The 72089-nt window shown below is 37.7% G+C and overlaps 2 protein-coding genes across 5 annotated transcripts in view; one reads left to right on the plus strand and one right to left on the minus strand.

Annotated features, from left to right (window-relative positions):
- LOC114391192 (pentatricopeptide repeat-containing protein At2g29760, chloroplastic) overlaps positions 1-853 on the minus strand; it is a 4474-nt gene extending 3621 nt beyond the window's left edge. The window contains exons 1-2 of one of the 2 annotated variants that reach the window (XM_028352222.1): positions 645-853; positions 67-110 (exon numbers count right to left, since the gene is read on the minus strand). In XM_028352222.1, the coding sequence (XP_028208023.1) occupies positions 67-110; positions 645-798 (198 nt within the window). In that variant the 5' untranslated portion in view covers positions 799-853. The remainder of the gene's footprint in view (positions 1-66; positions 111-644) is intronic. The other variant, XM_028352232.1, reaches the window with a different exon arrangement.
- A 7027-nt stretch (positions 854-7880) lies between these two features.
- On the plus strand, positions 7881-44852 carry LOC114391212. Of its 3 annotated transcripts, none has more exons than XR_003662076.1 (3): positions 7881-8008; positions 8108-8231; positions 13695-13745. XR_003662076.1 is itself a non-coding variant. In XM_028352254.1 (3 exons), the coding sequence occupies exon 3, from the start codon at positions 43557-43559 to the stop codon at positions 44151-44153; it is 597 nt and encodes a 198-aa protein (XP_028208055.1). In that variant the 5' UTR covers positions 7882-8008; positions 8108-8231; positions 43319-43556; the 3' UTR covers positions 44154-44852. The 3 variants fall into 3 exon arrangements, 2 of the variants coding, with proteins under 2 accessions (XP_028208055.1, XP_028208064.1); XM_028352254.1 differs by lacking the exon at positions 13695-13745 and adding an exon at positions 43319-44852 and having other exon boundaries at positions 7882-8008; XM_028352263.1 differs by lacking the exons at positions 7881-8008; positions 13695-13745 and adding exons at positions 18432-18581; positions 43319-44852 and having other exon boundaries at positions 8023-8231.
- Positions 44853-72089: the final 27237 nt, after the last annotated feature.

Genomic DNA, 72089 nt, shown 5'->3' on the forward strand with positions numbered 1-72089 from the left:
ATTGAGTAGAAAAGTAGATAAAAGGAAAAGCTCGTTATAAAAATTATGCTCAGTAAGGGAAATTACCTTCTCACCTTTCACAGCCTCAGTACAATTCATTGCAATTTGGCCTGGATTAATACAAGAGTAACAATCAAAACATGAAAGAAAGAAAAAAACAGAGACTAGGAACAAAATCAATAAGTAAATGACGAAAACCCATTAACTTGATGCATGTTATTTGACATGGTCAAGTAAAAACTAGCAAAAGCAGAGAACTTCAATAACTAGAGATTTAAAAGAGAAAAAAAAATCAAATACATGCCAATATTTGTTAGAAGAATCAAATAAAAAATATATATATTTTTTATGCCACAAAATATCTCGAAATTCAATTTTAATTTCTATGAAAATTTGAAATATAAACTTGTTTTTAGTTCTTCACGAAGGATGAAAACACATCGTTTTTTGTCAATGCAGGAAATAAAGACGCATTAAATTTGCACAGGCAAAAACATATTCTACCCAAAAAAAATAAAAAATAAAAGACACACGAAACTCAGAACCCCATTTAGACGAACATGTGTTTTCCCCGGTAAGAATATTGAAACTTGAGAAAATTCTTATTTGAAGTTTCTGCATATTTATAGCAACAAGAAAGTCACCTAACGATAACGGTGTTGAAAGAGCAGAGCACTTGACAGAAACCCTTAGAAGTGTGGAGTTTGAGGTTGAGGAGCATGAAAACCTTCCACCAAAATCAAGGGAGAACGATAATGATGGCTGCAGTTGAAGCTGAAGAACAGTTACCAGTCCCATGTTAGAATGGTTTCATTGAGAACTGAACCAGAACGTGAAAGTGTGGAAGTGGAACTCAAATTGCTTTTTATCCTTGTATATTATATTATATACTTTTTGTTTTATATAGTTGTTATAAAAATATGTCAATTTTAATATGTTAAAAAATTTATGGTCACACTGACAATGTAAAACAAACTAGATTGCATCCAGGTTTTTACGTAAAAATTATAAAAAAAATAATTATTTATGTAAATAATACAAGTGAAAAATTATTTCCCCACGTGAATAGTATTATTTTTTTTTTTTTGCCTAAAAGGAATCGATTTCTAAACTAAAGTTTTATTTTTTTTTATAGCACACCGATTTCATGACTTGTTTTTTCTTCAAATCAACATTATGAAATTAGTTCCCTCATAACTTGGTTTTTTATTTTTTATCAACAACCTAGATATCACCGATTGAAGCAATGCATATTAAATTGTCAAGATTTCTCCCATAAAATTAACGGTCAAGATCCCACCAAACGAATTGTGTTACTTTAAACTTTTCTATAAATACAATGCATATATTGTCATCATATACACTAACTCACACTCACTTTCTCTCATTCTCATATATTTTTCTTTAACTTTTTCTTGACATTAGTACCAAAGCCTAAATTATGGAATCTACAGCTGCTGTTCTTCTTTGGAAACAACACCTTTATAGATTTGGAGAAGTATATAATATATTATGTTTAATTGAATGTTAATTATGTTATGATTTACAAATAATGATGTTGCTATTATTTTGATTTTTGTAGGTAACAAACGATATAATCCAGTCATATGCTAAAGTTATGCCTTCTCCAGATCCCAAAATGGAATCTTTGTTGGTTGAAGCTAAGTTTTCATATGTTGCAAAGCTCGGACAAGTTAAGATCGACGATACTTTAGTGACTGCTTTGGTTGAAAAGGTGGAGACCTGATCATACACGTTTCATCTTCCAATTGGTGAATGCACAATTACCTTGGAAGATGTTGCTTTTTAACTGGGTTTACGCATTGATGAAATGTGCGTAGAATATATAGGTGTTGTTCCCCTAAAAATGCACTAGTGGGATTAATACTTAAACTAAAATGGTTAAAAGAAAGCATGTTGACTTTCTTAGCAGAACCCACACCACAACAACTAGCAGCCCATTGTAGAGCATACATTCTAGGGCTGATTGGTGGAGTGTTAATGTCAGACAAGTTAGGGAATAAAGTTCATCTGATGTATCTACCTCTATTAATAGATCTTGATCAAGTGGTTCGCCACAGCTGGGGTTCAACATGTTTAACACATTTGTACAAAGAAATGTGTAGAGCAATATCCAAAAAAATGGAAGGATGTACAATGTTGTTGCAGTCATGGTTATCAAACTCGCGTTTTAAATAGTAGAATCGTACGATTTTACAATTCCACTTAGCCTCAACGAGTTAAATCGAAAGAAGAATAAAAAATGGAGTAGACTCATCCGAGTTAGCATAGACTTGGGCGATTTAGGGTAGACTCGTGAGTCTACCACTGAGTCTGCGAGTTTACGAAAAACCCAAAATGACATCATTTTATTTAGTTGGGCTTCATTTGTGCTTTTTGGCTTCTTGTTGCGACTGTGGAGTGCGACGATGAAGGGACGAGTGTGTGACGATGAAGGGAGGTGTTTAATGTCGGAGTGCGAGTGTGCGACATGGTGAAGGGAGGCGTTCAGTGTCAGAGTGCGAGTGTTTTTTAGTTTTTTTCCCCTTTTTTATTAAATTGGGATTTATTTTGGGATGCTTATTGAATTATAATTTTTCCTTTACAATTATAAATACAATACTATTGTGTTTGACAGACTAATTGATGTTCTGATTCAAATTGGTTGATAAACTTGAGTGCTCTTGATGTTTTCGTATTTTTCACCTATGATTTTGATTCATTGATTTTAATATAATTGTGTGAAATTGTTTGAGGGTTTTACTCCCTATGTTGTGAGAAACATTTTGTATAAATTGTTATATTGATATTATGAAATGGTGATTCAAATTGTGAGTAAGTGACAATTTGAACCTGTGATGAATGGTGAGATACATGTGTATTGAGATGTTGTGTGTATTAAGTTGTGAGTTATGAACTGTGTAATCACACAATTGTAAGACCATTTAAGGGTGACGAGTTTTTGCACAACGAGTATCGTGTGGGAACCACTGTGGGGACCCGACAAGTTTAATCACAAGCGCGATGAGATAAAATTATTTTGAGAACAATTGAGGAGTCGTGTGTTTTGTACAATTCATAGATAAAGTTTGTGTGCTAAAATGTTTTCTGGGTTGGACTTGAATTAGGAGGGAGAGGCCGTGACAGACTGTTCGAAGTGTAGGCCTTTGGGGTAAATACACCTGGTTTGAGTGTTCCTTTAAGCTTGTGCTAATCCCACATGGTTGGAGCATTCTCGCAAAATAGCGTGACCCTGATTGGTCTCCTTGTGATTTTACCTAGTGAGAGTGACTTGACTTACTAGTGTGTGGTTTGTCTTGTCATGTATTCCTAGGCGCTTGACGAGGTTTTTCACTGACATGATACCACATTGCATATAAGATTGAGTCTTAGTATATCTGTTGCATAACGCTTGTGTATTGGTCGATATTGATTAATTTAGTGATATTGTATTTTGATCTTTGAGTACGTGAATGATGTGAAAATGAACGAGACGTGTTGTGTTGTGATGTAATGTTACACGACAAAGTGGTGAAATGACGTGAGCTATGTTTAAGTAAGTTGTATTTTATTTATATGATATTTATATCTACATGTTGTCTTATTTCTCTTTATTAGTTAGGAATGTGATAACTCATTCCTCGTGTGTTGTTTGTGTTTGGATCTTGTGATGATCTCAAACTTTGTGTTCATGGGAGTAGATGACTAGGTGAATTACTTTAAGGAACCTTGTGCTGAAGAATATTGGGATACAATGCTCTGATAGGATGTGACATTGGGGTATGAGTTTTGTTTAATTACATGATGTTTTGAGCCAAAAATGTTTCTGACAAGTTTTATTTGGTAATAGTGAAGTGAATATAAGCCTTTTACCCTTTTGAAATGCTTTTATTTAAATGTGTTTTAAAAACTTTTAATTAATTTCGATTTCTTATTTCTTTTATTATTAGTATATATGTGTGTGGGGTAGAGAGTGTCACATTGAACCTACAAAAGCATGACAATGCTTCCATCTACCTCGTATGATTTTCCAATTTCGTCTCCAACCCTTTTTCTCCCACTACAACACCTTTCGTTACAATAACATCCCATAATAAAAATATACTTTAAAACATGCATAAAATAAGAATTTAAAAATTTCAATGATTTGAATTCAAATATTATAAATAAAAGAGTTCTTACATAAATAAACAATTTTATTCTCAAACATGGACATCTACAAAGTTTAACTAATAATAGACTAAGTCTTCAATTCTCCCCCGTCTCAAAAGTTTATTCTTCAAACTCTTAAAACAACATTTTTAACTAGATAATAGTCTTAGTCATAAAACAAGTTCTAAAAGAGTTCACAAATAGTGTTGTTCATAGCCAGGGTGGTAATCGAAAAATCTAACCATGGTATTCGCAAAATTAAATTAAAAATAATATATACATAAATCACAAATTATTCACCAACGAAATAACATTCTAGTAAATAAATATTAACACTTCACTGCATTCAATTCCTAAACAAACAAACAAATACCACAACACAACTCAATGATTCTCAGAATAACTAGACTCAACTCTTTGGTTCTCAGAACCAGTGTGGATCTCAGATTCTTCAAAGGATCTATGAGTTCATATCCATGTAATGAGATCCCATTGCCTTCCCCATCATAGATGCAGGTATCCAGAATCTCTTTTCCAGCCCAGATGGAGGTATCTATAATCCCATCCTCATCTCACATGGAGGTATCTCATATCTCTTATTTATCCAAGATGGAGGTATCTCATGCATATTCAATTCTCAAAATAAAATGTACATTGTCTCCACTTCCCAAAAGAGGATGACCAATTCACCCATAATTGCAAACCATCATTCCATATAACTACCAAATAAATATTTTAATTACATACACAATAATAACTCACAAAGTCATACCCCAAATTATAGCATCATGAGTCGATTAATAATTAACTATGAAATAAAACACACACACATATTGAAATGTATTTTAGTTGATATATATGATAGCTAAACACAAAACTCAAGCAAGTTGATTCATGAATTTCAAATAAATTTCAAGATTTAATATGCAACCAATGAAGACATTACAATACCTCTTTTTGTAAAATTAAATTAAACCCCACGATGGTAAAAACTACATGTTTGTATGATTATATTAGACACTTAATTAAATAATTTCACACAAATATTATAAAACCTAAATTTTATGATCATCACAAGGATTAATTACACAAGGATCAAGTTTCAATTTATTGATTTTTGACGGGTAAACTCAAGAAGACACATTTCAAAAATATATACCATGGAAGTTTAGAAAAAAAATTATTTTACTCACCTCTTGAAGCACATATCAATTCATGTATTCTTTGCTAATTATTCATCTTCTCCATTTAGTGGGTCAACAAGATTCTCTTTGTTTCTTTTTTCTTCTTAATCCTATATGATCTACTAATTTTCTATTTTCTAAGAGAGACCGTCTATAAAATTTTAGGAAAAGAAAATTGTGTATCCTTATATAACACTAGATTATATGATTTAAGATTGGGTCACATGAGATATATTCTCAATAGATTTGACTAATCAAATTTTTCTTTATCTTTTTCTACTCTATTATCTAGATTTATCTAATTATTAACATTATCTAATCTTTTATTTTCTTCCAAGATATATTAAGACAAAACATGATAAGATTTAAATCATTCTCAATGATCACAAATTCAAATATAAAAAATATCTTATCCAATCTAGATACACAATGCTCTATTATTACTATAATAATTATCTTTACAATAATAATAATCTTTTTAATTAGGATATAAAACTGTTACAATCTCTTTTATAATTATAAAATAATTTCAACAATTTTATATCAACACCTAATATTTTTTATTGATAAAATAATTATTTAACTCGATCAATTTTAAATAAAGTAATTAAAAGAAATATTTTTTTATTTAATTATTTCAACCATATTTAATATATCATAATACAAACATTATATATATATATATATATATATATATATATATATATAATCATAACCACATCTCTTTTCGGTACTTTGGGTTGAGTTTGTGATTTTTAATTTAGGAAAAATGAGATTAAGATTTGTGAAAGATGAAATTGGTTTTGAAAATGTGAAATCTGATATCTAGTTTGATTATGAATGTGTTATAAGTCACAACATCAAACAAGGTCTCATTTGAGAAGTTTCGAATTGGAAACCCATGTCATGACATTAGGATTGAAAATTTGGGATTTGAGAAGGAGAGAAACACGATTAAATCTTAAAAATATGCCTGTAGAAATTTTCTAGCTATTTAAAATTGTCAAAATTGATTTTTTTTAAAAGCTAAAGTTTGACAGTTTTAAACCACCAATAATAATTAACTTAAACTTTTTTTTAATGTTGAAACTCAGTCTATAATAGAAAGGAACAAAAAAATAAAATAAATTGCATCATTTTTAAAACATAAATGACTAAAATAAATTTTTTAAAAGAGAAAAGATTAAATTGAACCAAAAAATAAGATGAAGGACAAAAAAATATCATTTAGCCTTCAAAAATAAATAATCGAATTTCTCAAGACTAAAATATGCTTTGGATTCAATTAAAATTAGTCTTTTTTAAAAGTTTGAATTTAATGGTCATGCATAGGATAAAATAATTTTATATTATTATTCAGTTACATATTATTGTTGATATGATTTTTATGATAATTATCATGAAAATCAACAACTTCACCATTTATATATGATAAATTATGATTCGATATTAATATAAAATCATTTTACATTATCAATTTTTTTTGGGCGAAACAAAGATGATATATTAAGATAAATGATATAGAGTTACCCACAAAATACAAAAAGAAATAAAGCAAGCTTTCTCGATTGGCCAAGGTTATAAAGTATTAATTACATACAATAAATAACTTTAAATCGAGGCTAAGGATAAAAGCCACCAACCAAAATGAATAAATATTGAACAGAACACAGAATAAATATTTTCAGTCCATGATATATTTTTTCTCTTCTAAAAGAAACATTTTTTTTAAGTTTTGAGTTATCATGATATTAGTATTAAAACATATTTTAATAGTTATGCATTATAGTTCATAATTAGTCTATGTTGAAACAATTGGTTGACCACCTTTACATATATTTGATAGGAGAGAAGTTTTTTTTTTATATATGTGAAACATAATTATTGAGAAAGTTGATTCCTAATCATTTTGATTTTCAAGAATTTGTAAAATAAATTTGATTAGTCTTTATATATTTCTTGAAAATTAGAGATTCATTTAAAATAAACAACTAAAATTTTTCTTGCACTCAAAAAAGTTGGACTCCTACCTTCTCATGAATTTTTCTTTTGCGAAAAAGTGAGATAAAAGAATCATAATTTCTTGACAATCTTTTTTCATTAATTACATATCAACTATGAAAATAATAATTTTTTACTTTAAGATTCTTGTTAAAAAAATTAAAACTTTCTATCTATCAAACCCTCCATTTATCTAATCATATTTTTTTTTTCTCCTACAAATTTCAAACCAGAGTCCTTGCCTAAAGCATCAGACTATAGTACCGCAAAATTAATGATATCTTGGTCATATACTTTGAAAGTAAAAATCCAAAAACTAAAATCAACCTTATTCAAAATAAAAAAAACTTTAACCAAAAATTAAAAAACCAAAAACACATCTTTCTTCTTGGGGCTACAATCTCAGCATCTCCCAGACCCGTTGATTGCACCTGTACAGTTAATCTAACGGCCTGTGATTCTTTTACTGGTAATTTGTAAAATTCTCGTTTTGTACGGTTGAGATCGTGAACCGATCTTGTAAAATTCTCCTTTGGAGTTTTGAGTCTTACCACACATTTCCACCTTCTACTTTTACTATCCAAACCTAGCAAATAGAATCGTTCCTTCTCAATCCATTGTAGCTTGAGAAGTCAACATTGTCCTTCTAAGTCTGATCAAGTTTGGTTCGAGTAAATCTCCTCTCTAGTATCTTCACCCAATTTTAATTTTAATTTCTTCTTTCACAGATTGTATTCCTTCATTTTTTTTTACCTAATTTCTTTGGTCAGGTTCTTTTGACCTCTTACATCTTTGAGTTCAATTGTCGAAGATCTGATCTTATGGGAACCATTGAAAAGAAGGGGTTGATTTGTCCCCCTGAATCACAACTTTGATTTCCTTGATTAAAAAAAGGTACCTAATGTTATTTTAAGTTTAAATAAACAAAAAATAAGATATGGCATGAATAAGAAAAAAAGTTTAAATGCTTTTTTTAGCAGGTAAAAGAGTTATTTAGTTCAGTTTTAAATTATATTTTCCTTAATATTGAAAAGTTAGGTGATATTTTGGAGTTGATAAACCAAAAGAGCTGTGCCTTTTGAACTGTTATAAATTCCTTTGGCTGGATCTGCTTCCCCCGTGGACTAAATTTTTGGCGTGTATTTTATGTGCTTGTTGGGTGATTATACTGAATAGATCAGTTGAATGTGTGGGAGTGTGTTATTATGCACAACAGAGTTTTTTTTTTGGTTCTGCAGAAAGTACCCATTGTTTTTAGTCTGCAGTGTGACCAAAGCTTATGTTTGAGCTCTAATGTTAGCCAATCTCTTTACTGTAATACGTGATATTAGGATTCGTTGCTATGGTTGAATTTGTTGTTATTGAGATCCTTGGTTACATGTCTCACAGTATCTCTCTGTCTAGCATCACAGCCTCAGGATTTATATTAAGCTAAGTATCTGTTTTGAAATTTATCTAGTATTCCATAAGAATATGAATGGGATATGCTTCCTGTGTGAAGACTGATATTAACCTTTGGTTATTGGTGATTTAAACTATGACATTAACTTGTAATGGTTATTTTGTACTTGTGTGTTGGCTGCCAAGCATTATTTTGTAATGCTTAATGATAGTGCATGTAATATATGAAGTGCTTGGTGTGTTATTGCTCTTTAAGTTGCAGAATGTGGTCCTCAGTTAAGATGCCTTATAGCTGCCAATAGGTATTTATACGCATACTTTTGCCTAAACAACATGCTAAAACCAATTGGGATATGTTGTTGCATAATTATGCAGTAACACAGGTGCGGTGCTGTATAGAGTGGCGAAATTGTGTTTGAGTTCATTGACTGATCACTCTTGTTTAACATCAAACCCCAGACCTTGAGCCACACCAATGATTTGACCAAGGGTTCTGCTACAATAATTCTCTAAACCAGTAGATCGGCTATAGAGAACTCTGTTTCTGCATAACTAGGCAACATCAATTTGTGATGTTGCATAATGAGTGCAAATCGTGACTTTATGTACCAAAGTGCCTCAATTGTGTTTTCTTGCTTATGACTAATTATTAGATTTAAAACAAAGACAAAAAAAGTTCTTACACCCAGTTGTGAGGCCTAACAGTCAACATAGCAAAATACAGAACTAATGTGCATTAGAGATGAAGATCAACCAAGCTTGAACTAAGACTAGTGTAGATACTAATTTACATGACACTCTATCTGCCATATAGTTTGCTAACCTTTATCCAATATGTTATAGGCAGAAAATCACCCAAGAAGGGATTCTCAGTGTAAAAACAAGAATACAATGCCAATTGGGGTAGTATTTGAAGTAGAGACATCATAGGATCCAAACTACGATCAATGGAATTATCCAATGTTGTCTTACCATCCCTTTGTTAGAAACAGCCCCTAGGAGTATCTTGAACTACGTTTCTACGTTAAATAGATTTGAACAAGACTGAATATAGTTTGTTGCATAATTATTAATTATGCAGTAATTTCAATATTTAGTAGTGCATAATTAAGCATTGCAAGAGTCACTCAAACCAAATTTATGAGTGAGATATGCTTTATGCGTGAAGAATGATATCAACCTTTGGTTGGTTTAGGTGACTTTTTTTTAACACAAAAAAGGTCATTTATTGAAAAACCGGAACTTAACAAGGTATGATCAAGTCTGAAAAAAAAAACAAAAACAATACATCCAGATAAGTGCCGCCTTATATCAGGTATACCAGTACCGAATCAATCATTTACCAACCCATCCACCTAAAGCTGTTACAGATTACAAGATGCACACATAAAACAACCAATATCAAGCAGAAACAATTAACCCTTCCCTTAGCACATACAAGAAAAGCATAAAGTCTTCATAAAAATAAGATCTGATATTTGTCCTTTGCACAAATCCGCTGCATTATCATTAAATCCTCCTGCACGTACTAAACCAGATGCTAATCCAAGACATACTGCCAGATTGAAAAGCCATTGTGAAAGAGGATAGATGAATCCCTTCTTTTTAGCTCGCACCACTTCCATGATTTAGTCATAGTGTAACATCCTGAAAATTACAACTCAAGGTATGTGTGTATTTAGTCTTTTTGAAGTATTTGCCTGTGATCGAATTGACCGTGGATTGTGATTTAATTAAAAATCACGATGTTAAGTTATTTCATTATGAGTGTTTTTAAATAATTCGTTTCTTTGTGACTAATTGTCTGTGGGTGTTTGCCCGTAAATTATTTTGCTTGTGATATTTTGTTGTTGATTTAGTTCTTTGTAAGAGAAGAAATATATATTTGATCATTGGAATTTATTTAATTACACAAAAAATATCTCAAGTATTAAGTTTTATAACTTTTTAATTGGTTAGATTTAATTCCTAAAGCTAGAAAATTATTTTTTTTTGTCGCTAGAAAAAAATAATTTCATAGTGCAAGGTTATATTGTGTAAAATAATTACACAGTGTAAACCCCATATGGCTCAAGTGATTATTGAAATTAAGCAAATTATAAAGCATTTGTCTTGTTTAGGAATTCTAGATCCAGACGTCTCCTTGATTGTAGAAACTAATGCCTCACACATAAGGTACAGAGGAATCCTAAAGCAAGTTTCAAAAAATTCTTCTAAAAAACAAATAGATATTATTCGAGCGTTTGACATCCAACTCAACAAAAGTATTTCACGGTTAAAAAGAAATCTTATCCATTGTTTTATGCATTACCAAATTTCAAGATGATCTATTTAGCAAACATTTTCTAGTAAGGACTGATTGTAAAGCAATACCAAGTGTTTTAAAGAATGATGTAAAAAATTTGATTTCTAAACATATTTTTGCTAGATGACAATCTATACTTTCATTTTTTGATTTTGATATTATTAATATCAAAGGGGATAAAAATGTAAATCATGCAGGTTTCGATGATGTCAAAAAGAATTTGTTTGATAAAGGGGGAGAATGTGAATCATGCATATCTTGATGATGTCGAAATGAAATCACTTGATTGTCATCATAAAAAAGGGAGAGAATGTGAATGTATGAATACATGAATTTTGATGATGCCAAAGAAGAATCAAACAAGGCCGCTTCAAAGAATAAACATTTGTTTCAAGATTAATTCAATAATGCTTCAACAAACAAAGCCTTGTTTCAAGATTCACTAAAGATCAACCCTTGCTTCAAAACAAAGGGTTTCAAAGTCATGCAAGGCTCTAGTAATCAATTACCAGGAAGTGTAATCGATTACCAGAAGGGAAGAATGAAAAAGAGCTGTTGAAAATGGTTTTGAATTTGAATTTTGAACATGTAATCGATTACCATATGTTTGTAATCGATTACCAGCAACGGAACTTTGGAAATTCAAATTTAAAAATCATAACCCTTCAAATTATAACTGTGTAATCGATTACACAAACATTGTAATTGATTACCAATGGAGAGTTTTCAGAAAATCGGCCAACAATCACATCTTTTCATTAAATTTGTGAATGACCATCAAAGGCCTATAAATAGGTGACTTGGGCACGAATTTTATCAGAGAATTTTGCTGGTCCAGAATGTCTTATCCTCTCAAAAGAAAATGAGAGAGATTTCAAGAGAACTTCATTTTCAAATATTTTCTCAAGAACTCTTGGGCAAAACACTTGCAAATCCATTAAGAGTTCATCCATGGATCTTCATTGTAATATTCTTCTCTCGAAGAGAGAATTCTTCTTCCATTCTTCTTACTCATTGAAATTGATTAAGGGACGGAAGGTCTCTTGAGTTGTAAGGATTCCTGAACACAAGGGATGGGTTGTCCCTGTGTGGTTCAGAAGTTGTAAAGGATTTTACAAAGATAGTGGAAATCTCAAGTGGGTTGCTTGAGTACTGGACGTAGGTACGGAATTTGCCGAACCAGTATAAAACTGTGTTTGCATTTTCTCTTCGCTTATCTCATTTATGTTATTGCAATCAATTTTTTCTTGCATGTTTAAAGAACATTATTAAATTGATTACTGCTGCTTTTTCTGCATTCTAAATCTATCCCTCTTAAGATTATTGAGGCCACAAGGTATAACAAGTGGTATCAGAGATGGATTCTTGTATAAAGTTTAAAAATTTCAAGAATAGATATGACCTCATCCAACTTTCTATTTCGTGAGGGAAAATCTATCAGTAGGCTCTTATGTTCAATGGTGAGGGTTATCATTATTGGAAAACTCGAATGCAGATCTTTAAAGAAGTCATAGATTTAAAGATATGGGAAACCATTAAATTTGATTCCTTTATTCCTACAATGGTAAAGAGAAATGCAACTACATAAAAAAAAACTATAGAAGAAAGAAGATGATGATGAAAGAAGAAAGAAGAAGATTCCTCCTTAGCCCCAAAATGTTGAATGCGATCAATCTGGGCACATGAGATTCAATTGTCCTGTCTTCAAAAGAAGAATGAAAAATCTGACAAGAGGAATTTCAAAGAGAAGAAAGAAAAAAAAGGATACACCACTTGGGAAGATAATGTCATAAATTCTTCAAGTGATTCAGAGAATAAAATCATAAGTCTGGGTATCTATGATGAAAGACTATGAAAACGGAGAAGAGCAAAGTCGATACATTGATAGCAATTTCTCCAAACACATGGCATGCATCAAAGTTTATTCATATTTCTCCACAATATAAATGGATATGTGATTTATGAAGACAACAAACAAATGTCACATTTCTCCTCAAGAAAAAAGTGAATCCCAAGAAATGTGGAAACGTGATTTATGGAGACAAGAAACAAAGGCCACTTGATCAACAAGCCCAACAAGTAATATCAAATGATACCAACAGGTCACTTGTCTTTGATTGATTATTTTTTATAATTCTTGTTTATGATTGTTAACTTCTGATGCTTGTTTTCTGCTTAAATTTTTTATTGTCATTGATGATTATGATTGATAGTTATGTTGATTGTCCTTGATAATTGTGTTTGATTGTGTTTTGTTGATTTTTTTTTATTGTGTGTTTGATTGATTGTGTTTGATTGTGTTTTTGATTGATGTGTTATTGTACTTGTTTTTGCTTGATCAATATTGAATGATTGGTTTAATGCCTTTTGGTATCACTTGATTCTCATACATTTTCATACATTGCAACAAGTGGTAACATTTTTTCTCCTCTCTATTTATGATTTGTTTTTGATGTTGACAAAGGGGGAGAGAAAGATAAAAGATAAAATAGTAAGGAAAAATTATCTATTCTTTATGAGACAACTTTTTTATATGTGGAAAAAAATATGAAATCTTCAATTGTCTCATATAAGCAATCATTGCAAAATCAAGGGGGAGTAAACTATATGCAAATAAATATTTTTTCTTTGTTGTTGCTCCTAACTTATAGGTGGTTGTCATCATCAAAAAGGGGGAGAAGGTAAATCATGAAGATTTTGATGATGTAAAAAAGATCAAGCCTTGGATAATGGTTGTCATCATCAAAAAGGGAGAGAATATAAATTATGCAGGTTTCGATGATGTCAAAAAGAATTTGCTTGATAAAGGGGGAGAATGTGAATCATGCATATCTTGATGATGTCGAAATAAAATCACTTGATTGTCATCATCAAAAAGGGGGAGAATGTAAATGTATGAATACATGAATTTTGAAGATGTCAAAGAAGATTTAAACAAGGTCGCTTCAAAGGATAAACATTTGCTTCAAGATTAATTCAAGAATGCTTCAATAAACAAAGCCTTGTTTCAAGATTCACTAAAGATCAACCCTTGCCTCAAAACAAAGGGTTTCAAAGTCATGCAAGGCTCTGGTAATCGATTACCAGGAAGTGTAATCGATTACCAGAAGGGAAGAATAAAAAAAGCTGTCGAAAAGGGTTTTGAATTTGAATTTTGAACATGTAATCGATTATCATATGTTTGTAATCGATTACTAGCAACGAAACTTTGAAAATTCAAATTCAAAAATCATAACCCTTTAAATTATAACTGTGTAATTGATTACACAAACATTGTAATCAATTACCAGTGGAGAGTTTTCAGAAAATCTGCCAACAGTCACATCTTTTCATTGGATTTGTGAATGACCATCGAAGGCCTATAAACCGGTGACTTGGGCACGAATTTTATGAGAGAGTTTTGCTGGTCCATAATGTCTTATCCTCTCAAAAGAAAATAAGAGAGATTCCAAGAGAACTTCATTGTCAAATGCTCTCTCAAGAACTCTTGGGTAAACACTTACAAATCCATTAAAAGTTCATCCATGGATCTTCATTGTAATATTCTTCTCTTGAAGAGAGATTTTTTCTTTCATTCTTCTTACTAATTGAAATTGATTAAGGGACCGAGGGTCTCTTGAGTTGTAAGGATTCCTGAACACAAGGGATGAGTTGTCCCTGTGTGGTTCCGAAGTTGTAAAGGATTTTACAAAGATAGTGGAAATCTCAAGTGGGTTGCTTGAGTACTGGACGTAGGCATGAAATTTGTCGAACCAGTATAAAACTATGTTTGCATTCTCTCTTTCCTTATCTCATTTATGTTATTGCAATCAATTTTGCCTTGCATGTTTAAAGAACATTATTAAATTTATTGTTGTTGCTTCTTCTACATTCTAAGCCTATCCCTCTTAAGATTATTGAGGCCACAAGGTCTAACAAAAAATTCTTTGCCAAATTTTCTAACAAGAGAATTTTTGTAGGGATCAAAATGAGTAGTAGTAAAGTAATGTTAAGAGATCAATATGTCCCTTCACTAAGTGGTAACCTCTCAATATCATTACGACCAGTAAAACCTTCAACACTGATTCCTCCTTCAAGCTCAACACTTTCCTGAAAGCCACCTACTATGGCTCAAGTTGTTCAACAAGCTCCTATTAAAATTGACAGAAAATCGACAGCTTCACAAAATCCTCTAATCATGTATTACAACAAATTTATTCCTTTCCAATATCATAACTCTTCAGTTAAGCCTTCTGACCTCACTAGAAGCCAACCCTCTTCATCTTATTCGGAACAAAACTGCCAAGAAAAACTAGAGCTTATGCTGATAATAATAACTGAAAAAGAATGGTCCAGGTTTCACCCTAGAGAAATAGCTCAAAGGGCACTTCCCCCTCAATACCATTACATCCCTCATGAACGAGCAAAAACAATAAAATTTTGATTTTAACCTAATTGATACAGTTTCAATAGAAATACACATCATCATGATGATCCAATGTGTCCGTGTATCGTGTTTTCAAAAGCAAAGCTTCTTAAATACTCTCAATTCAAGATCGGAATCAAGAACTCTATGAATCCAAGACCTTTTCAAGACAATTTTCTCCAAAATCATATAATTATTATGATTATATTGATGTTTGGTACAATACTTTTTACCTTTGGCCTTTTCAACATTCGCGGTTCTTCTAGTTCAAAAAGGGAATGCCCCTAAAGTTTCCAAAAAGGTTCATCAAGTGGTTCAACGATATTGGACCCAGTGTTAATTTATTCTTGCAACAAGTTAAAGACAATTATCAATATTTTAATGAAAAAACCACCTTTGTTCAAGGATATAGGTTTATATCATTTGTAGCCAGCCAATGCATAACTTGGATCATGTCCTACAATTATGATATGATTCAAGACTCAATAAAACTCTTTGGTGAGACAGACACTCAATATCTAGCTAGATCAATACGAGTTAAATGGTGGAACAAATTTGATATCTCGTTGGATAGGAAAGAAAAAATTGATGAATGGGTAAAAATGTCCCAACAAAAGGTCTGAGATAAAAGTTCAAACCAATAAAGAATAATCATTTTTAGCAAGAAAACAAAAGATAATGGCAACCTTGGCCTCCACAACCTTTGAAGAAAAATGGCAAGAAAGATTAAAAGAGGTGAGTTCAACACCATCGATGGACCTTAAGTACGAGGCCTCATCGAGCCCCGAAAATGTTTCGCAAGACAATGAAGATGACTGTTACGGAATGCACACCTAAGCAAAAATTACATGGCACCACAAGACCCAAAATGGTACCACTGAAGGATACACATTTTCAAATTTTAAAATCTGAATACCAAGAGCATTCAGCCTTGCATAAAGCCAAAAACTTCTCTCATGCATAGATTTTGTTGTCAACATACAACCAAGAGTCTCTATTCCTTCATCATTGTCAGACCCTAATTTCGTTCGAGGACGATCACTTGCTAACGTTTTGATTCTTGCTAGCCGAATTGAGCTGTTTGACACCAATTGTCACGTAATCCAAAAGTTTTTTCGATGTTTCAGAAAAGAATAAGGAAAATACCTAAAATGGAGGGGAAAAGGTTATTTGGGAGTTTTTTTTCTGACCCCTGGCTCGTCCAGGCTAGCCTCTGGCTTGCTTGGACCCCCAAAAGACTTAGGGGTGAAGTATTAGCTCGCTTGGGCGAGCAAGGTTACTTCAGGTTGAAGCAATAACTCGCCTAGGCGAGCTGCTGATCAACCAAGTCCCCTCATTTCCTATAAATAAGCGTGAGGGGGCTGAAGGAAGGGGTTCAACCTTCATATATTGAAAGCATTTAGTGAAATTAAGGAGAAGAAGGAGAAAGAAGAAAAACGAGGTCGGGGTGCTTCTGAATCGCAATCGTGACCAATTCCTACATTGTTCTTCGTTTGTTCTATGTTTATCAATCAGTTAGTATTTATTTTAAGGTTTTGAATTCGCTCTATGCACCCTTAGGGGTCCTCTTTGTTGCTTTGCACATCTTCATCTCATTCTTATACCATCAGTGATCTCATTTCTTTATGTAAAGCGAATTTCAACCGATTGTTTGTGTCGTAATCCCATTTTATCATTGTAAAATCAAGTTTCAACCGATCATTTGTGTCATAATCTCATTTTATCATTGTAAAATAAAGTTTCAATCGATCATTTACTTCATAAGTCGTCTTTTAATGAGATTGAAAGTAAATAAGTGAAATCGAAGTTACAATCAACATGTAACCGAGCTTTTATCCACGAAAGTCACTTGAATCCGTTCAAGGTCCAATGCCTTAACGGTCTCTTTTACTTTTATTGGTTAAAATGAACCTTTCAAAAGTTTAAAATCAGCTCTACGGATAACTTTCTTGATTTTAAAGAACTATGTAGGTCTGAGTTTCTCATCGCACTTGAGGATACGTAGGAGCAAGGACAATGCTCTTGTCGACCCCGAAAAGTAAAAAAAACATAAGAAAGGAACAATAAATAAATATTGAAGTCATGATTTTGCACACTTGATTAAAGGCTTCTGTCCCTTGTGATGGACGCATAGGGTGCTAATACTTTCCCCGCACGTAAACAACTCCCGAACCCTTATTCTCAAAATTTGCAGACCCCTTTTTGGTTTTTCTAACGTTTTTCTCGAATAAACGTTGGTGGCAACTCCCACGCGTTTTCCTTTCTTGGAAGACGCATCATTGAGTCTTGTCTCGCCCTCCCGTCGAAGGGTAGGTTGCGACTTGGCGACTCCATTGGGGATTTTTTTAGAGAGTTAAGCCATTTAATCTGTGTGCAATATTTATCATGATTTTCTCTTTGTTTTTTTTTTCCTCTCTTTCTTTCATGTTCTTGTGTTCATATAACTCTTTCGATGCTTTTGTATTTGGTGTGGCTGTTTACTTATTACATGCATGTTTATAAATATTTGTTTATGCACACATGGCATGTACACCTTTGCACACACGGTGAGTTATTAGGGCCTTATACCCGGATCCATGGAAACATAGGAAGTGGAGGTTGATCTGTGGTCATGTTGAGTCTTCGATTGCTTGATGACAGTGAAGCCTTATCTAGAGTTTTTCTCTTTGATGATACGTTGTCGCTAGTAGTCCTTACCATCACAATGTTTGATATCAAAGAGGATGATATCTCTAGAGACCTGTGAAAGATGTGTGCCACCACCTTTCAGAGTTATCACTAAGTAGCGAACCTTTAGTCCCTCCCATTAGGTTCCTAAAATAGGGGCACAGAACAAACACACTATGTTTTGTTTCCTTGATATAGCCATGCATATCTTTATGATGTCATGATTGTGTGCGTCTTTACTATGTTTGCCATGTTGTTATGTCAATTTGGTATTAATTTATTGCATTGTCATGTTTCTATTTGTGCTACCAACCAGGTTCTCTCACGCATGCATACTCGTGCCGTGTCAGCACTCATGCATTACGTTTGTCACGAAGCTAGAAGGTTCGCATCACCTTCTTAATTGTCATGCATTGGGCACGATGGTGATGTTTGCAGACAAATCATGATACTTGATGCATTGCGGGTAAGAAGGGACGCTCTTTCGAATTCTTGTGTCCATAGATAAACCCGTATTGTCATGCATAGCATAAACATTCCCTCATGCATTCATCATATCTCTTTTATGATAGGGTGTTGAAGTATTCATCAATAGAGTTTTCATTTTAGCAAACATGGGGTCGAACTAAGCGCCCTCTTTTAAGAAAAGGTTCTATCTTGTCAAAGCCAAGAGCCTAAAGGTAGCCAGCTTGCGAGAGCTAGGGTAACGGATGGATCAAGTTCGACTCAAGCCTTTCGCAAAACATATGGGAAAATCTGGGATTTGGCTATGATAGAAGTTTCCGTTGAAGCCATTGCCTCCCTCGCTCAGTACTATGACTAGCTGCTAAGGTGCTTCACCTTTGGGGCTTTCAGTTGGTACCAACCATAGAAGAGTTTGAAGGAATCTTGGGATGCTCGTTAGGAGGAAGGAAGTTGTGTCTGTTTTCTAGGTTATACCCCTCCATGGCAAGAGTAGCAAAAGTGGTCAAGATCCTAGCACAAGAGTTAGACCGTGTGAAACAAAATAGAAATGGGGTGGTTGGGATACCAAGGAAGCGCTTGGAAGAGAAAACAAAAGCTTTGGCAGATCAAGGAGAGTGGAGTTCATTCATTGATATTTTAGTATTGTTGGTGTTTGAGATCGTCCTTTTTCCAAATGTGGACAGGCTAGTGGATCTAGCGGCGATCGATGCTTTTCTTGCTTACAACTATAGTAAGGAAAGTCCGGTCGTTTCTGTTTTGGCCGATGCCTATGATACATTCGACCGGAGATGTGAGAAGAGCAACCCGAGAATTGTTTGTTGCACACCCGCTCTTTATGTATGGCTGGTCTCTCACTTTTTTTGTCATGAAAGTAGACCCGTCTGTCCCCTACAAGGTCATCACATGTGTGCCGAGAAAGGGAAAACAAATTGGGAAGAACTCTTGGCAGGTATGGTAGGGGCATCCGTTAATTGGTTCCCCCGATGGAAGGAAGGAAGGGTCGGGGTTTTGTGCTCATGTGAAGGGTTCCCAAATGTCCCCTTGATGGGAACAAGGGGTTGTATTAATTATAATCCCATACTGGCCATAAGACAACTAGGCTACCCTATGAGAGGGGCGCCATCGAAAGAGATTATCACGCCTTTCATCGCACGAGGTTTCAGTGAAGGCGATGCAAAAATGCTTTAGAGAGTTTGAAAATTGTGGAATGTGGTGGAAAGAAAAGATAAGGAGCTTAGAGGAAGCAACAACGGTGTTATCAGCGGCTATCATAAATGGTTGAAGGATCGGACGCAAGGGATAACTTGGCTCCCGAAGCTAAAGATTTCAAGTGGGGAAGAAGCTGAAGTCCTTGAGGAGAGCGAAGAAGTGCAAGCCTTGAAAGCGAAACTTGAAAGGACGCGAGTGGTCAAGGAAAAGTTCAAGATGACGACCATCAGGGTCAGGAAAGAGTGTGACGAGCTGAGGGACGTCAACATGACCATGATCGAAGCATTGGAGCGAGAAATGAAGAGGGTTCGAAAAGAAGAATGGGCCAAAACAAGTTCCGAGGGGCTTTATGGGGCAGCAACAACGAACTCAAGCTTCGAAGGACCGAAAGAGACAAGTCGAGGGTGGAAAGTATGATATTAGAGGACAAGTTGAAGGCTTGTCAAAGGTTGAAGAGGAGCTTGACCAAACAATTGAGTAGGACAGAAGAGAATATGTGGACAATCATTAACCAGTATAAAGAGAAGCTAAACCTAGCTGCTAGCCATGAGCAAAGGCTAGAGGACGAGCATGCAAAAGTATTGGCTCTGCACGTGGAAAGGGAAGCAAGAGAGAGAGTGATAAATTCATTGCACGGGGAAGCTATGAAATGGTGATGCAATCCTACCCCCCAAGGGCATTGGATAGAAGACTCCAAGAAGATTGGGCCAAAGATGCAAGAGAAGGCCCTAGGGTTCTCATGAGCCTTAGGGTAGATTTCGGGCCTATGAACTAAATATGAACCCACTTATCTTTGTACATATTAGACTAGGATGTCATTATATTTGATCCTTGTATTTAGGGCTACATATTGTAGGTAGGGTACCCTAGAAATATAGGATTTTTCAGCCCTTGTATTTTAGGGCACCTAGACTAGTTTTTGTATTAGGGGTTGTTTTGTAATTTCACATGCACTAAGTGAATATTTGATGTGTGTGATTGGAAATAAATTTAATTGAATTGGTAGAAGCTCAATCCAATTAAATTTTAGAGGGGGAGGTGAGCATTTGCTTACTACACCCCATTGCCACATCATATAGTCACACTTTATGCATGTCCTTCATGCTTTACATGTCTCATGACACCTAAGCACACTTAGTGGAGAATCTTGGAATTGATCTTGGATTAGTGGGCTGAACCATAACTAAAATTCACTAATCATAATTAGTGAAATTTTGGCTCCAAAGTTTGGCTCCACAAATTCAATTTCAAATTCAAGTGAAATTTGAATTGAAATTCAAATTTTCCTCCAATTTTGTGTGACACTTAGGCTATAAATAGAGGTCATGTGTGTGCATTTTTTTGAACTTTGATCATTTGAATATTAACTTCAGATTTCAGAGCTCTTTTAGAGCACAAAATTTCGTGCTCTTCTCTCCCTCTCCCTTCATTCATCTCCTTCTTCCTCCAAGCTCTTATCCATGGCCTCATATGATGGTGAGCTTCTTCTAGACTCATCTTCTCCTTGAAGTGGTGTCTACTTTCTCTCTTCCTTCTCCATTCCGCTGTCATTTATCTTCCAAGAAGCAAAGGAATCCATTGATGAAGAAGATCTTAGGCCTACAAGCTCCAATGGAGCTTACATCAAATGGATGGATAGGTTCGCTCTCACTTTGAATGGGAGTCAAGAGCTTCCAAGGATGTTAGCTAGAGCAAAGGCAATGGTGGACGTATACTCAGCTCCCAAGGAAGTTCATGGGCTTTTCGATTATTGTCAGCACATGATTGAGTTGATGTCCCACATAATTAGGAACCGTTGAGGCGTTTGTATTTATGCTTTGACTTTGACAAGATAAACAATAGTCTCTTAATGAAAATGAGATTTGATTCAACCCTATGTCTTTGCTGAAATTTTTGTGTGGGTTCAATACTTCGACAACTTATCATTGTCATGCATTCATGTTTAGTTCATTGTCGCATTATTCATTGCATTTTGTTCTTTTAGCAGTCATAGTCAAAGTAAACACAATAACCAAAAAGAACGAATGCGCTTTATGACATCCCTATCAAACCCGTGCCAAAACTAAAATCATGAGTGAGTAAGAAGAAGTGCAAGAGCAAATGAAGGCCAACATGGAGGCCACGAGGATCAAATGACCTCCATGATGGAGGCCATGTTAAGTATGAGACAGATGATGGAGAGCAATGCGGCCGCAGTTGCCGCCACTAGCGCCGCCGCTGAGGCGGATCTGACTCATCCATCCACCATAAACCAAACAAGCCAACCAGTTCCGGACATGGTAGGTCAGGGAGGAGAGGCGTTAGGCAACACGGGCGGTCCCCATGTGATGCAAAATAGGAATTCTTTCCCACCATACGGCTTACCCCCCCAACTATACACCACCCAATGCAGTGCACATGCCCAATGAGAACGCCAACCACTCTGTTCCCATTCCCCTTGAAGGCCAGCAACCCTAGTTGGGGCATGCACCCTTTGCTCAGTCTGTGTGTAGCCCCGGGATCATGCTCTGGGTGACTTTGAACCATACCCTACATATGCCGCCGAGGGACCAATGTTTAGTGGTATGCCTCAGTCCAATGCCGCGAGAGCTCCTCAACACCGCCCGCTGCAACCTCTGTACTTCTCGGTGGGGAGACTGCCTTCGTCCATGGAGGAAAGAGAGAAGTTGGATCTCATAGAGGAGAGGCTGAGGGTCATCGAAGGGATCGATGATTATTTGTTTGCCGACATGGTGGAGTTGTGCCTAGTGCCTGACGTCGTCATCCCTCCGAAGTTCAAGGTGCCGAATTTCGATAAGTACAAGGGGACTACTTGCCCCATGAACCACTGAAAAATGTATTGTTGAAAGATGGGGCATACTCAAGAGATGAGAAGCTCTTAATGCACTTTTTCCAAGAGAGTTTGGCCGGGACGACAGTCACCTAGTACACTAACTTGGAAGCTTCTCGGATCCGTTCTTGGAAAGACTTGATGGCTGCTTTCATCAGGCAGTATCAATACAACACCGACATGGCTCCTGATAGAACCCAATTGCAAAATATCAGCAAGAAGGAGCATGAGTCTTTTAAAGAGTATTCCTAGCAGTGGAGGGACCTAGCAGCCCAAGTAGCACCCCCCATGATAGAGAGAGAAATGATAACCATGATAGTAGACACACTGCCAGTGTTCTACTATGAAAATATGGTGGGTTATATGCCCTCTAGTTTCGTAGATTTGGTGTTTGCAGGCGAGAGGATTGAGGTAGGCTTGAGAAGGGGAAAGTTCGATTATGTCGCTTCCACAAGCACAAGCAATAGGAGGTTCGGAGCGGGTGGAGCCAAGAAGAAGGAGGGAGACACCCATGCTGTAACTTCAGCTCCCACATGGCCTAAATCCCAACAAACCCCTCACAACCCTACTTACCAATATTCCCCGCACCAACCAAGTTATTTGGCCAACGTCGGAAACCCTCCCAATTCGGCGCCCATCCAACAAAGATTGGCCACTCAACCACAAAGGCCTCCCCCACAAAGCTCATTTCCTGCACAATCTCGTCCCGCCGACAACACCAATCCCATCACAAGTACCAATTCAGGAAGGAGTTTTCCAATAAAGAAGCCTATAGAATTCACTTTGATACCAATGTCATATGCTGACCTGCTACCATCCTTGATCACCAACCAGATGGCTGTAGTGAACCCCAGAAAGATCTACCAGTCTCCCTTCCCTCGATGGTACAACCCCAATGCAACCTGTGCCTATCACGGGGGTGTCTCGAGGCATTCAATAGAGCAATGTGTGGCCTTCAAACACAAGGTACAAAGTTTGATTGATGCGGGGTGGCTGACATTTCAAGAGGACAACCCGAATGTAAGGACTAATCCCCTCGTCAGTCATGGAGGCTTGGCGGTTAATGAGGTGGAAGAGTGTGGACCTCAGGGGCCAAAGCGGATGGAAGACGTGCTAACCTCTAGGAGGTTCATATTGGAAGTGCTGCGCGAAGCGGGTATGATTTGCCTCGATGGGGACAAGGGAGATTCTAGTTTAATATACCCGGGGGCATCACATGACGTGGAGATGTGCCCGATGGTGGAAGAATTGCTACAAGGGATGATGGATAAAGGCCTAACTGAAGTTTGTAGCACAAGAAAAGGGGAAGGGGATGTGTGCATGCAGTCGGTTGATAAAAGCCCGAGCAAACCCAAGCCATTGGTGATCCACTTCACTAGGGACGTTGCCACACAGAAGCCCCAAGGTTTCTAGCCCGTCTCGGTTAAGAAGCCTACGCCTTTCCCTTACAAAAGTGATAAGGCGGTGCCGTGGAAGTACACCGTACAAGGGCTCGACGGAAGGAAGGACGCGTTTGTCGTATGTGTTAAGGATAGTCTATCCTCCGCTAAGGTCACAAACATATCCGGTACGAGTGGCATGACTCGTAGCGGACAGATCTTCACAACACCCGAACTCCCGGTGCGATCCAAAGACCCAAAGGGGAAAGCAAAGGTGGGCATGGAAGAGAGTGATAAGGCGGGCCTGATTCCGAATGACGAGGTCCCGGTTGAAAGGTTTGCCAAGGAAGTGGACGACTTCAGCAAAAAAGGAATATCCACTGAAGAAGCATCCGAGTTCTTGAGAATCATCTAACATAGCGAGTTCAAGGTAATTGAACAACTAAATAAAACCCCAGTTAGGATCTCCCTGTTGGAATTGCTTATGAACTCTAAGCCTCATCGGGCTCTATTGATCAAGATTTTGAACGAAGCCCACGTAGAACAAGACATATTCGTGGAGGGTTTCGGGGGCATAATCAACAACATTACGACCAACAACTACCTCAAATTCGTCGATGAAGGGATACCCATCGAGGGTCGGGGACACAACATAGCCTTGCATGTATTTGTCAAATGTTTGGGCCACATAGTGGCCAAAGTGCTTATTGACAATGGCTCTTCCCTCAATGTCATGCCCAAGGCTACTTTGGACAAGCTGCCTTTTAATGCATCACACCTAAGACCAAGGTCCATGGTAGTGTGGGCTTTGGATGACAGCCGCTGGGACGTAAGGGGGGAGATCGATCTCCCGATTCAAATTGAATCCCACGTGTGCCAAATTACCTTCCAAGTAATGGACATAAATCCTGCCTACAGCTGCTTATTAGGCCACCCTTGGATTCATTCGGTTGGGGTGGTCCCTTCAACACTACACCAGAAGTTGAAATTTGCGGTGGAGGGACAATTGATTATAGTTTCGGGAGAAGACATACTCGTGAGTTGTCCTTCTTCTACGCCTTATGTGGAGGTTGCAGAGGAGTCCTTGGAAACGTCCTTTCAGGCATTGGAAGTTGTGAGCAATGCTTATGTGGAGTCTTTCCCGGTATAGCCACGCTCATCTGGTGCCGCGTTGATGGAAGCTCGGGTGATGTTGGGGCATGGATATGAGCCCGGAATGGGTTTGAGCCAGAATGGGAATGGTGTGGCAAGTCTAGTAGAGTTCGCAGAGAACTGCGGGAGGTTCGGATTGGGATACGAGCCTACGCGTGCCAACATGAGAAGAATTGCCCTAGAGGGGAGGGAGAGAAGCATGGGTCAGCTTCAAGGGCTGCAAGTGAAAGGAGTCCCCTTGTGTCACATCGATGAAAACTTTGTCAGCGCGGGGTGGATGTATGAGGGACGGGTTGCCGTGATACACGAAGAAACCCTTCAAGAGCAACCAAATTGGGTGCGACCGTGTCCTCCAAAGTTTGAATTGGGGAACTGGCAAATCGTCAAACGTGGGATTTCCATGGCAAACTCAATGTAATTCGTTAGTTCTAACCCTATTGTTGGGCCTAGGCATTAGGGTTTGCTCCCTATTTGGGCATGTCTTTTGTTACCATGAAATTATAAATACACAATCCTTCTTCATTTGATCTTTCACTTTCGTCTATTTTCATTCTTCTGCATATTTACTTTTGTTGCAATTGAATGATACAGATCCAACAATGAGTCCTTTGAAAGTAGTGATACCGAGGACCCAGATGTTGATTTTGAGCAATTAATAAATCAAGCTGAGGAAGGGGAAGATGAGGATTGGAGGCTTCCTCCAGAGTTGAGAAGAATGGTCGACCAGGAAGACAAGGAAGTGAAGCCACACTAAGAAGAAACAGAGATTGTAAACTTAGGTGTTGGCAAAGAGAGAAAAGAGGTCAAGGTTGGCACGAGCATGTCCACGAATGTTCGAGATGAATTGGTAGCTCTGCTGCGAGACTACCAAGACATCTTCGCTTGGTCCTAACAAGATATGTCCGGCTTGAGTCTCGACATTGTACAACATAAATTACCTCTAAATCCCGAGTGTTCCACAGTAAAGTAAAAGCTGAGGAGGATGAAGCCCGAGATGTCCCTGAAGATAAAAGAAAAGGTGAAAAAGCAATTTGACGCTGGCTTCTTGGTTGTTGCTTGATACCCAGAATGGGTCGCTAATATCATACCAGTCCCTAAAAAGGCTGGGAAGGTGCGAATGTGCGTGGACTATCAGGATCTAAATCGAGCCAGTCCCAAGGATAACTTTCCTTTGCCGCACATCGATATCCTCGTAGATAACACGACCAATTTTGCCCTGTTTTCCTTCATGGATGGGTTCTTGGGCTATAATCAAATAAAGATGGCACCAGAGGACATGGAGAAGATGACCTTCATCACCCTGTGGGAAACTTTCTGCTACAAAGTGATGTCCTTTAGGCTCAAGAATGCTGGGGCAACTTACCAACGGGCTATGGTAGCGTTATTCCACGGCATGATGCACTAAGAGATTGAGGTCTACGTGGATGACATGATTGCCAAGTCAAAGACCGAGGAGGAATACCTTGTCAACTTACGAAATTTGTTCAAGAGGCTGTGTAAGTATCGATTAAGGTTGAATCCCACAAAGTGCACTTTCAGGGTCAAGTCGGGAAAGTTGCTCGATCTTATCGTGAGCCAAAAAGGGATAGAGGTAGACCCAGACACAGTGAAGGCCATCCTCGAAATGCCCAAGCCACGCATCGAGAAGCAGGTCTGAGGTTTCCTAGGACGATTGAACTACATAGCGAGGTTCATATCACAACTGACCGCCACTTGTGAGCCTCTCTTCAAGCTATTGCATAAGAACCAGTCTGTCCAATGGGACGACTGTGAGATCCTGGAAATTTCTACCCGAAATTTTTGTAAACGGTGCATTTTGAATGGCTATATATATAAGTATTATTCAGTGTACGTATATATGTATATTCCTGGTAGAAGTAGGTATTTTGGGGGGAAAGATACGCGGGTTAGGCTAATTAACGAAGAGAAATCCATAACTGGATGGTTATGGGTTAACTCTCAATTAATTAGTCTAAAAATTATCGTTTTGCGTGCAACTTAAAATTTAACAAAATCAACCTCTGAACCACGCTCGGGGTTTCATTCTGAGCGTTTTGATATATATATTGCCTACTTTCGAAAACTGGCCCCGAAGGACACAGAGGAACGCGAGGAACGGGAACCAAAGAAATGGCACACAAACCGAGGCAGGATTTTGGCATTTCAAAAGGTCAGATTTTTCTCTTCATGTGGCTGAGCATGAGTCACATCAAGAGAAAAGTGGGCCTTTTGCTCCACTCAAATGGAGACATGTGGCATAACTTAAAATAAAATAATAGAAAAGAGAAAAAACCTTTTTAAACCAAAAAGCAACTCTCTCTCTCCTCACTCAGCCCCAACATTTCAGAAGCTCTCTCCCTCTCTCTCACGTAGCTTTCTTCTCCCCTCTCATCCTCCATTGAAGCTCCAACAAAGCTCCAACCTTTGGTGCCCATTTCTGCTCCAAATCGCGAAAGGAAGACATTTTCGGAGTCGTGCAGCGCATCTGTACGTGTGGGACCTCAAAATTTCAGGTTTGGGTAGACTTCTTTCTCACTTGATTTTCGTGGGTATTGGGTTTTGGGAGATATGATGGGTAGTTTTACTAGGTTTCTGCTTCATGATAGTTATTTGTGAAGAAATTTGTTGAAAGCATGTTGAACTTGCCATGTTTGGATGAGTTAAGCTTACCCATTCAGTTTTAGGGTTTTTATGATGATGCTTGTGATGTTTATGTGCTGAAATTGCTTATGGAAAACTGTTAGAGATGAAGGGTAGAGTTAACCTAGGGTTAGAAAGTGAGGATATGGTGTTATGAGTGAAAAAAGAGTGAGTTTTTGAGAGTTGGAAGGCCAAATCTGGATTTAGTGGTATTTGGAGGTTAAAGTGAGTTAATCCTAGCTTGAAATGTCATTTAGGACTTATGAGAAAGTTTGGGCTGTGCTAGAGAGAAAGACAAATGACCAAAGTGAACAAAGAGCCATTTCTAGGGTAAAATTGGGTGTTGAGGAGTCAAATTTTGATTCGGTGGAATTTTAGGTGTAAATCCAATTTGAGCACGTTTAAATTGATGTTATAGACTTGTGTGAGGTGAGAGTTTGCTCCAAATTTACTTCATTCTCAATTTCACTTCTCGAACCTTGAAAATCCATTAAATTGAGGGGTTTTGGATACCTAGATTTTGTGTTGCTTTGGTCTGAAGCTTGTCCTTGTTTTAGACATGATTGGTACATGATTTGGGACTTGTAGGATTCAATTTGGGCAAAATTGGATGAGGGAAAGAGTGGTTTTCGAAATCTGCACTTTATGCAGAATTTTGTTGTTGAAATGTGCAGCAGAATTTTGTATAAGTGCAGAAAAATGCTTGTGTATGGCTGGTTGTGAAAAGGATAGTACATATGGGGTTCTGGACATTTGGTAGCAGATCCCAACGGTCATAATGTAGACTTATGTACTAGAGACTTCCAGTAAAATTTTTGAGTCAATCCAACGGTTAACGAATTGGAACGAAGGAAATGTTACTGGGGTATTTGTATGTGAAAAGCTATGATTTTGAGTTGTGTTTTGGGCAGAGTTTTCTGCCTTTGCCCTATTTTGCTTGGTTTTGTTAGTCCATGATGATTGGATGTGGAATTACCTGGATGTTGTGGAAGCTTGGAAGGATTGATGGGGACTTGGCGTTGAGAGGAACGAGGATAAGGGCTACGTGGGAGTACGTGAGCTCAGTTGGAGGTGGGCAACAAGGGATGGTGGGTTTGTACGTGATTTGTGGATGTGGAGAACTCGTTTTGCACCATCGCCCGACCGCCACCTAGTTCCACATGTGATGGGTACCCCATAATCCTACAAGCTTGAAATGAGGAAGTGTAGAAGGGTGAAACTTCCTGCTTTTATTCGTTGACCACAGAGTGGTACCTAGAGATATGTCGCGGGGGTCAAGAGACCTTGGGGACGTCAGGTGGGGTGCTATTGCCCAAAACCAAGCTTGACCAATCCCGACCCAACCCGGGCATAGTCAGTCAGTGAGAACCTGTGATGTACCTAAGCAGGCGAGCTCCTAGCAGTCAACAGATAAATGGAACTAAGACCACAAAGCAAGGAGGCTTGTGTGGTGGCTGGCCAGCTGTGAACTTTGATTGATATATGGGATATGGCCTCTGGTAATCGATTACCAAGGGTGGGTAATCGATTACAAGGCTTAAAAATGAAGACAGGAGGCTAAGATGGTCTCTGATAATCGATTACCAAAGGAGTGTAATCGATTACCAGGCTTGAAAACGAGGTCAGGAAGCTAGGAGGGCTTCTGGTAATCGATTACCAAGGGGTGTAATCGATTACCAGGCTTAGAAATGAAGGCAGCATGTTGTGGAGGCCTCTGGTAATCGATTACCAGGCTGTGTAATCAATTACACAGAGGAATATGCCATTAGTAATCGATTACCAGTTATGTGTAATCGATTACACAGTGCATTTTTGCAGGTTTCATGTCCTGAAGCTGTGTAATTCGAGTTTGGCCTCTAGTAATCGATTACCAAGGCTGTGTAATCGATTACCAGAGATGAAAAGCCTAGAGATACCCCTTTTACTTGCATGTAGTGTTATGGGACGCATCGTGTTGCTACGTAGTTAGATGTCGCGTGAAAGAGTCTACCCCCTTTCTTTTCTTTCTTGTAGATCTTGATGGCGGCGCAGCTAATCCATGATCGAGTGGAGATGGAGTGCCTAGAGGGAGCTTGGGAGACCCTCGAAGGCAACACGAGGTGCCGATTTCGGGGCACGATTCGATTTACAGCTACTTCATTGGTGCATCCAGATGAACCCGTGCGCACGCTTCAGCGTACTGTGGAGTGGATACTACCCACGCCTACATCATATCGTCTAGTGGAGCCAGTCCAAGTGATTGAGGTAACGTCATCCGAGGAAGACCCTGAGGAGGATCCTGAGGAGCTACCTCCTGAGCCTGCTGTGGATGCTCTTGACTTTCTAGAGGGTGATGAGGACCCATTCCCTGAGGTGGATTCTCCCGAGGATGTCGTGTCGGCATCTGAGGAAGACTCTATGGAGGATAGTGGCCCTGGGGAGATGGCGATCAGTGGAGGCTCTTCATCATAGTAGATAGCTCATTGGATTAGTTTTATATACTTTTGAGGGTGGGTGTATCTAGGACTGACTGTTAGGTTTACTGTTTTGTTTTGTACGGGTAGACCTATTATATAGGAATTTGATGATTGTATACATGTGGCTGAAGCCACTACAGTGGACACCTTTGCTTTGGATGACACTATGTATTTTGCAAAACTCCCATATTTTGGACAGCTTTAAATGATGAATGCACTTATGTTTAATCTTGTTATTTGAAAAGAAAGCATTAGCAAACTTTATTTGCAAAAGAGTTTATCGACCGTATTTTATTTTATTATTTTCACGTGACAACCTAAAGTAATGGCTGGCATACCTTTCCTTTTGAAAAAGCAAAATATTTAGAGGTTATGAGTGATCAGAAAGAAATGACTCCGAATAGAGTTGTGAACTGGCCATTCAGGACTCTATAGTGATGATTTTCCTTTTGGACTTAATTATTGTGAAAAGAGAAAGAAATGAAAAAGAAAAAGAAAAAAAAAATTTACCATGGTTTTTGTTATTTAAATCATTACTATTAAACCAGTCATTATTTTGGGGACGCCACAATTTGTGGTATCAGAGCAAAAGTTGGATTCTAGTGAACCTGTTTATGGTCTTGCTGTGTGAATGTTGTATATCTCTGAAACTTGGGAGTAGGTTTCGGGGAGTGACGTTAAGTCACACATTGTGTATATTTCTACCTTCTTGTCTTAAGCATGAATGTGTGATCGATTCAGTAGAATTGTTGTGTGTATATGTATGTATAGAGAAAAGGATATTGTTGTAACTATCATAGCCTTTGTGGTACACTCTCTCAGTAGGATTTCTTGGATACTAATAGTTTCCCTACAGGATAGGTATGGCAGGACGTGGTGGGGATCAGAACCGTGATGTCCTCGACCGCATCACAGCTGTGCTGGAAACTCTGGTGCAGGAACGTGATGTGGAGCCGGCGGAGTATCGGGGACTCATGGCTTTCCGTAAGAACCACCTGCCAAAGTTCAGTGGGGACTATGATCCGGAAGGTGCTAGGTTGTGGTTGGCTGAGACGGAAAAGATTTTCGAGGCGATGGGTTGCCTCGAGGAGCATAAGGTCCCTTATGCAACATTTATGCTCCAAGGAGAGGCCGAGAATTGGTGGAAGTTCGTGAAGCCTTCATTTGCGGCACCTGGAGGCGTGATTCCTTGGAATGCCTTCAAGGAAAAATTTCTGGAAAATTACTTTCCACGAGATCTCAGGAAGCGGAAGGCGAGGAAATTTCTGGATTTGAAACAGGGAAGCATGTCTGTTGGGGAGTACACGACCAAGTTTAATGAGCTTCTACAGTATTGGCCTCAATACCAAGATGCTCGGAATGAGGAAGATTTATGTGCTCAGTTTGAGAATGGGCTTCGCTTAGAGATCCAACAGGCGGTTAGCTATATGCAGATCACGGATTTTAACCAGCTGGTGACAAAGTGCAGGATTTTTGAGGACAAGATGAAGGAGAGGCAAGCTAGAGGCGTTGGAGGACCGCAGAGAAACCATCCTTTTAGAGGAAACAATAATAAGAGAATGAAGCCGTACGCTAGCAACAAGGGGAAGCAACCCATGGCTGCCTCCAATATGAGCCAGTCAAGGGGGACTAGGGTACACTGTTTTCAGTGTGGGGGACCGCATCTTAAGAGGAATTGCCGACAGCTCCAGCAGACACAAGAGAACCGTTGTTATGTTTGTGGCAAGGCGAGCCATTATGCTCGAGAATGTAGGGTGACCGGGAGACCGACGGTAACCGCCAATTCCAACACCGTCAATCGTGGACCCGCTAATTCCACAAGGAGCGGTAATGTTAGCAACAACAACAACACTAGTGGTGGAAGACCAAAAGTACCCTCCCGGGTATTTGCTATGAGTGGTTCAGAAGCAGCTGCCTCCGACGATTTGATACGGGGTAAGTATTTGATTGCTGATAAACTACTAGATGTACTTTATGATTCGGGTGCCACGCATGCTTTCATATCTCATGCATGTGTGGAGAGGTTAGGGTTATGTGCGACGGAGTTACCATATGATATGGTGGTGTCTACTCCGACTAACGAGCCTATAACCACCTCTCGGGTGTGTTTGAAGTGTTCTATAATTGTTGAGGGTTGACCTTTTACGGCGGATTTGATTTGCCTACCTTTAGCTCATCTAGATGTGATCTTGGGGATGGATTGGTTGTCTGCTAACCATATCTTTCTAGACTGCAAGGAGAAGATGCTAGTATTTGGTGGAGATGTAGTTCCAAATGAACCATTGAAAGGGGATGCCACCAACGATGGAGCGGGGGATGTTCGAACTTACATGGTGTTGTTCTTTATGAATGTGGAAGAGGGCGCTGAAGTTAGTAGTATACCGGTGGTGTCAGAATTTCCAGAAGTTTTTCCTGACGACATTTGTGAATTACCACCTGAGAGAGAAGTGGAATTCATTATTGACTTGGTGCCTGGGGCGAATCCAGTGTCGATTGCACCTTATAGAATGTCTTCGGTAGAACTAGCAGAGGTGAAGACACAAGTGCAGGATCTTTTGAGCAAACAATTTGTTCACCCAAGTGCATCACCGTGGGGAGCGCCGGTCTTATTGGTTAAAAAGAAGGATGGAAGTATGAGAATGTGTGTAGACTACCGGCAGTTAAACAAGATCACTATCAAGAACAAATACCCTCTGCCAAGGATAGATGATTTGATTGACCAATTGAGGGGAGCGACGATATTTTCGAAGATCGATTTGCGATCGGGGTATCATCAAATCCGAGTTAAAAAGGAAGATATCTCAAAGACTGCGTTTTGGACTCGGTATGGGCACTACGAGTATTTAGTCATGCCATTTGGAGTGACTAATGCTCCGGCTATTTTCATGGACTATATGAACCGTATATTCCATTATTACCTAGATCAGTTCGTGGTTGTGTTCATTGATGATATCCTAGTGTATTCAAGGGATAAGGAGGAGCATGAGAAGCACTTGAGGATTGTGTTGCATATCCTGAGAGATAGGAAACTGTTCGCCAAATTGTCGAAATGTGAATTTTGGTTGGAGAAAGTGCAGTTCTTGGGGCACGTGATTTCTAAAGACGGAGTTGCGGTGGATCCGAACAAGGTGGAGTCGGTTATGGAGTGGCAACAACCGACAACTCCAACGGAAGTTCGGAGCTTCTTGGGGTTAGCTGGCTATTATAGAAAATTCATTGAGGGATTTTCTAAATTGGCATTGCCCCTAACTAAGTTGACTCGTAAGAATGAGAAGTTTGTTTGGAATGAGAAGTGTGATCAAAGTTTCCAAGAGTTGAAGAGGCGGTTGACAACAGCTCCAGTGTTAATTTTGCCCGACCCTAAGAGACCATTTGAAGTGTATTGCGATGCGAGCGGGCAAGGTTTGGGGTGTGTGTTGATGCAAGAGGGAAGAGTAGTGGCTTATGCTTCACATCAATTACGTCCTCATGAAGTTAACTATCCGACCCATGACTTGGAACTAGCAGCAGTGGTCTTTGCTTTAAAGATTTGGATGCATTACTTATACGGTACTCGTTTTGAAGTTTTCAGTGATCACAAGAGTCTCAAATACTTGTTCGATCAGAAGGAACTCAATATGAGGCAACGAAGATGGATGGAGTTCCTCAAGGACTATGATTTTGGTCTTTCCTACCATCCAGGAAAGGCTAATGTAGTAGCCGACGCATTAAGCCGGAAGTTCTTACATGTTGCGACTATGATGAGTTTGGAGCAGAGATTAATAGAAGAGTTCCGAGATCTGAATCTAGCAATCGAGATGCGACCTAAGAGCTTATTTGTGGGAGTGTTGCAGATCACCAATGAATTCGTAGATCACATACGCGAGGCTCAAGAGGATGACCCGTTTTTGCAAGGCAAGGTGTTAGATGTAATGGGAGATAAGGATGTGGAGTTTAAGAAGGACACAACCGGGTTAATTAGATTCAAGGGGAGGATATGTGTACCATCTTTAGATGATTTGAAAGTTAAGATCTTGGAAGAAATGCATAAAAGTCGTCTTAGTTTCCATCCAGGAATGACTAAGATGTACCAAGATTTGAAGAGAAGTTTTTGGTGGCATGGCATGAAGAAAGATGTAGCTGAATATGTAGCGAGGTGTTTGACATGTCAAAAGGCTAAGGCTGAGCATCAGCGACCATCAGGAGAATTGAAGCTACTAGAAATTCCGGAATGGAAATGGGAGAGCATATCCATGGATTTTGTATCTAGTTTACCTAAGACTAGTTGGGGACATGATGCTGTATGGGTCATAGTAGATCGACTTACCAAATCTGCTCATTTTATTCCAGTGAATATAAAGTATAGGATGGAGAAGCTAGTGGAGTTGTATATTAAGGAAGTAGTAAAGTTGCATGGAATTCCTTCCAGTATTGTATCCAAAAGGGATCCGAGGTTTACTTTGCGATTTTGGACAAGTCTACATGAAGCATTGGGGACAAAGCTGAAGCTTAGTTCAGCTTATCATCCTCAAACAGATGGTCAGACTGAACGAACCATTCAGACTCTAGAAGATCTACTTCAGGCGTGTATTATAGAGCAACAAGGTAGCTGGATGGATTGTTTGCCATTGATTGAGTTTACTTACAACAATAGCTACCAAGCCAGTATTGGTATGGCTCCTTTTGAAGCTCTATATGGACGAAAGTGCAAAACTCCTATTTGTTGGTATGATGATGGAGAAGCAGTACTTCTTGGACCTGAAATGCTACAACAGATTAACGAACAAGTGAAATTGATTCGAGAGAAGATAAAAGCATCTCAGGATAGGCAGAAGAGCTATTATGATAGAAGGAGGAAGCCACTAGATTTTCAGGAAGGAGAACATGTGTTTTTGAAGGTTTCTCCTGTAACCGGGGTCGGAAGAGCTCTCAAATCTAGGAAGTTGATGCCCAAGTATCTAGGTCCGTATCAGATTTTGAAGAAGGTTGGGCCTGTAGCTTATCATATCGCCTTACCTCCGAGTTTATCGAATTTGCATCCTGTGTTTCATGTTTCTCAACTGAGACGGTACAACCCGGATTCATCACATGTACTTGCAGTGGACGAGGTACAGGTGAAGGATAACCTCACCTATAAAGCACAACCTCAGAAGATCACTGATCGAAGAATGAAGTCACTAAGAGGAAAGGAGATCGCGTTAGTGAAGGTGCAGTGGGGAACCGATGAGGGTGATTCTACATGGGAATTAGAGGATAGGATGAGAGAATTGTACCCAAGTTTGTTCATAGAGTAGTTAATTTCGGGGACGAAATTCCTAAAAGGGTGGGAGTATATATATATATATATATATATATATATAAGTATTATTCAGTGTATGTATATATGTATATTCCTGGTAGAAGTAGGTATTTTGGGGGGAAAGATACGCGGGTTAGGCTAATTAACGAAGAGAAATCCATAACTGGATGGTTATGGGTTAACTCTCAATTAATTAGTCTAAAAATCATTGTTTTACGTGCAACTTAAAATTTAACAAAACCAACCTCTGAACCACGCTCGGGGTTTCATTCTGAGCGTTTTGATATATATATTGCCTACTTTCGAAAATTGGCCCCGACAGACGCAGAGGAACGCGAGGAACGGGAACCAGAGAAATGGCACGCAAACTGAGGCAGGATTTTGGCATTTCAAAAGGTTAGATTTTTCTCTTCATGTGGCTGAGCATGAGTCACATCAAGAGAAAAGTGGGCCTTTTGCTCCACTCAAATGGAGACATGTGGCATAACTTAAAATAAAATAATAGAAAAGAGAAAAAGCCTTTTTAAACCAAAAAGCAACTCTCTCTCTCCTCACTCAGCCCCAACATTTCAGAAGCTCTCTCCTTCTCTCTCACGTAGCTTTCTTCTCCCCTCTCATCCTCCATTGAAGCTCCAACAAAGCTCCAACCTTTGGTGCCCATTTCTGCTCCAAATCGCGAAAGGAAGGCATTTTCGGAGTCGTGCAACGCATCTGTACGTGTGGGACCTCGAAATTTCAGGTTTGGGTAGACTTCTTTCTCACTTGATTTTCGTGGGTATTGGGTTTTGGGAGATATGATGGGTAGTTTTACTAGGTTTCTGCTTCATGATAGTTATTTGTGAAGAAATTTGTTGAAAGCATGTTGAACTTGTCATGTTTGGATGAGTTAAGCTTACCCATTCAGTTTTAGGGTTTTTATGATGATGCTTGTGATGTTTATGTGCTGAAATTGCTGATGGAAAACTGTTAGAGATGAAGGGTAGAGTTAACCTAGGGTTAGAAAGTGAGGATATGGTGTTATGAGTGGAAAAATAGTGAGTTTTTGAGAGTTGGAAGGCCAAATCTGGATTTAGTGGTATTTGGAGGTTAAAGTGAGTTAATCCTAGCTTGAAATGTCATTTAGGACTTATGAGAAAGTTTGGGCTGTGCTAGAGAGAAAGACAAATGACCAAAGTGAACAAAGAGCCATTTCTAGGGTAAAATTGGGTGTTGAGGAGTCAAATTTTGATTCGGTAGAATTTTAGGTGTAAATCCAGTTTGAGCACGTTTAAATTGATGTTATAGACTTGTGTGAGGTGAGAGTTTGCTCCAAATTTACTTCATTCTCAATTTCACTTCTCAAACCTTGAAAATCCATTAAATTGAGGGGTTTTGGATACCTAGATTTTGTGTTGCTTTGGTCTGAAGCTTGTCCTTTGTTTAGACATGATTGGTACATGATTTGGGACTTGTAGGATTCAATTTGGGCAAAATTGGATGAGGGAAATAGTGGTTTTCGAAATCTGCACTTTATGCAGAATTTTGTTGTTGAAATGTGCAGCAGAATTTTGTATAAGTGCAGAAAAATGCTTGTGTATGGCTGGTTGTGAAAAGGATAGTACATATGGGGTTCTGGACATTTGCTAGCAGATCCCAACGGTCATAATGTAGACTTATGTACTAGAGACTTCCAGTAAAATTTTCGAGTCGATCCAATGGTTAACGAATTGGAACGAAGGAAATGTTACTGGGGTATTTGTATGTGAAAAGCTGTGATTGAGTTGTGTTTTGGGCAGAGTTTTCTGCTTTTGCCCTGTTTTGCTTGGTTTTGTTAGTCCATGATGATTGGATGTAGAATTACCTGGATGTTGTGGAAGCTTGGGAGGATTGATGGGGACTCGGCGTTGAGAGGAACGAGGATAAGGGCTACGTGGGAGTACGTGAGCTCAGTTGGAGGTGGGCAACAGGGGATGGTGGGTTTGTACGTGATTTGCGGATGTGGAGAACTCGTTTTGCACCATCGCCCGACCGCCACCTAGTACCACATGTGATGGGTACCCCATAATCCTACAAGCTTGAAATGAGGAAGTGTAGAAGGGTGAAACTTCCTGCTTTTATTCGTTGACCACAGAGTGGTACCTGGAGATATGTCGCGGGGGTCAGGAGACCTTGGGGACGTCAGGTGGGGTGCTATTGTCCAAAACCCAGCTTGACCAATCCCGACCCAACCCGGGCATAGTCAGTCAATGAGAACCTGTGATGTACCTAAGCAGGCAAGCTCCTGGCAGTCAACAGAAAAAAGGAACTAAGACCACAAAGCAAGGAGGCTTGTGTGGTGGCTGGCCAGCTGTGAACTTTGATTGATATATGGGATATGGCCTCTGGTAATCGATTACAAGGCTTAAAAATGAAGACAGGAGGCTAAGATGGTCTCTGGTAATCGATTACCAAAGGAGTGTAATCGATTACCAGGCTTGAAAACGAGGTCAGGAAGCTAGGAGGGCTTCTGGTAATCGATTACCAAGGGGTGTAATCGATTACCAGGCTTAAAAATGAAGGCAGCATGTTGTGGAGGCCTCTGGTAATCGATTACCAGGCTGTGTAATCAATTACACAGAGGAACATGCCACTGGTAATCGATTACCAGTTATGTGTAATCGATTACACAGTGCATTTTTGCAGGTTTCATGTCCTGAAGCTGTGTAATTCGAGTTTGGCCTCTAGTAATCGATTACCAAGGCTGTGTAATCGATTACCAGAGATGAAAAGCCTAGAGATACCCCTTTTACTTGCATGTAGTGTTATGGGACGCATTGTGTTGCTATGTAGTTAGATATCGTGTGAAAGAGTCTACCCCCTTTCTTTTCTTTCTTGTAGATCGTGATGGCGGCGCAGCTAATCCATGATCGAGTGGAGATGGAGTGCCTAGAGGGAGCTTGGGAGACCCTCGAAGGCTACATGAGGTGCCGATTTCGGGGCACGATTCGATTTACAGCTACTTCATTGGTGCATCCAGATGAACCCGCGCGCACGCTTCAACATACTGTGGAGTGGATACTACCCACGCCTACACCATACCGTCTAGTGGAGCCAGTCCAAGTGATTGAGGTAACGTCATCCGAGGAAGACCTTGAGGAGCTACCTCCTGAGCCTGCTGTAGATGCTCTTGACTTTCTAGAGGGTGATGAGGACCCACTCCCTGAGGTGGATTCTCCCGAGGACGTCGTGTCGGCATCTGAGGCACACTCTACGGAGGATAGTGGCCCTGGAGAGATGGCGATCAGTGGAGGCTCTTCATCATAGTAGACAGCTCATTGGATTAGTTTTATATACTTTTGAGGGTGGGTGTATCTAGGACTGACTGTTAGGTTTACTCTTTTGTTTTGTACGGGTAGACCTATTGTATAGGAATTTGATGATTGTATACATGTGGCTGAAGCCACTACAGTGGACACCTTTGCTCTAGATGACACTATGTATTTTGCAAAACTCCCATATTTTGGACAGCTTTAAATGATGAATGCACTTATGTTTAATCTTGTTATTTGAAAAAAAAGCATTAGCAAACTTTATTTGCAAGAGTTTATCGACCGTATTTTATTTTATTATTTTCACGTGACGACCTAAAGTAATGGCTGGCATACCTTTCCTTTTGAAAAAGCAAAATATTTAGAGGTTATGAGTGATCAGAAAGAAATGACTCCGAATAGAGTTGTGAACTGGCCATTCAGGACTCTATAGTGATGATTTTCCTTCTAGACTTAATTATTGTGAAAAGAGAAAGAAATGAAAAAGAAAAAGAAAAAAAAATTTACCATGGTTTTTGTTATTTAAATCATTACTATTAAACCAGTCATTATTTTGGGGACGCCACAACGACGACTGCCAAGTGGTGTTCGAAAGGATTAAGCGGTGCCTCATGAATCCTCTTGTGCTTGTGCCACCGGTGCCCGAAAGACCCTTTATCCTGTATATGACTATGTTGGATGAGTCAATGGGGTGTGTGTTGGGGTAGCATGACGAATCTGGAAAAAGGGAATGGGTCATCTATTACTTAAGCAAGAAGTTCACGACATGTGAAATGAATTACACTTTGCTCGAAAGGACATGTTGTGCCCTGGTGTAGGTGGCTCACCGTCTAAGGCAGTACATGCTGAACTACACCACTTGGTTGGTGTCCAAAATGGACCCAGTCAAGTACATCTTTGAAAAATCCGCTCTCACTGGACGTATCGCTAGGTGGAAGGTTTTACTGTCAAAATTTGACATTGTTTATGTCAATCAAAAGGCGATAAAGTTGAGTGCCTTGGCAGATTACCTGGCTCAACAGCCCATCCACGACTACCAGCCTATGCATCCAGAATTCCCTAATGAGGACATCATGACCTTGTTCGAGGAAGTAGAGGATGAAGATAGGGACAAATGGATTGTGTGGTTTGATGGCACGTCTAACGCACTAAGCCTGGAGTTGGGACGGTTTTGGTTTCCCCCGACGAGCAATATATACCTTTCACAGCTAGGTTGGGTTTTGACTACACAAACAACATAGCTAAGTACGAGGCGTGCGCCCTTGGGATCCAAGCGGCAATTGACTTCAAGGTCAAGTTGCTCAAGGTATATGGCGACTCAACCTTGGTAATTCACTAGTTGAGAGGAGAATAAGAGATCAGGGATCATAAGTTGGTACCTTACTAGGCCTACATCAGGAAATTGATAGAATTCTTCGATGACATATCCTTTCACCACATTCCTAGAGAGGAGAATTAGATGGTCGATGCCCTTGCCACTCTAGTGTCCATGTTCCAACTCATCCCACACGGGGATTTGTCGTACATCGAATTTAGATGTCGTGGCAAACTTGGACATTGTTGCTTGATAGAAGAAGAGTAGGATGGTAAATCTTGGTACTTCGATATCAAACAATACATTGAAGACAAGGAATACCCACAGGAGGCCTCCGACAACGACAAGAGAACATTGCGAAGGTTAACGACTGGCTTCTTCCTGAGCGAAAATATCCTATACAAGAGGAACCATGATATGGTGTTGCTTCAATGTGTGGATGCCAGAGAGGCTGAGCAAATGCTGGTAGACGTGCATGAGGGATCCTTTGGAACACATGCCAACGAACACGCCATGGCCCAGAAGTTTCTGAGAGCAGGGTATTACTGGCTCACTATGGAGAATGATTGTTGCATCCATGTGAGAAAATGCCACAAGTGCCAGGCCTTTGCCGATAATGTCAATGCTCCACCCATACCTTTGAACGTCTTGGCAACACCTTGGTCGTTCTCTATGTGGGGGTATAGACGTGATCGTAGCTATTGAGCCCAAAGCTTCGAATGGACATCGCTTCATCTTAGTTTTCATTGACTACTTCACCAAATGGGTCAAAACAGCTTCGTACGCTAGTGTGACTAAGAGTGTGGTGGTTAGGTTCACCAAAAAGAGATAATTTGCCGATATGGGTTGCCCAGGAAGATTATCACTGATAATGCCACCAATCTGAACAACAAGATGATGAAAGAAATGTGTGAGGATTTCAAGATCCAACACCACAATTCTATACCTTACAAGCCCAAGATGAATGGGGCAGTTGAGGCTGCTGATAAGAATATCAAGAAAATAGTTCAGAAGATGACCATGTCATATAAGGATTGGCACGAGATGCTCCCCTTTGCACTTCATGGTTATTAAACTTGGGTGCGCAAATCGACTGGGGCAACCCGTTTCTCTTTGGTGTACGAGATGAAGGCTATGCTCCTGTTTGAGGTAGAGGTTCCTTCTTTGAGAATTCTACCCGAATCGGGGTTGGAAGAATCGGAATGGGCCCAAACTCGCTTTGATCAGTTGAATCTTATAGAAGGTAAGAGGTTAGCCGCCATGAGTCATGGACGATTGTATCAAAGCCGAGTGAAGAATGCTTTTGACAAGAAGGTGCGCCCTCGCAAGTTCAGCGAGGGAGATCTTGTCTTAAAGAAAGTATCACAAGCTCAAAAGGACCACAAGGGGAAGTGGGCTCCGAATTATGAAGGACCTTTTGTTGTGAAGAAGGCTTTTTCAGGAGGAGCATTGTTGCTTGCAAGCATGGATGATGAAGAATTTCCTTCACCTGTGAACTTCGATATTGTCAAACGATATTATCCACAACGCCTAGGGCAGCTAGAGGGTTCAACACATGATTGTTCCCCATGGACTCATTGGGATCTCCAAGTCTTAAAATCTTTTGTAAACCATGATCGCAACATTAATAAATATGGATTAACGATTTGCATCTTAACCTCCTGTGTTATGTCTTTTACTTCTTAAGAACATACACTCTCGATCTTGCCCACTGAATTCGGAGCCATTTGGCTCGATTAATGGGGTGCCGTAAGCGTTTAAGTAAAATTGAACACGATAACACTTGTTTAATTGTTACCCTTAACGTTCAATCATAAACATGTATGCATTCGCATCATGTCATTTGGGATCCTGCGAATTGGAGGACGAATGAAGAGTCATTTTGAGTGATGGTCAATACCACACCAATTTGAGATAAAGGTGAGTGAAAGGTAATGCAGGCATCTTGTAGTATTGTTTCACATTTTGTGGCATGATACCACTTTTTTTGTCTAAGCTTAGGGGCAAGTATGAACAGGTGCTAGGCCCAGGATCTACTGATCATCATCCTGCGTCTGGCTAAAGACGTTAAAGAAGTGCTCCTAAGGGGTAGCCTAGTATCTCTAATTTTGCTCTTTAAAATTCCTGCTTTTTACTTGTTTGTTTTCTTGAATTATATCTGGAATTCACCTAAGTTTATATGCAACTATAGGATTTTATAAAATATATACATAACAAGGAATAATACAATTTTTGCAAAAAAAAATAAATTAATTAGCTCGCCTGGGTGAGCGTGTCTGATGAGAGTTTTGAAAAGGGAAGGGGGTGAAGCCATTTTCACCCTATTTCTTCCCCAAAACTCAAAAGCCACCAAAAGCTTATGGGAGCCTCATTTCCAGCAGCCCTAAGCAAGCCATTGCACACTTTTGCTTTCGTTTTTTTCATTTTCGTTCATCTCCTACAAGTAAGTACCATCTCCCTTTGAATTTTGGCTTTCCATTATGGTATTTTGATGTTCTAGTTATCATGTTCTTTGTAAATTTCGTGAGACAATTTGTGTGTGAATCCATGCTTTGATTGTTTGATTGGGGGCTACAAGGGATGGCCCTAGGCCTACCTTGGATTCTATTACGAATTGGCATATCATATTATCCCCATTCCTAATTTTTACGTGTTTGAACATGCATCCACCAACCATTCGATGAAATGCCTCAATGACCATTTCATGTGTTATTGTGAAATTTGAATTGTGAAATGAGTTTGTGCATGTACAACCATCATTGGGAAAGTGTGAACAACTTGGGTTGTTAGATTGAAATGCCAAGAGCATGAGTTAGGCATAGAAATCTAAACTTTGTCTTGGATGCAAAATGTATGAATTACATAAATGTGTGAGAATGATTGTTTGGATTTAGACTAATGTTTGAACTTGCTACACTATGATAGGCACCTTGCATCTAGGTAGCTAAAATGCTTTTATATATATATATATATATATATATATATATATATATATATATATATATATATATATATATATCATAAAATAACATATGCACCGATGATGATTGTTTTCTAATTGCACAGTGACACTTGCATTTGGTGAAAAGAAATATGCACCATTCAAATTTGTTTGGCTTTTGTTGTGTTTAAGATGAATGAAATGATGGTTGGCGTTTTATGCAAACTAACTTTATGAACGTGTCCTTGCAGGAAATGGCTTTAAAGAAGCTTCTATCTAAGAGGGCAAGGAAAGATGCTGCTGGAGAAGGATCCAGTGCGACCCCACAAGTAGGTATGGAGTTTGATGGACATCGGTTCCGAAGCGAGGAACACCAATGCCATTTTGAAGTAATCAAGGGTTGGTTTTTCCTCAAGGAGAGACGGGTCCAGTTGAGGGAAGGGGAATATGCTGAATTCCAGGAGGTAGTGGACTCAACTTGCGGGGCCCATGGCTAAATATGATCCAGAAATAGTCATGGAGTTCTATGCCAATGCATGGCTCACAGAGGAAGGTGTCAGGGATAAGCGCTCCTGGGTGCGGGGTCAATGGATCCCCTTTGATGAAGATGCCATCAATAAGTTCTTGGGGCATCCGCTGGTCTTGGAAGAGGGGCAACACTGCGAATTCAGTCAGAGGAGGAGCCAGGCCTTGGGGTTTGATGAGGAGGCGATTAGTTGGCAGTTGTGTGTTCCGGGGCAAGACTTTACCCGAAGCGTGACAGGGAGACGGGTGCAGATCATGCGCACTAGCATGACCACCCTGACACAGATTTTGATGACATTGCTACTCAACAACATCCTCCCCAGCGATCATAATTCCAACTTGCCCCTGCGGATGTGCCAGCTGGTCTATGCCATCTTTACCCAGGTGAATGTTCACGTGGCTCAGTTGATCTTAGATGCCATTTATCAATTTGCAGGGATCACGCCCCAGACACCCAGTGGACCAGGAGAAGTCCAACAGAGCACTGGGGTTTCCAGCCTTGATCACGAACCTCTACCAGTTCCCGATTACTCCCACAAAGCTTATCCAGCCTCCCATTAACAGGGCCTTCATAGAAAAATATTGCATGCCAAGGCAGGCACAATAGTAGCAAGAGGAGGACCAGCAGCAGCCAGCCGTAGATGCACCATCGCTACCTCTACGGCAGCCACCATCTCTAGAGTCCATCTCTGCTCACCTGTGGAGGATGGAGCTCTTGATGCACGCATATATGCAGCATGTGACCGACCAGCAAGCGGTTAATCATAGGGGTCAAGTGCAGCTGAATGAGAGCTTCTACCAATACACCCTGCATCAGCAGAGCCAAGATCCAAGCCCTTTCCCATGGCCTACCCCCGAGCAGTTTGGGGCCACAGTTGCATGGCATGGAGAGAGGCCTAGTTTTCAGGCAGGGGCAGGACCCGCAGGATCCCCGAAGATGAAGATGGAGCTCAAGAAGATGATGACATGGCTGATGTGATGGACTTCTTCCTTTGAGGAGGCAGAGTCGCTTGGCCGGGATTGCCTAGAAACTGTGAACTCGTCTTTATTTTGTTTTTATCGCTTTTGGTATTTGTTTGTTATCTCATTATGATAGAACTGGACTTTAATTTATCACTTTCAGTTTTTGTTTGTTATCTCATTGTGATGAAACTTTATCGCTTCCAACGTGTTGTTGTACTATTGCGTTGTGATGGTTTGTCTGAAGCAAGAAAACTAAGCTAAAAAAATAGGGTCTTGTGTATGGTTTCTTTTCGTTCATACACCCTTTGTTCCTTTGATAAGTATAATCTCAGGTAACAACTTTGCCTAGGTTACAAACTTTTTCCAAAAGAAAAACAAAAAAAACATGTTTTTTGAAAAAAAGAAATGATCGCCAGTTTTCTTTAGAAAATTCACAGGTCAAAACACAAAAGGTTTTTGAAAGAAAAGAAATGTGCACCTAGAGGGTGAACGCAATGAAAGATTTTCCCGAATGCCAAAATAAATTCGAATGTTTGTATGACTTGATAAAAAGAGCAATCGTTGAAACACTGGTTTGATCTGAATGGGGAAACAAATCCTAAGCCTTAGTGTTTGCATTGCCACAAAGCCTTATGTTTGAGTGTCCATATGGATGTGTGCTATGATTAATTTTGCATGAATTTCTTATTATCATAATATGCATTTCATGGAAGTGATTTGGACATTCCCTTATTTTTGAGCCATTTGCTAAACATATATCCTGACATACATCATGTCCCTCCATTTGCAAGCCTTTTGAGCCAAACGCCGACTTTTTGGCCATAACCTTGACCTAGGATGGAAATTTCCAACCTTACCCTAGGAAGAGGGAACAGGAGAATCTTCCAAGTGAAGCTTCTCTTACCTTGGGTTAGAGATGTTCGTCAAAAGAAAAGAAAAAAGACAAAAAGAAGACAGAGAAAGAAAAAACAAATCAATCAATCAAAGATTGAAGAAAGGTAAAGGAAAATAGAAAAGAAAAAAGGAGGGGGGGGGGGGTTCTTTGAACCAGACAATGTCTGAAAAATGTGCATAATTGTTGAAAGAGAAAAATATAGGAGAAGAGCAATAATAACTTGGTTAAAACCTGGGGGGTGTGTAAAGTGATCACCTGCTTTAGTTACAAACCAAATCTTTGTGTCCGCTCTTTTTCCGCGCCGAATCAAAGAGAAAAGGAAACAGGAAGGGGAAAGGCTTGAACAACCAAATCCAAATTTCCTACCTAAATCCAGCCTCGTAAAGTCCTATTGATCCATGATGATTGCACATATTATCTTTGATTTGATAGGAAATGAATTGCAAAGTCAATCTACGACATATCTGTGGTTTGGAATTAAGATGAAACACTTGCCTATGTGAGATGTTATACACCTTGAGCGGTTTTCCTCTATTCGGTTGGACCTAGTGTTTTTCTAATGTTTGTTTAGAAACAAAATGCTAATGTCTTAAAACTCATTTTGGGTTATGAGAAATTCTATTTGTATGCTTTCATTTCCCTTTAGTCACATTGTTTTTCTTCAAAAATATATGTTGTTCTGATCGGTTTGGGGGTTTCTTTCTTTGCTAAGCGTGTTCACGTTTTAGTGAAAGATTTCAAAGACTATCAGAGTCTTTTGTCATGCAGAGACTATCAATGTCATATGCCCTTTACTTTTCAAAGACTATCAGAGTCTTTTGTCTTGCAGAGACTATCAATGTCATCTGCCTTTTACTTTTCAAAGACTACCAGAGTCTTTTGTCTTGCAAAGACTATCAACGTCATCTGCCCTTTACTTTTCAATGACTATCAGAGTCTTTTATCTTGCAGAGACTATCAATGTCATATGCCCTTCACTTTTCAAGACGATCACAACCTTCTTTTTGATTTAAAGACTTCAATGTATTTTGTCAAGACTATCACAGTCTTCTTTACGTTTCAAGGACTTCAATGTCTTTTGTCAAGACTATCACATTCTTCTTTACATTCCAAGAGTCTTTTGTCAAGACTATGATAGTCTTCTTTACTTTTCCAAGACTATCAAAGTCTGTTGTCTTGTAGAGACTATCAATGTCTTCTGCTCTTCACATTTTCAAAGACTACCAGAGTCTTTTGTTTCGAAGACTATCAGAGTCTTTTGTTGAGACTCCAATGTCTCCTTTGCATTTCAAGACTTTAAGGTCTTTTGTTTGATGTACTTGATACCTCTTACATTGTTTCTTTTGACAGGTTTCACTGCTTGGTTTTCTGCTAGTAGACGATCGGATGGCAAGATCGCTAGGATGAAATTAATGTCCTTATATTTACTTACCTTTTCATTTTCAATAAAAAGATAAGTAAAGAAGGGCAATTGTCAGACCTTAATTTCATTCGGGGACGATCACTTACTGATGTTTTGATTCTTGCTAGCTGAATTGAGCTGCTTGACACCAGTTGCCACACAATCCGAAAGGATTTTTGACATTTCAGAAAAGAATACGGAAAATACCTAAAAGGGAGGGGAAAAGGTTCATTTAGGAGTTTTTTTTTACCCCTAGCTCACCCAGACCAGCCTCTAGCTTGCCTGGGGCCCCAAAAGACTTAGGGGTGAAGTAACCAGCTCACCTGGGCGAGCAAGGTTACTTCAGGTTGAAGCAATAGCTCGCCTAGGCGAGCTACTGATCAACCAAGTCCCCTCATTTCCTATAAATAGGCGTGAGGGGGCTGAAGGAAGGGGTTGAACCTTCATATATTGAAAACATTTATTGAAATTAAGGAGAAGAAGGAGAAAGAAGAATAAAAATGAGGCTAAGGCGCTTTCGAATCACAGTCGTGACCGATTCCTACATCGTTCTTCATTCAACAACCGGTCAGTATTTATTTTAAGGTTTTGAATTCACTCTATGCACCCTTAGGGGTCCTCTTTGTTGCTTTGCACATCTTCATCTCATTCTTATACCATTACTGATCTCATTTCTTTATGTAAAGCGAATTTTGACTGATCGTTTGTACCGTAATCCCATTTTATCATTGTAAAATCAAGTTTCAACCGATCATTTGTGTCGTAATATCATTTTATCATTGTAAAATAAAGTTTCAAGCGATCGTTTACTTCATAAGTCGTCTTTTAATGAGATTGAAAGTAAATAAGTGAAATCGAAGTTAAAATCAACATGTAACCGAGCTTTTATCCATGAAAGTCGCTTGAATCCGTTCAAGGTCCAATGCCTTAACGGTCTCTTTTACTTTTATTGGATAAAATGAACCTTTCAAAAGTTTAAAATCACCTCTACGCATAACTTTCTTGAGGATACATAGGAGCAAGGGCAATGCTCTGGTCGACCCCGAAAAGTAAAAAACATAAGAAAGGAAAAATAAATAAATATTGAAGTCATGATTTTGCACACTTGATTAAAGGTTGTCGTCCCTTGTGACGGACGCGTGGGGTGCTAATACCTTCCCCGCACATAAACAACTCTCGAACCCTTATTCTCAAAATTCGCAGACCCCTCTTTGGTTTTTCTAACATTTTTCTTGAATAAATGTTGGTGGCAACTCACACACATTTTCCTTTCTTGGAAGATGCACCCTTGAGTTTCGCCTCGCCCTCCTACCGAAGGGTAGGTTGCGACAATCATGAACATGCAGTCCTAATGATAACATTTCAAGTCCCAAAATCTGCCAAGACTCTTCCTTTCCCAAGAAACCAGTATGGAAGCAACTACTACCTTCAAGTTTCAAGAAACAAAATGTTACTATTCAAAAGAAACATTTCACAATGTTACCATTTAAATAAAATATTAGATGGTGTGCAACACGAGTGTTTATTTTAGTTGTAAAATAGTGCTATAAATATGGGGTCTCATGTAGAGACTAACATGTTAGATTTCAATTTGAGTTATTCTTTTAAAAGTGTGCTTTCTCTAGGAGTGTTCTCTTGTGAGTGTAAATTGAGTTATTTTCTTTCCTCTTGTATAAACCTTGTTGCTACATTAAAATGGTATTCAATTGAAGTTTCAATCAAGTCTTTTGTTGTTCCAGATTTCTTATGCTATCTTCCTTGTAAGTATCCTTCTTGCAATAGTTTATTTCTTGCTTTCATTCATACTTTAGTTTAATTTTTGGCTTAATCTTTATAGTTGAGCTGAGCTTGTTTTATAGACACTTTTTAGTAAACAACTACCAGTTCTATTTCTAGTGTACGATTAGTGGGAGAAATGGATAGATAAAAAACTGCATTTGTAGTCCCTTTTGGATATTATGAATGGAATGTAATGTCCCAAGGCTTAAAGAATGCGTCAATTGAATTTCAAAATATTATGAATGATATTTTCTACCAATATATGGTATTTTTGGTAGAATATTTAGACGATCAATAGGGTGAGCTGAGGCAAAAAAGAGAGATTGGAATTTTTCCTCCATGTCATGTTGATTTGAGATTGAGATTAAAATAGTGTGTTGTGTTTGGAAAATGGTTCCCAACCAATGTAGTTGAGTGTTGGAAATGGAGGTGTTGACCTCTACACTTGTTTGCAAACAAGTAACATGGGGATTATATTTATTTTAATAGTGTTGGATGTTTACTAGGTCGAGAATATATACCAAGCCCATGCGAAAAAATGAACGCGTAAAATATATAAGAAACCAAAGGTTGGACATTGGACATCACTTTACTACTACTCATTTTGATCCTTGCAAAAACTTGTCACTAAATGTAGCAAAATAGGAGTTAATGTTCCTTGTAATGTAATGAACATGCATATCATTGATTTATAATTATAAACTAGTAAATAGCCCGTGCATACATACGAGTCGCGTCAAGATGGAAGATGCATGGGTTGTGTAGGACTAATTGTGAGGCATGTGATTGCATTATTATTTAAATAAGAGAATTTATTTAATCAAATAAATTTTTTGAAATAAAAAATAATATAAAGATAATTGTAGTTACTAATTTAAGCAAATGAAATTGTAAATTTAAGTATTACTAATAAATATATAGTAAATTTTGATATTAGAGTTGAATAGAAAGTACGTATGAAACTTATAAGCATTCTATTATTTGTGGATTTCATGGTCGATTAAAGCATTGGTTATTTTTTAAAAAATGTTTATGAAATTGGTATATATTTTAGTTTATTTTCAGTCTGGAATTATATAGTGAATAGTAAAAAATAATTATTTAATAAATTTGTATAATTTATGAGTGACTATATAATTTACTAATAAGTTCCTATATGGTGGAATGGTAAAACACTATGAAAAAAAGAAGTGTAATATTATAGTAAATAAGAAATATTGAGTTTCCTAGTTTAGTTTTCTTTTATAAAGATGAACAATTAGTAAATATTTGACAGTTATCTTTGTGAAGAGAGCATTGTAACTCGAAAAACCTTTTTTCAAGTGTGTCTCTCTTTGATTAATTTCCCAGGCCTATGATTGTATGTGGCTTTTCCACACCGTGCTTTCTTATCTCACTCCCCCCCAAGCCTATTCCTTTTTCTCACACTGTGCATTTTTATCTCAAGTGTGTCCCAACCCTATATTCTCATCGTCGTTGCAACTATGTCTTTGCCTGTTTCGAGCAACTACGTATCTATGTTGGTGCTTCACTCCAAAAGCTTGGTATGATCTGAATAGCCACAACTACTTATCTATGTCTTGCACTAGCATGTCATATTGCTCCTTATCCCTCATTTATACATGTTTTAACATGCGCACACCAATTGTTTGATGAAATGTCACAATGACTATTCTATGTGATTTTGAAACTTGAGTAGGTAATGATCTTTACACATGTTCATCCATTATTTTAGGTGCATGATCAACTTAGGTTGTTAAAATTAAATGCCAAGGGTGAACTAAGCTTTAATTTTTGGACCTTTAGATGCAATTTCATAAGTCATGTGAATGCTTAAAGTTGTTTGAATTGAATTGGCCTATTTGTTTGGTTAAACTACCAAGGTGGGTGCATTGCGCATGAATTGTTGTAGAATATCTAATTCTTTCTTTCAAAATAATACACATGGAGTGGTGATCTTTATTAGTTGTATGTATGGTAACACCTACAATTAATAAAGACCACACAAAAATTGGTTGACTTCTTGGTTGCTATACTTGGGATAACTAAAATAGTATTGTTATGTATTTCATGCAAAATATTTTTTATGCTAAATTTTAGTTGAATGTGCCTTTGTAGGTATGGCTTCGAAGAAGCTTTCTACTAAAAGGGCCAGGAAGGCTACCGTAGGGGAGAGATCCAATGCGGCCCCGCAAGCGGAGATTGAGTTTGACGGACACCATTTCTGAAGCAAGGAGCATCAGTGCCACTTCGAAGTGATTAAGGATTGGTCTTTCCTTAAAGAAAGACGGGTCCAAATAAGAGAAGGAGAGTACACAAAATTCCAGGCGGAAGTTGCCAGGAGGCAGTGGACCCAGCTGATAGAGCCCATGGCTAAGTATGACCCCGAGATAGTCATGGAGTTCTATGCAAATGCCTGGCCTACTGAAGAAGGAGTCATGGATAAGCACTCCTAGGTGCGGGGCCCAGGATCCCATATGATGAAGATGTTATCAACCAATTCCTGGGGAATCCGTTCGTCGTAGAGGAGGGGCAACATGATGAACACACCGAAAGAAGAAGCCAGGTCTCAGGTTTTGATGAAGAGGCCATAGGCCATCTACTGTGCTCCCCAAGATAGGATTTTGCATGGAGCGTGATAGGGAGGCAGGTGTGGATCATGCGCACTAGCATGACCACTTTGACCTAGATTTGGATGATGCTTCTGCTCAACAACATCCTTCCCAGTGACCATAATTCTGATCTCCTGTTTCCTAAATGCTAGTTGGGCTACCAGCAACATCTTTCCAGCATTGATCACAGGCCTCTACCAGTTCTATAGGGTACCGGTTATGCCCACAAAGCTCATCCAGCCTCCCATTAACAGTCTTTCATTGAGAAGTATTGCATGCCAAGGCAGGCACAACAGTCGGGGTAGGACCAGCAACAGCAGCCGACTGCAGATGCGCCACCACCACCTCCATCTTTTGGTTAGTCATGTTCATCATAAAAACAAAGAAAGAAAAAAATCAATAAAGCAAAAATAGAAAAGAAAAACAAGTTCTTTGGAACAAACAATGTCTGAACCATGTACAGAGTTGTTGTAAAGAGTAAAAAGGAAGGGGAACAATAGTAACTTGGTTAAGACATGAGGGGAGAAGAAATGATCGCCCGTTTAAGTTACTAACCAAATCAAGAATGTAATTGATTACATTGTTCTTGAATGTCTTCCAAAATTGGGAAAGAACATTTTAATCGATTATATTGTCAATTTAATTAACAACAAACACTTATAACTATTTTCTCTATATATACCCACCTTATGTTCTCACTTTCAAATGAACTTTTACAACTCACAAACCCCAGTTTTCATTTCTTATGCAAAGTTTCTCAGAAGGTTGTGTGATTAGAGAGTTGTAAACACATTTGAAATCAAGAGAGGTCTAATCAATCAAGTCTTTTGTTCTTGCATTTGAATGTAAAGGTTATATCTCTACATGCGCAAGAGTTTTACTGTATGCTAGAATATGTGTTTCTAGTTTGAATCTAAGAGTAGGTTTCTTTGAGGCTTAGATTGACTAAGGAAATTTCATTTTCTAGGTAGAATTTGAAATTGGTTGTGATTGCTTGTAAAATTCACATTGCATAGTAAAAATCTAATTCGGGTTGAATTAGATAACTAGATTAACTTTTCCAGAAATAAAGAATGAACTAGTATAAATCTTGTTACATATCTTCTCTTTAACTCTCATCTCTATTTATTGCATTCTTTATCAATAGCTAAGTTTCAAAGATATTTCAAATTGATGCGCTTTATTTAAAGGATACTATGTTTGGGTGATTGATTTAATATTGTTTTAAAAAGAAAGTTGTGATACGATTTTTTGGGCAACAAAAGTTTTAAAACTTTGTTTTTGATGATTTGATTTTACACCAATTCACCTCCCTCTTTGTTTGGTTAGTCCCATTATCTTTTTTCAACTATAAATGGTGTTAAGAATACTGGTAAAATGAAGAGTGGTAGGTTAGAATACTTATTTTATAATCAAGTTTTTGATTAGTGAAACTCTTTTACTAGTGAGTAAAGAACAACTGGATGTAGCTCAGGTTGAGCAAACCAATATAAATCAAGTGTTTATACTTCTCTCCATATAAGTTAATTGTGTATTCTTATTACAATTTCAATCACCATTTTATGCCAAAATTTTATTTGAAAAACTGTTTTAAAAACCTATTATCTATCACTGGACGACCATACTGTTCTTCACTAATATCTATTTTATCCTCAGTGGACGACTAGTGTTTAACACAATATTATCTATATTATACTTTATATCACGAAAGTTTACATCTTTGATATGCACACTACTCAACCCCCCCCCCCCCTCTTAGTACGTTTCTTGCAGTTTCAATAAGAACATCATTGAGATGAAATTTACTTTGTAAATTAAAAGAATATAATGCTAATAACATGATTAAATATTCATAGGATGAGATAACATTTCTTGTACATTAATCTTAATGTACTTAGTGTTGAAACAAGTCTCATGTATATATGTTTAGAAACCAATCAACAAAAGGTAAATGTCTTTGAAACCCATTTCTCAAAACAACTAAGATCCAAATGACTAGGTTCATGAAGTACCTAGCACAATCAGATTAATATGCAAGAGACATTATCTCATCCTCATGCTCAATATTGTCAAAGGGTCCATATGGTTGCTAGATAGGTTTAGGGTCATGCGCATTCTTGCACTTAAGCCACCTTCCTCCTTGACGATATATAAGTCTTCCAAGACTCGATGCAGGAAAATGGTTTTACAAATCGCGAATACCGTAGACCTCAACTTGGTAGGTATCTAGTATTTGATTTATGCATAATGAGACTATGACATATATTCACCGCCTCCAAATGTTCCAAAGCCTTCATGCTCACTAGATGCGCAACACCTTCAAGTACCTAAGGCACCTTTCTCATTGGCAAAGTATAAGCTTTCCCAAACTTGAGGGAGGCAAGTGGTTTCATAAATTGTGAATATGTACACAACTTGGGACCCAAGTCTGATTTATCCATAATGAGATTGTGACGTGTATTCAATGCTTCCAAAGGTTCCAAGATACTAACCATTTTGCTCAAAGTCCTCTTGCTCATTATATGTTTCATACCTTCAAGTTTTGGGATTTGGAATTAACATAATATTCTTCTAATTTGCATGTAAATTTCATTTCAGTGATGTTCTTACAATATTTCACAATTCTAGAAAAATTTTAATCAAGGAGGATCATGTAGGCGATGGTAATGGACTCAGGGCCACACAATGACTTCATAGCCATATTCATTGTAGGTGGTGGCTAAATAATTAACCATTCATTGGTAGAACAAGACCATTGATATGACAAGAGAAAACATACTTTGTAATACCAAAGAACTTATAGTAAACATATATAGACTTGTGAAAGTGGTTGATGTATAATTTTAAAAATTCTTAGAAGTTTAATACCAAGCAGAGTGCCTTTTCACTGTCCACATTTAGAACTTCAAGAACCGAGTCATTTTTGTACTTGAATGGTTGTAATCCCAAGGATAATGTTTATTGGATATGTTGAAACAGTAAGAGCTCAGTCTAGATAGATCAAGCTTATGCCAAAGTGATGGGTCACAACAAGCACAATTTCAAGATTTGCAAACAAGGGAGGCAACAAGGTCCGCAACATTGAGCGACATAAAGATTCTTACTGGAATCTCATTGAACAGAAAATAATTCTAGTCATTTTTTAATGCTAAATTACAATTGTCCATTGCCTAATGCTTCCTACATGATTTATTAAGACAATATATTAAATTTTTCACATGATCATTTGAACTTTCTCATGAAATGGCAAATGGAAATCAAATGTTGAAGAATAACCAACAATCTATAATCAAGATATCATATGCAATATCTCCCTCCTATGAGGTAAATATATAGAAATTCCTTCTAAAAGCTAGAGTTTTAATGATGACAAACTATCAAGAAGAAAATCTCAAGTTATCTGAACTTAGTTGCTAATGGCCGCTTTGAGTGTGTTTAAATAAGATCAAACTAATTTTAGAAGCATAATAGGCCTACAAATGAGGTTTTCCAAACATATCTTTTGCACAATCAGAAGCATAACTTCTAAAAAAAGGATTGTTTAGAAGTTGGAAAGATAATCATGTTTTATGGGTCAAAGTGTAGATATCAAAAGTTGTATATGACTAGAAGTATAATACTGGGGATAGTTTTAGTTAAGGGGTTTTACAAGAAACACATGCATTATTCAAAAGTACACAATAGGTTTTACAAGACTCACATGCATTAGTATTTGGAAGCATTGATTCTGAATTAGGGAGTTCTTCAATATACTTTCATAATTTCTGAATAAGGGAACTCAAAGAAGACTATAAGTCTTAACCAAAGACAATAAACCAGAATATTGAAAAGATTGGAGCATGATGCACTATAGTTATAGAAGCAAAGCTTCCAAGATTATTTTGATGATGCCAAAGATTTTTAAAAGATACATTCAAACAAGACTAAAGAAATCAAGAAGATTCAAGTGAAGATTCAAGAGAAGACTCAAGATATGCAAGAACCTCAAGAAAAGCATCAAGATAAGTATAAAAAGATTTTTCCAAAGAAAAGATTGAATAGCAAAATTTGTCCAAATGAATTTTTCAAAGAAACATCTTTTACCAGAGTTTTTACTCTCTGGTAATTGATTACCGTAAGACAATAATCGATTACCAAAAGCCCAAAACAGTTTTATAACTGTTTTACAAAGTAGTAATCGATTACCATGGGCATGTAATCGATTACCAATGTTTTTGAACGTTGAATTTAAAATCTCAAGAGTCACAACTTGTGACAAAATATTTTCAAAATAGTGTAATCGATTACACAATATTTGTAATTGATTACCAGTGATTCTGAACGTTGGATTTCAAACCTCAACATGAAGAGTCACAACTTTTGATAAAATAAATTGTGTAATCGATTACACCATTATGGTAATCGATTACTAGTGACTGCTTTTGAAAATTTACCAAGAGTCACAACTTTTTAAAGTGACTGGTTTTGAAAAATTACCAAGAGTCACAACTTTAAAAGTGACTGATTTTTGAAGAAATTGCCAAGAGTCACAACTTTTTTAAAGTGACTGGTTTTGAAGAAATTGCCAAAAGTTACAACTTTTGACATGGTTTCTTCAAGAGCCATCAAATGGCTATAAATATGTGATCATGGCATGAATTTCAAACAGATTTCTCAACTTCTTTCTAAGATTTTTTGTTCAACACTTGCTTTGTCAAGAAAAGTTCATTGGGCAAAAACTTGTGCTATTCTATTTTCTTCCTTTCCTCCATTCTTACAAAAAGTTTTTCAAGAGACCTACTCTTGGCGACTGTTTTCAAGAGAAGGTCTTCTTGGTTGACACACTGAACACAAGGGACCAACGTTCCTTGGGTTCATTGCAAGAAGCAGGATTTGCTTCTTGGTTGATCACTGGACACAAAAGACCAACGTCTTTTGGGTTCATTGCAAGAAGTGGGTATAACTTCTTGGTTGTTATCAATGGACACAAGGGACCAACGTTCCTTAGGGTTCATTGCAAGAAGTGGGAATAACTTCCCGGTTATAATCAATGAACACAAAGGAGGGAAGTCCTTTGTGGTTCATTGCTTGTAAAGGATTTTACAAGGATAGTGGAAATTTCAAGCAGGTTGCTTGGGGACTGGATGTAGGCACGGGTTGTGGTCGAACCAGTATGAATCCAGTTTTGCATTCTCTTTTTCCTTAATCTCTTTTACTTTCTGTTGTGTTTATATTTCTTTAAGTTTACTTCTCCTTATTTGTTATTTGAGTAACTTATAATTAAAGAAATAATTGAATCTAAGGAATATCTAAGAAAGGGAAATTTTCAATTAGGAATAGTCAACGAAATCTTAATTCAACCCCCTCTTCTTAAAATTTCTTAGGCCACTTGTCCAACAGTAGTTACCATAACATCTTCTTAAAAAATCATGAGGAACCACTAAGACCATACAACTCAGCACACAGTGGATACATTTCAACATTGAAATGTCCAAGCTATCAAAATGGTTGAGAAAAGCAAAGATGAAGGAAGCACCTCGAGAAAAGTTGTAAAAGACTTGGAAAAGAAGCAAAATGAAAAGAAGGCAGTTGTATGAACATGGAAAACTCTGCAACAACTTGAAGTTTGGAATTCTACCTCCAATAGCCATAAACAACTACTGTTAAAACTTGGCAAGTGTACCAATTCTTATTGTAGGTTTCACATTTATAGAAAAGTTTGTCTCCACAAGGACTTGAGTTACTTAATTCATTCAGATAAATGTTATTAGTTTAATAGTTATGCACAAATTTAATTTATTGTCATTGGTTTTGGTTTAACTAACTAAAGATAACTGAAAGTAAAAGAATAGTGAAAACAACATAAATACAAAAATATGAAAATACGGAAGTAACAGAATTCAGTGTGTAAAAAATACGTAAATTGCACAAACGACTTAAATTATTTCAAGAAAACACAAGATTTGATTTCATCGTTCATACCCTTAGTATCCTAATAAGATTAACATGTATAAATCATTTTCTAACATTACGGATACACACATAGTTATCCCAAGTCAATTCCTCGCACTTGGAACCGAAGAATATTTACTAAATATCGATCCCTCGCATATGCAGTAAATATCCCAACATTACAATTATATTTTCGTGAGTTTTGCAATCAAAATGTTATGCTATATTCCAAGCAGCGTAACGTAAAGAGTAAAATCATTTGGTTCAAATTCTAAGATTACTTTCCAGTCTCACTTAAAATCCAATTTCATAACACTAGTGATCAAATAGAATCAAGCATTACGAGTAGAATGAAATTACCAATAATGAGTAGAAAAGATTAATACATATATAATATCAAAAGGGATACACAAGGGTACAAAGGTTAAACCTAATCCTTAACAAAAACTAACCGATCATTGTGCAGAGCACAAGACTAACAAGAGAAATGATGAAGGAAGTGATCCACAGTCACAACTCTGCAGCGCCTCGGCTCCGATTTTCCTCTTCTTCTTCTTCTTCTACATTTTTCTATCTGGTTTCAGGTTGTTGGATTCTGTTTTCCTCTTCCTCTGCATGGCTATCTATAGAAAAAACCATTTAGTGTAGGGGAAACTCGCCCAAGCGAGCTAGAGCTCGCCCAGGCGAGTTGCTTGCTTAGGGCTGATGGTATCAACTTGCACAAGCGAGTGGCTTGCTTAGGGCTATAGTTTTCTCTTAGCCCAAGCTGCAACATCCCATTTTTTGTAGACTAAACTAAAAAGGATTTTATTTATAAATAAATAGAGTTTTATAAAAATGATGAGGTTTTTATAATTAAATAAATAGGGAAAAATAAATTTATTAATTAAAATAATGGTTTTACAGAAAATAAAGAGGATATTTTATTTATTCATTTGATAGGGAATAAAATATAGTTTATTTTTATAAAATAATAAAAATAAATAAATAGAGTAAATAATAAGTTTTAGATACCCTAGGTATAAGTAGAGACGTGTTAGGTCAGTTTTCACACCGGTGATGCCTTCTCTTCACATTATTTTTGTTTTTCTCTCTTCTCCCAAAACCCTCTTTTTTTCCCAAAGACAACCAAACCTATCTCAGAAAAATGATAATCTCGGACTCATTCACCGTTGGATCGTCGTGAAAATTGAGCATAAGGTTTGCAAGGAAATTTCCAGAATTCTCACCGTTGGGAATTATGAAATCATGTCGGAGCTGAGAGAAAACACCTTCGCATTATAACTTTTCCATTCCCGTAGAAACCGAGAGCTGTCTCGATAAAACTATGACCCCAGATTTGTTAACCGTTGGATTGTCTTGAAAATCTAATATGTTGTTTGTGATTCAATTTGGCACACCTTCACCGTTGGGATATGCGAAATAATACCCCCGGAGAGAGAAAACTGAATCGCACGAAGACAGTATAAAAGGGAGGTTCCAATCCCTTCTTCTCTCTAACTTTTGGAAACCCTATCAGAGCAATTAGAGGAAAAAATTGAGGAATCTCAGGAACTTGCTAGAGATGCCGTTATCACTGTCAGAAGACACATGAGCCCGCTTAGAGGTAAGAGATGAGTTATTCATAATTGGGGATTAGTGAGAACATGTGTAGGGATCCTTAGAGTATCAATTGGAATGAGTTTTGGGGTGTTTCTGTAATTTTTTATTTTATCCTTATAATTATAATTGTGAATTATATATGTTTGATGAACTAGTTGATGTTCCAATGAGAAATTGTTGTGAAATTAATGTGTTCTTATGTTGAGTGTGAACCCTTAAAAAAATTGAGCTTTTTTTTATTAACGTGAATTACATTCTAAATAATATTATTCAATGACTTATTTTATACAAATTATTATATTGTTCTAATTTTTCTACGACGATGATCAACATGTTATGTGTATATATTTATTGTAATACTAAAATAATAAATTAAAGAAAGTTGTAAGGTTAATGCCTAGTGGTAATTTCTTTTGATGTAATATTAAATTAATTGTTATAAAAACTCTCTTGATTAAAAATAATGTAGCTTGATTCTCTCTCTCTCTCTCTCTCTATATATATATATATATATATATATATGTTTTGTGTCTTGCAAATATGATTATTGTGTGATGTATATATGAGTTATGAGATGTAATAAATTATTATAATGACATTATAATATTATTATGGAGATCGAGTAGTACAAAGTGGAATGTGTCAATTTGTGAGATACATGTAAACATGAGATGATTGATTGTGACATTATGAGATTTTAAATTGTGGACATGATATTTGGTTGTGAATAAGTGTGTGTTTAACACTTATGTGACAATAATTATGTTGTGAGCTGTGAATTATACAATAACCCGACTAGTGTTGATATTGAGAAAATGTTTATGCGTAGTGTTAAGAGAAAGTGTAGGTTTTCTATTTAGGAACCAATGTTAAATTGTAGCGCAATGTGTTGAACGTATTTAAAACATGAGTGTGAAGTTGTGGGTATTGTATAATTTATAAACAGTGTTTATGAATGAAATATGTGATGAATTGTGGAATAACATGTTACTTGAGATTATAGTATTGTTGTTGAGATTGAGTATAAGTGCAAAGTTGAACATGTGTTAATTTGTAAGATACGTGTAAACATGTGATGATGGATTGTGACATTATGTGATGTGAAATTGTGAATAAATTTTGGTTGTGAATAAGTGTGTGGTTAACACTTGATGTGACATTGTGTTGTAAGTTGTGAATTGTACAATAACCCGACTAGTGTTATCTTAAGAAAAGTTTTAATGTGCAATGTTACAGAGAAAGTGTAAGTTTCCTATTTAGGAACCAGTGTTAAAGAGAAAATTTAGGTTTCCTATTTAGGAACCAGTGTTAAATTGTAGCGCAATTGTGTTAAACGTGTTTAAAACATGAGTGTGAGGTCGTGGGTATTGTATAATTCATGAGTAGTGTCTGCATGCAAAAAAATTATTTTAAGGGTTAGACCTGAATTAGGAGGGAGAGACCCTGATGGACTCTTCGAAGTGTAGGCCTTGGGGGTCACCCGGTTTGAGTGCTCCTTTAAGCCTATGCTGATCCCACATGGTTGGAGCATTCTTGCAAAACAGCATGACCCTGACTGGTCTCCCTATGATTTTACTTAGTGAGAGTAACCTAACATACTCATTTTGTGGCGTGTCTTGTCATGTACTCCTAAGCGCCCCAGGGTGGTTTTTCACTGATATGGTACCACGTTGCATATAGGCTTGAGTATTAGCAAAACTATTGCATAACGCTTGCTAATTGTTTACTATGAAATTGATGTGTTATTATGTCTTGATCGGAGTGTGTGATTCTTGTGTAATGTGATTGATGATTGAAAAGTGAAGTTTAAATGACAAAGTCATGGAATTATGTGAGTTATGTTTAAGTAAGTTGTATCTCATTTATATGATATGTATATCTAGTTGTCTTGTTTCTCTATTAGTTAGGAATGTGATAACTCACTCCCCGTGTGTTGTTTGTGTTTGGATCCTGTGATAATCTTGAACTTTGTGTTCGGGGGAGCAGATGGCTAGGTGAATTGCTTTAAGGAACCTTGTGCTGAAGGACGTCTGGACACAATGCTCTGATAGGATGTGACATTGGGGCATAAGTTTCAATATTAATTGCATGATGTTAGTCTATTTTACTTTACCTCACTAATTTAACAAAACATTTTTTTGTAAAATTTGACGGTATTGTTTTGAGTCAAATATGTTTTTAATAAGTTTTATTTGATAATAGTGAAGTGAATGTGAATCTTTTACCCACGTGAATTTGTTTACCAATATTTTTATATATTCTATTTATTTATATATATGTTGGGGTATAAGGTGTCATACAAGTGAGCTAGATGCTAGCCTGGGTGAATTTAGGGTAAAAAATCTTCATGAAAAGACCATTTTTCCCTTCCTTTTAGCTTTGTTTCTGGATCTAACAAACAATCATAAAAACATACAAAATCATGGATGAATTTTTCATATTTTAAACGACAATATTAGTAAATGTACAATATATAGTTACAACTAATTTTAAGGGTAGTTTATAAGAAAACTATTACAATTAAAGGATAAGTGCTAAAATTTAATCCCCAAAATAATTGAAATTTGGCCCTTATCTGCTATGTATAGATTTTCACATATTGAAGCAAGAAACTTGCAAGGAAAGAGAGCCTAAAAGACAGGGTAAGGTAAAAAAAGAATCTATCTAGAGTACTGTGACACCCTCTACCCCTCACATATATACTAACAAAGGAATAAAAATTCAAATATGAATTAAAATGCATTTTTTTTGTTTTTTTTTTTACATTTGAAAATATAAGCCTTTCAAAGGGATAAAAGGCTCACATTCACTTTCTACTACATCATATTCAAATCTGTCCAAATAAATAATAAAGTTATCTCGGTTCAAACAAGATCGTCTAAGACTTCATAAAATTAATATAAAACCCTATACCCCAATGCCACATCCTATTAGAGCGTCGTGTCTCGACGTCCTTCAACACAAGGTTCCTTAAAACAATTCACCTAGTCATCTGCTCCCCCGAACACAAAGTTCAAGATCATCACAGGATCCAAACACAAATAGCAAACTGGGAGTGAGTTATCACATTCCTAACTAATAGAGAAACAAGACAACTAGATATACATATCATATAAACCAAATAAAACTTACTTACACGTAATTCACGTAATTCCACCACTTTGTCATTCAAAGTTCACTTTTCATCCATCAATCACACTTTTCAATCATCAATCACATTACACAAGAATCACACGCTCTGATCAAGACATAATAACACATCAATTTCATAATAAACAATTAGCAAGCGCATGAGACAGTTATGCTAAGACTCAAGCCTATATGCAATGTGATACCATGTCAGTGAAAAACCACCCTGGGGCGCTTAGGAGTACATAACAAGACACACCACACAATGGGTTTGTCAGGTCACTATCACTAAGTAAGATCATAGGGAGACCAGTCAGGGTCACGATGTTTTGCGAGAATGCTCCAACCATATGGGATTAGCATAGGCTTAAAGGAGCACTCAAACCCGGTGACCCCCAAGGCCTACACTCCGAAGAGTCCGTTAGGGTCTCTCCCTCCTGATTCAGGTCCAACCCCTAAAATCATTTTAGCACACAGACACTGCTCGTGAATTATACAATACCTACGACCTCACACTCGTGTTTTAAACATGTACATTATATTGCGCTACAATTTAACACTGGTTCCTAAATAGGAAACCTACACTTTCTCTTTAACACTGCGCATTTACACTTTTCTCAAGATAACATTGGTCGGGTTATTGTACAATTCACAGCTTACAACACAAATAATGTCACATCAAGAGTTAATCACACACTTATTCACAACCAAAACTCATTCACAATTTCACATCTCATAATATCACAATCCACCATCACCTGTTTTCATGTATCTCACAATTCAACACCTGTTCTACTTTGCACTTTTACTCCATCTCAATAATAATATTATAATCTCAAGGCAACATATTATTCCACAATTCATCACATATTTCATTTATAAGCACTATTCATGAAGTATACAATATCCACAACATCACACTTGTGTTTCAAACACGTTTAACACATTGCCTACAATTTAACACTAGTTCCTAACTAGGAACCTACACTTTCTTTTTAACACTGCGCATAAACATTGGTCGTGTTATTGTATAATTCATAGCTCACAATACCATTATTGTAACATCAAGTGTTAAACACATCCACTTATTCACAACCAATTATCATACCCACAATTTAACATCTCATAACATTCCTAATGATATTCATAAGGTACAACATACACATGTTTATCAAATCTAACCATAATATTCTCAAACTCGAACACTTAATAATTTTTGGAATCAAACTATAACAACTCTACAATATTATTTACATAAAATATTAATATAAATAAATATATAACTAATTCTATATATATAAACTAGCATACACCATATTGGACCACGAATTTCAAAGTAAGCTTTCAATGCACAAATTCTAAATAATTATATGAACACTTTGGTGAATTTCAATTATGATATTAATTTTAAACTATATAAAAAAACCTAAAAAGCATGAAACATAGAAAATACAAAATCAACATCTCACTCTAAATTTCTCCTTATTTTATTTCATCAATTCATGCTAATTAGAAAAATGTTCGATTTATAGGATTCACACTCGACACAATAGCATATCAATTTCACAACAATTTCTCATTGGGACATCAAATGGTTCATCAAACATATATAATTCACAATTATAATTATAAGAATAGAATCAAAAATGACAAAAACACCCCAAAATTCATTCCAATTGATACTCTAAGGATCCCTACACATGTTTTCACTAATCTCCAATTGTGAATAAATCATCCCTTACTTCTAAGCGGACTCACACGTCTTCCAACAACGATAGAGACATCTCTAACAAGTTCTAAGATTCCTCTGGTTGCTCTGATAGGGTTCCCAAACGTTAGAGACAATGAGAAGGGATTGAAGCCTTCATTTGTACTATCTTCATGCGATTCCTTTTTCTCCCTCCACGAAAATTATATCACAAATCCCAAAGGTGAAAGTTTGTGCAATTGAATTTCAAACAACATACCCAAATTTGACTACAATCCAACGGTTAACGAATCCGAGATCATAGTTTTACCGAGACAGTTTTGGGTTTCTGCGGGAAAATAAAAGGCTACAATGCAAAGGGTTTTCCTCTAAGATCAGACATGATTTTAAAATTCCCAACGGTTAGAGTGTTCGGAATTGGGTTGTGAACCTGGTGCTTAAATTTCACGACAATCCAACGGTGAATACATCCGAGATCGTTGTTTTTCTGAGACAGCGTTGGTGGTCTGGGGGAAAAAGAGAGGGTTTTGAGAGGAGAAAAGAGAAAAAATGAAAATAAGGCCAAGAGGAGGCACCTGACTTAACATAGCTATTTATACCTAGGGTACTCAGCCTATTATTTTCTCTATATTTATTTATTTATTTATTTATACTAAAAAGATTTTTAAATTTATTTATGAAAAAAATGGGATGTTACAAATACCGCTATAAGTAGAGCCAAATCCATTGGAATACTTGTAAACACCTTCATATGAGGAGCTTCAATAGAAGGTATTCCAAAAGGTGTAGTGTTTATCACTTAGGTTAGAAGGAAGAGCTCAAAAGAGTAATAAGAGGATAAATGCTTCTAAAGTACAAAGTGAATACAACAGGTGCGTGTGAGTGCAATAGCAGTTTCTATTAAAGGGGTGAAGCTTGAAGAGGTTTCTTTGAAAGAATACTTGGGTGTAGCCTACAAAGGCTTAGAGAATACTAGCTTGAGCCTGTAGAGGCTTAGAGAATACTTAGTGGATCCTGCAGAGGTTTAAATTACTAGGTTGGGTGTTGCATGTAGAGGCAAGTAAAGAATACTAAGTGGAACTTGCAAAGTTCAAGAATACTAGGTTAAGAATACTAGGTGTGGAGAGTTTAAAATAATGAATACCATGGTTGTGTGTTTGGTCTTAGTGGAAAAATCCTAAACTTGTAGGTACTAGATGTTGCCCATGTTGGGATGAACTAGTATAAATGATTTCATGTATTGTATCCTTCTTTACTATTTCTCATTTATTTTCTCCCATTGTTTGCTTATCATTAAGTTTTGAAAAATCTTGTTTACAAAAGATTGACTCTAAAATTTTATCAAAAGGTTTTTACAAAATAGTTTTCTTCTTCAAAAGCAACATCTACCTAACATTTGAAAAGCGAAAAACAATAATCTTTGTCATAAAAGACTTTGTGATTTTTAAGGGTAGCTTTTAAAGTAGTAACATTAAGTTTTACTTTAAGTTGTTATCTTATCCAAGTAATTAAGAAGGAAAAGCCTTGCAACTTAATAACTTTCAATTTCCAAACTAGAAGCTTGCTAAGGAAACATACAGAGCAAGCATATATTTTTTTAAGGAAAAATCATGATAATTTTATGATTTTTAAAGGTGTGTATACATGTTCAACCAAATGAAAAACATCCTTGTGTTAGAACCCCACACAACTACAAAAGATAATCAGAAAAATCTTGGAGACAATCATATAACATTCATGTTTGAAATATTCAATGTCGATCTATTGTTTTAACGTCACTAGAAAAAAAAACCTTGGACAACAACAACTAAAATGAAACTCATTTGTTTTATGAGAGACCAAGTGGATTACAGACCTAGTGCAGGTAATGAATTTATTAATTTGATTTTCGAGGCAGTTAACTGCACTCACATGAATCAGATCAAGATTTCATAAAACAAGTAAATTCATAGCAGAGAGAGATAATGCAATACTCATGAGTGTCGCTTTGATTCGATAAATTGTTTTTCCTATGAATCATCAGTAATAGAGTTGTGTGGGATAAACATATTGTCCTCATTAGCAATGTTATAACATAAGCATAACTATCATGCATTACATAGCATAGAGTAGATTCATTAAAAAAATAAAACAAAAGAAATAAGATTAAGATGATGAGAAATAACAGTATAAGTTTGCCTTCTATCAAATTAAGCTCTAATTCCTTGATCAACTTGGATACAATCTGGTTTTGCTCCTCCTGTGGAAGCTATATACAAGTTTCCTCATTGTCCATCACAAAAAACTAGCTAATTCATCCATGGTCATGCCATTTTTTTTCAATTTACATTATGTAACATGTATATTACGTATAAAATACACAACATAACATTATAAAACAATAAAGTAAAAAAATTCAAGGACATAACATGGAAGCATTAGAGAAGCAAAACAATGTATAGAAAATGAAACTACCAAATTAAGTTCAGAGGGAGGATCAGAAGGGGTAGATTTATATTTTAGGATCAAAGTACAACAAGCTAACATTAGAACAAAACATAGTAAACCGAATTATCCGTACAAAACAGTATTAAATAAAACACAATCTTTTCAAGATATAAGAAGAAAGGGAGACATGGGAAGTGAAGGAAACATTAAACTTGTGTTTGATGTTGTTTTGTGTGCGGTAGGTGCAGACTTTGATTTTGTGGGTTCATGATGGAATTTGAGTGAGAAGATGCATCCTGAGTTCAAAATGATCTTTCATGAAAAGGTTTCTTTAGCATTTGGTTCAAGACTAGAAGCCATAAAAGAGAGACGGGGAGGAAAGGAAGATTCATGAGAGGGGAGCAATTGAAGTATCTGTGTGCAATTTGGGAGATAAGAGTTCTAGGGTATAAATAAGAAAGAAAGGAGCAACATTGGAAGAGAAATCAAAGTGAAACTGATAAATGAATGCTTTCATACCTAGGTTTTTTGAACACCCCCTTACTAGACTTGATGATTCAATTAATTTCAGGCTTTCGTGGACCAAGTAAATTGACCTGAACCCATAAGAAACTGATTTTTCAACCTGTGTTACCTGTTAACCAGCCCAAACCCATTTAAATGATTTTTTTTTGTTCGACTCGGTTTCAAGCCAGGTAAGATCTTTGCTCACAGCTATTGGCCTCCCATCTCATTTATATATCCAATCCATACCTTTTGAATGTAAAACTAAAAACATAATTTCAGTAAAACACGCAAACCTATTTGACTTTAAACACAAATATTAATGAATGAAAATAGACTTAAATAGTTGAGCCTACATAAACAATGTGTATTAGTTTTCAATTCAACAGGATACACATAATGAGCTCATTGTAACACCCTGAAATATTATTAATTATAAATCGATGTTTAATTGTAATTATTGTGCTACTTAACTATATGGTTGACTTTAATGAGTTGAGGTATGACTTGAATTAGTCATGTCTGAATTTCTTGATGTGGATGTTGAGTTATGTGGTGTTTTGTTGAGCTAAGTTGGAATTATGAGATTTCAAATTTACCCAAACCTATTTTAGTAAAATTGCAATCCCGGAGTCGTTAACCGTTGGATCATCTTCAAATTTTGTCTGCAGCTTTCTACGACATGTTTCTATAGTCTGACCATTGGGATTTTGAATATAACAACTTTTGATGTCACACTAAGCGCGAAGGGCGCGCTAAGCGCAATTCCAACTCGAGAGGGAATTGCGCTGAGCGAGAATTAGCCCGCTGAGCGAGACTTAGTGCAGACGGAGCGCGAATTGTCGCGCTAAGCACAAAAAGTGGACTCTTGCTTAGCGAGACGAGCTCGCTAAGTGAGACAAGCTTGCTAAGCGAGATCTGCATATTATAAATACGTTCTTCAGCGTGAAAAACATGATTTTCACTCTCTCCTCCTCTCCAAATGCCACCTAAACCCTAACACCTCATTTTCCACCACCAATGGCCGCCACGAGCCACCGTTGCTTGCCGTTGAACCCCCACACCAAGAGGAACATTTTAATCGAAGTGGAATCCTCAGAATCATCCTCAAGGATTCGGTGGAGAAAATTCCCCTAATCCTCCATTTCATAGCTCTCTGAGGTAATCTTGACTTATAAGCCTTTGTCCTATTTAGTTTGAGTTCCTCTTAGTGTTTCTTGTGTGTTGGGTACTATAATAGAGTGTTTTTATACTTCCTTTGAAAAACCCTTGAATATGACACATTGTAAAAGTTATCTTTTTATAACATTGATGTTATTTTTGTGACCTTCACTGAACCCCGGTGTCATACCCTAATTTCGTCCGGGGACCTTTGCTTGATGACATGTGACTTTTCTTTGGTCCTTGTGAGGTGCTTGGCACCCATCATTAGGCAATTTGTGAAATTCCGGGACATGCCGAAAAACAAAAGAAAATATTGATGCACAATCCGTAAGGTTCCGTGACACACCGGAAATCAAATGGAAGCATCGTTGCACAAATAAGTGAGGTTTCGTAACATTCCGTAAGTCAAAAAGGGGATGATTATGTAATCCACAAGGTTCCGTAACATTACGGAAAGAAAACAAGTATCGTTACGAAATTCGTAAGTTTCCGTAACTTTACGAAAAAAGAATCACCAAAAAAAAGGCAAGGGGGTGTACTTAGTAAAAATGGGGGTGCAAATAGCAACCAGGCCCACTTGGGCCCTCCAGAATATTCCTCCAGAAGGCTGTTGCTTCTGGAGGAAGCAACCCTGCTCGCCTGGGCGAGCTGGGCGGCAAGCACCTCCCCTATTTTGCTATAAATAGGGAGGAAGTGAGAAGGAAAAGGGTTCAGCCCCTTAGGCACTTCTCTCTCTTTCGAATTTGCTTGGAAAAATTGTTTTCGTGAAGAAAATCTAAGCCGAGGCGCTTCCGAAACGTTTTCGTAACGTTTTCCGTAAGGAATTTCGCGAAGGTTTTCGACCGTTCTTCGACGTTCTTCATTCGTTCTTCATCGTTCTTCGATCTTCAACGGGTAAGTACCTCGAACCAAGCTTTTCGATTCATTCTATGTACCCATGGTGGTCCACATTGTGTTTCGTGTATTTTTATTCTCGTTTCACTTACTTTTTTATACCCCCTTTTGACGTGCTTAAGCCATTTTATTTAAGTCATTTCTCGCTTAAACTAAAATAAAAATAAATTTCCACTGATCGTTTGAATTGTATTATCCGTTAACTTTGGTTAAAATGAATTCCGACCGTTCGGTCGTGCTGTAACCACGTTGGAAATAAAAAAGAGGTAAGATAACAATATAATAATAAAAAACGTCTTTTAGTAAAATAAAGCGGAAAATCAATCGGACGTTTTCTCTTTGGGATTCCTCATTCTTAATTGAATTGACTAATAACTAAAGTGAAATTAAGGCTAAAATCAACTCGCCTAGTCAAGCTCGTCCATAAAAATAGGTTTTTGAAGTTTGTCATTTCAATTTCTTACTAAGTAAAATGGATCATTTTTCAAGGTCCAACGCCTTAAAATGATCACTTTTTAAGTAAAAAGAATCACTTGATAAAAAAGAACTACGTAGGTCTGATTTCCTCATCGCAATTGAGGAATACGTAGGAGCAAAGGGAAACACCCTTGTCGACCACAAAAAGAAAAAAATATAAAAAGGGTATAAAGGATATAAAGACATAAAAAGGGAACATAAAAATCAAGGTCATGTTTGAACATTCGATTAAAAGGCTGCCGTACCTTGGGACGGACGTGTGGGGTGCTAACACCTTCCCCGTGCGTAAATACAACTCCCGAACCTTTCACTTAAAAGTTCGTAGATCACGTCTTTTCCGATTTTTCCGACGTTTTCCTCAAATAAACGTTGGTGGCGACTCCGCGCGTATTCCTTTCGTGGAACACGCATCCCGCGAGTCTCGCGTCGCCCTCCCGCCGAAGGGTAGGTTGCGACAGTTGGCGACTCCACTGGGGACAGTTTTTAGAGAGTTAGGCCATTTTATCTTGTGCAATGTTTTACCATGACTTACTCCTTTGTTGGTTTTCCTTCATTATGTTCTTGTATATATAATTCTTTGATGCTTTTAGTGCATTTTTGTATGCTTGAGGTAAATATTTATTCATTTGATGCACACAAACACTAACACTATTTGCACACACGGTGAGTTGAAAAAGGGCCCTATACCCGGGTTCGTGGGAACATAAGGAGTGGAGGTGAATCCGTGATCATGCTAGGTCTCCGACTTGCTTGATTACAGTGAACCCTCATCTAGAGTTTTTCTCTTTGAAAACATATTGTTGCTAGTAGTCCCTACTGCTGCAGTATGTTCTTCGAAGGGGATGATACCTATAGAAGCCATCAAGAGAGATATGACTACCTTGGGGGTTATTACTAAAAGCCTAGTTAGCTCTCTCCCTTATAGGTCCCTTAAATAGGGGCACGGAGCAAACACGCTGCGTGCCATTTTTCACACTGCCATGCATAAGTATCATATACCCTTTTGCTTATATTTGTTTGTAAATATTGTCGTACTATGTACATCCCCGTGTTGTGCCTTTCGCATATGCATCATGTGTGGGTTTCTTCTTTGATCCCCCTCACTTTAGCAAACCGACGGAGGGTCCGTGTTGCCTTCTTAAAAACATACGTTGGGTGTCATGCTACCCAAACGTTGTATCCAAGAAGGAAACAATTTCTCGGGCTCCCGTATTCGTAAATTGCATCTGTGTCATATGCATTTCTTTATGCATTCATCCATTCCACCCATGATAGATGTCGGAGTTTTGATTCGCACTAGATTTTATTTCACTTTAGTAAAACATGGGATCGAGTCAAAAGCCTTCGCTTAAAAAGAGGTTCTATCAAGTCAAAATCAAGAGCTTAGAGGTCACTAGTTTACGAGAGTTGGGCAATTAATGGGTCAACTTCAACGGCAAGCCTTCTGCAAAGCCTACGGTAAGATTTGGGACCTAGCTAGGGTAGAAGTCTCCATGGAACCAATTGCATCCCTTTCCCAGTATTATGACCAGCCCCTAAGGTGCTTCACATTCGAGGACTTCCAGCTAGTGCCGACTGTGAAAGAGTTTGAAGAAATCCTGGGATGCCCACTGGGAGGAAGGAAGCCATATCTTTTCTCTAGGTTCTATCCTTCCACGACAAGAGTTGCCAAGGTAGTGAAAATCTCAGCACAAGAGTTGGACCAGGTAAAGCAAAACAGGAATGGGGTAGTTGGAGTACCAAGGAAGTGTTGGAGGAAAGGGCAAAGGCCTTGGAAAATCAAGGCAAATGGGCTTTCTTTTATTGACATCTTGGCGCTTTTGATCTTTGGAGTTGTCTTCTTTCCGAATATGGAAGGGTTAGTGGACCTAGCAGTGATTGACGCTTTCCTCGCCTTTCATCATGGCAAGGAAAGCCCGGTCGTCGCCATTTTGGCCATGTATGACACGTTCGACCGGGGATGTGAAAAGAGTGGCGCAAGAATTGTTTGTTGTGCACTGGCTCTCTATGTGTGGCTGGTTTCACACCTTTTTCTCCAACAAGGTAGGCCCGTCTATCCGCTACAACGTCACCGCTCGCGCGTCGAACAAGGAAAGGCGAACTGGGACCAACTCTTGGCTAGCATGGAGGGGCGTCTGTTAATTTGTTCCCTCGCTAGAAGGAAGGAAGAATCATGATTCTATCTTCATGTGAAGGATGTCCAAATGTTCCCTTGATGGGAACAAGGGGTTGTATTAATTATAATCCTGTCCTCGCCATAAGACAGCTTGGCTACCCCATGAGAGGAGTGCCATCAGACGAAAGCATCACGCCTTTCATCGCACGGGGTTTCAGTGACCACAACGCGAGGGTACTCCAAGGAGTTCGCAAGGCATGGGATGCGGCGTGAAGAAAGGACAGAGAGCTTAGGGGAAGCAGTAATGGGATCATCGGCGGCTATCATAAGTGGCTGAGAGTCCGGACACAAGGATTGGATTGGCTCCCAAATCTAAAGACTGTGAGAGACAATGAAGTTAAAGCTTCGGAAGAAAGTGATGAGGTACAAGCCCTAAAGGCAAAGCTTTAAAGAGCCCGGGTAGTCAAAGAGAAGTTCAAGTCCATAGCCATCAAAGTCTGAAGAGAGTATGATGAACTAAGGGACGTCAATATGGCCACCGATGAAGCCTTGGAATGAGAAACCAAGAAGGCCCGAAAGGAAAAACACGACCAAAACAAGTTTTGAGGGGCTTTATAGGGCAGCAATAGTGAGCTCAAGCTCCGAAGAGGTGAAAGGAATCATCACGGGTCAAAGGCATGATCTTGAAGGACGAGCTAAAGGCTTGCCTTAGGTCGAAAAGAAATTTGTCCCAACAGTTAAGCGAGACTGAAGGGAATATGTGGGCCATCATCGATGAGTGCAAAGAGAAGCTAAATCTAGCGGCGACTCACGAGCAAAGGCTAGAGGATGAGTACGCCAAGATATCAGCAGAAAGGGAAGCAAGGGAAAGGGTAATTGATTCATTGCACCAAG

The sequence above is a fragment of the Glycine soja genome, chromosome 2 (genome assembly GCF_004193775.1).
Source record: "Glycine soja cultivar W05 chromosome 2, ASM419377v2, whole genome shotgun sequence".
NCBI classification, from domain to species: Eukaryota; Viridiplantae; Streptophyta; class Magnoliopsida; order Fabales; family Fabaceae; genus Glycine; species Glycine soja.

Excerpts from the sequence above, each read along its gene's own strand:
- LOC114391212 (XM_028352254.1), top strand. The coding sequence starts at position 43,557 with ATGGCTAAATATGATCCAGAAATAGTCATGGAGTTCTATGCCAATGCA.